The sequence below is a fragment of the Artemia sp. Qi Xiang Cuo genome, chromosome 3 (assembly GCF_049724085.1).
Source record: "Artemia sp. Qi Xiang Cuo chromosome 3, ASM4972408v1, whole genome shotgun sequence".
Classification (NCBI taxonomy): Eukaryota; Metazoa; Arthropoda; class Branchiopoda; order Anostraca; family Artemiidae; genus Artemia; species Artemia sp. Qi Xiang Cuo.
Genome location: NC_142796.1, coordinates 68,485,906 through 68,557,994, shown reverse-complemented (window position 1 = coordinate 68,557,994; position 72,089 = coordinate 68,485,906). Strand labels below are relative to the sequence as shown.

Genomic DNA, 72,089 nt, shown 5'->3' with positions numbered 1-72,089 from the left:
TCTCTTACTAGGTTGCTAGCTACCGCTGCAACACGGAAGTGCGTATAAAATTTAGTATAGGTATAAGGTCGTTCTTTATTGTACTTTTTGTTTTGATCTGACTCCTTTTTTAGGAGCTATGGGTTTTTATATTTCTTAACATTGGACGTGATCGTCTCTTACTAGGTTGCTAGCTACCGCTGCAACAAGGATTAACATTGGACGTGATCGTCTCTTACTAGGTTGCTAGCTACCGCTCCAACCCGGAACAATATATCAGTTTCTATGGGCCAGAGATCGCTCTTTACTGTACTAACTAAATTAAATGTATGCAATGGGTTTTTATTCCAATGATTGTCTTTTAATGGAAAATTTGAATATATTGACCTTAAATATAACTTTACTAGCCTATACTATAGTTCAGTGGCCTATAATTTATAAAAAACTGATTACAAACAGGAAAAAGCCTACGGCTTTTTCTTCTTTGAAATAGTAAGAGACGAACCTCAAACAATCAAGTAGCTAACTAATTCCAATGCATACAATTGTTCGTTATTCCAATAATCGTCTTTTAATATAATAATTAAGTGGCATATAAAATTTAGCATAGGGAAGAAATCGTTCTTTATTATAACAGCTACCGCTGGAACCACCATATATCAGTTACTATAGGCGAGAGGTCGTTTTTATTGTAATAAGGAATTATTCAAGTTTCAGTTACAAATTAGACTTTTTTTCAAATAATCAGGCAGCTAACTAAGTCCAATATATGCCAAGGTAATTTATTCGAATGATCGTCTTTTAATGTATCTAACTATACAGTTCGTTACCAGGAACTGTTTGACCATTAACCATTAACAACCTGATTACAAACCTAAAAGAATCCAAACCTAAAACAATCAAGTAGCTAACTAAGTCCAATGTATGCAATGGTTTGTTATTCCAATGATCGTCTTTTAATGTAAAACATTTCTTAACATTGGACGTGATCGTCTCTTACTAAGTTGCTAGCTACCGCTGCAACCCGGATCTCTTACTAGGTTGCTAGATACCGCTGCAACCCGAATGGGTTTTTACATTTTTTAGTATTGGACGTGATTGTATCTTACTAGGTTTCTAGCTAACGCTGTTATACATAAAAAAAATATTTTTGTTAATTACAAAAGGTTTCTATATACAGCAATTTCCTTTAAAATGAGCCATTTCAAAGCTCTCTATTATGATGATTATTGAAAATACATCATCTATTAAATAATTCCTTACAGTACTTCAGTTACTATGGAATAAAGTTCGTTCTTTAATGTAATGTTTGTGTAGTACTGTTTTTTCAAATTGCGTATAGCTTGCTTCAATCTAACCATTATTCTAATCAAGAATGAGAGAATTTACATCTTTGTCGTACTTAATTAGTAATTATGACGTCACGGCGTAATGATTTTATTGACGTCATAGCGCAATGATATTATTTCATGACGTCATCAGAAACAACAATATAATTTCGTGTTTTTTTATTCACATCATAGCTCTAATATAAAGCTATGACGACATTCATTATTTATCTAGTAGGGTTTCAGACAAGGTAGTTCTAATGATGTACTTAAGTTTTGATCTTACTCTATTTTTAGGAGTTTTGGGTTTTTATATTTCTTAGCATGGGACTGATCGTCTCTTACTAGGTTGCTAGCTACTGCTGCAACCCAAATTATAAGAGGCAGCCTGGCCGAGTGGTCCAAGACACTGGTGTTAGCCACCAGTCTCTTCGGAGGCGTGGGTTCAAATCTTACCGCTGGTATACGATTATGTTTGAAAGACTGCAGTGTGAAAACACATCAAAATGCAGTTTTTGGTGGAAAAATTAATTCTCTTTTAGAAATAAATTATTTTAATTACTATAGATTTTTAACCCAATTAATTTCCTTTAAAATGAGCTATTGAACAACCCTCTACGATGTTCCAGTGCCAAGCTATCTGTGGAAAAGAAAAAAGAAAAAAAAATATCCCGTTTGTGGAGAATAACGTGGTAAAAGTCAATTTTCTTGATTTTCAAGCCAATATATTTTCTTTGTTATTCAAGCCAAAGGGCGGTAAGTTTCCTTTATCGAGTATTCGGACAAGGCGGTTCTAATGGTGTACTTTTTGTTTTGATCTGACTCTTTTTTTAGGAGTTGGGGGGTTTTATATTACTTAACATTGGAGGTGATCGTCTCTTACTAGGTTGCTAGCTACCGCTGCAACCCGGACTTATATATTTAAAATCAACATAAAAACCCGATTCTTTTGATGTATATATTGGTATCAAAATTCCGTTTTTTAGAGTTTCGGTTACTGTTGAGACGAGTCGCTCTTACTATACTATTCATTACTACGAACTGTTTTATAAAAAAAAACAAGGTTCATTTCCTTTGGGCTTTAGTTTGCTCTCTACTATAATCAACCGACCGGCTCGTGTTTGAATCCCGGTGTGGGAATTATTTTTAAAACATAATCTGAAGAAATTGGTTAGCTAACTTGATAAGACATAGGTTACGAAGGGCAAGAGTTCGTTCCTTACTATAAAAGATCGTCTCTTACTAGGTTTCTAGCTACCACCTAAACCCGGATAGGTTGCAGGCTACTATTGCAACCCGGATTCCAGCTACTTAGCCACCAGTCTCTTCGGAGGCGTGGGTTCAATTGTTACCGCTGGTATACGATTATGTTTGAAAGACTGCAGTGTGAAAAGACATCAAAAATGCAGTTTTTGGTGGAAAAATTTATTCTCTTTTAGAAATAATTTATTTTAGTTACTATAGATTTTTAACCCAATTAATTTCCTTTAAATTGAGCTATTGAACAACCCTCTACGATTTTCCAGTGCCAAGCTATCTGTGGAAAAGAAAAAAGAAAAAAGAAAAAAATATCCCGTCTGTGGAGAATAACGTGGTAAAAGTCTATTTTCTTGATTTTCAAGCCAATATATTTTCTTTGTTATTCAAGCCAAAGGGCGGTAAGTTTCCTTTATAGAGGATTTGGACAAGGCGGTTCTAATGGTGTACTTTTTGTTTTGATCTGACCCTTTTTTAGGAGTCGGGGGGTTTTATATCTCTTAACATTGGAGGTGATCGTCTCTTACTAGGTTGCTAGCTACCGCTGCAACCCGGACTTATATATTTAAAATCAACATAAAAACCCGATTCTTTTGATGTATATATTGGTATCAAAATTCCGTTTTTTAGAGTTTCGGCTACTGTTGAGACGAGTCGCTCTTACGATACTATTCATTACTACGAACTGTTTTATAAAAAAAAACAATGTTAATTTCCTTTGGGCTTTAGTTTGCTCTCTACTATAATAAACCGACCGGCTCCTGTTTGAATCCCGGTGTGGGAATTATTTTTAAAACATAATCTGAAGAAATTGGTTAGCTAACTTGATAAGACATAGGTTACGAAGGGCAAGAGTTCGTTCCTTACTATAAATGATCGTCTCTTACTAGGTTTCTAGCTACCACCTAAACCCGGATAGGTTGCAGGCTACTATTGCAACCCGGATTCCAGCTACTATGGGCTAAAGTTCGTCCTTTAATGTAATGCTAGCTACCGCTGCAACCTAGATATTCTTATTTCTGCTACTATGGGCTAAGGTTCGTTCTTTCATGTAAAACTAACAAAACAAATTTTAAGTCTGATGAAGATTTAACTAATGTGTCAAAAGTAAGGTTGCAAGTCGACGATTTTGTTTTGGCCTTATTATAATTGGTATGGTGAAATAATAATATGCATATGGCTCTTAAATCATACTTTATTATGGACCCATATGGTTTAATGGCTAGGATAGTTAACTTTCACTTAACAGCCCCGGGTTCGATTCCTGGTGTGGGAAAATTTTTAACCCTATAATCTTCGAACATTTGAACCTTTTATAATTTATAATGATGTATAATATAAATACTGTAATCTTAACTATAGTGAAGATGCCTATGCAAGTTAGTATAGGGAAGAGTTCGATCTTTATTATAATTTTTGACAAAATTGATTCTACTTTAAAAAGTATTTTATTTTTAATTACAAAAGGCACTAGATGTTGCAATTTCCTTTAAAATGAGCTATTATACAGCTCTCTATGACTTTCCAGTGCCCAGCTAGCTGAGGAGAAAAATCAAGCGGAAAGAAAAAAATATTCCGTTTGTGGAGAATAACGTGGTTAAAGTCAATTTTCTTGATTTTCAAGCCAATATATTTTCTTTGTTATTCAAGCCAAAGGGCGGTAAGTTTCCTTTATAGAGGATTCGGATAAGGCGGTTCTAATGGTGTACTTTTTGTTTTGATCTGACTCTTTTTTTTGGAGTTGGGGGGTTTTATATTTTTTAACATTGGACGTGATCGTCTCTTACTAGGTTGCTAACTACCGCTGCAACCCGGACTTATATATTTAAAATCAACATAAAAACCCGATTCTTTTGATTTATATATTGGTATCAAAATTCCGTTTTTTAGAGTTTCGGCTACTGTTGAGACGAGTCGCTCTTACTATACTATTCATTACTACGAACTGTTTTATAAAAAAAAAAAATGTTCATTTCCTTTTGGCTTTAGTTTGCTCTCTACTATAATCAACCGACCGGCTCGTGTTCGAATCCCGGTGTGGGAATTATTTTTAAAACATAATCTGAAGAAATTGGTTAGCTAACTTGATAAGACATAGGTTACGAAGGGCAAGAGTTCGTTCCTTACTATAAATGATCGTCTCTTACTAGGTTTCTAGCTACCACCTAAACCCGGATAGGTTGCAGGCTACTATTGCAACCCGGATTCCAGCTACTATGGGCTAAAGTTCGTCCTTTAATGTAATGCTAGCTACCGCTGCAACCTAGATATTCTTATTTCTGCTACTATGGGCTAAGGTTCGTTCTTTCATGTAAAACTAACAAAACAAATTTTAAGTCTGATGAAGATTTAACTAATGTGTCAAAAGTAAGGTTGCAAGTCGACGATTTTGTTTTGGCCTTATTATAATTGGTATGGTGAAATGATAATATGCATATGGCTCTTAAATCATACTTTTTTATGGACCCATATGGTTTAGTGGCTAGGATAGTTAACTTTCACTTAAAAGGCCCGGGTTCGATTCCTGGTGTGGGAAAATTTTTAACTCTATAATATTCGAACATTTGAACCTTTTATAATTTATAATGATGTATAATATAAATACTGTAATCTTAACTATAGTGAAGTTGCCTATGCAAGTTAGTATAGGGAAGAGTTCGATCTTTATTATAATTTTTGACAAAATTGATTCTACTTTAAAAATTATTTTATTTTTAATTACAAAAGGCACTAGATGTTGCAATTTCCTTTAAAATGAGCTATTATACAGCTCTTTATGATTTCCCAGTGCCCAGCTAGCTGAGGAGAAAAATCAAGCGGAAAGAAAAAAAATATCCCGTTTGTGGAGAATAACGTAGTAAAAGTCAATTTTCTTGATTTTCATGCCAATATATTTTCTTTGTTATTCAAGCAAAAGGGCGGTTAGTTTCTATTATAGAGGAATCGGATAAGGAAGTTTTAATGGTGTACTTTTTGTTTTGATCTGACTCTTTTTTTAGGAGTTGGGGGGTTTTATATTTTTTAACATTGGACGTGATCGTCTCTTACTAGGTTGCTAGCTACCGCTGCAACCCGGATGTAACATATCAGTTACTATGTAAGAGAGATCGTTCTTTACTGTAAATGCGTATAAAATTTAGTATAGGTAAGAGGTCGTTCTTTATTGTACTTTTTGTTTTGATCTGACTCCTTTTTTAGGAGCTATGGGTTTTTATATTTCTTAACATTGGACGTGATCGTCTCTTACTAGGTTGCTAGCTACCGCTGCAACCCGGATTAATGTAATTAACATTGGACGTGATCGTCTCTTACTAGGTTGCTAGCTACCGCTCCAACCCGGAACAATATATCAGTTACTATGGGCCAGAGATCGTTCTTTACTGTACTAACTAAATTAAATGTATGCAATGGGTTTTTATTCCAATGATTGTCTTTTAATGGAAAATTTGAATATATTGACCTTAAATATAACTTTACTAGCCTATACTATAATTCAGTGGCCTATAAAATATAAAAAACTGACTACAAACAGGAAAAAGCCTACGGCTTTTTCTTCTTTGAAATAGTAAGAGACGAACCTCAAACAATCAAGTAGCTAACTAATTCCAATGCATACAATTGTTCGTTATTCCAATAATCGTCTTTTAATATAATAATTAAGTGGCATATAAAATTTAGCATAGGGAAGAAATCGTTCTTTATTATAACAGCTACCGCTGGAACCACCATATATCAGTTACTATAGGCGAGAGGTCGTTTTTATTGTAATAAGGAATTATTCAAGTTTCAGTTACAAATTAGACTTTTTTTCAAAGAATCAGGCAGCTAACTAAGTCCAATATATGCCAAGGTAATTTATTCGAATGATCGTCTTTTAATGTATCTAACTATACAGTTCGTTACCAGGAACTGTTTGACCATTAACCATTAACAACCTGATTACAAACCTAGAAGAATCGAAATCTAAAACAATCAAGTAGCTAACTAAGTCCAATGTATGCAATGGTTTGTTATTCCAATGATCGTCTTTTAATGTAAAACATTTCTTAACATTGGACGTGATCGTCTCTTACTAAGTTGCTAGCTACCGCTGCAGCCCGGATCTCTTACTAGGTTGCTAGATACCGCTGCAACCCGAATGGGTTTTTACATCTTTTAGTATTGGACGTGATTGTATCTTACTAGGTTTCTAGCTAACGCTGTTATACATAAAAAAAATATTTTTGTTAATTACAAAAGGTTTCTATATACAGCAATTTCCTTTAAAATGAGCCATTTCAAAGCTCTCTATTATGATGATTATTGAAAATACATCATCTATATAATAATTCCTTACAGTACTTCAGTTACTATGGAATAAAGTTTGTTCTTTAATGTAATTCGTAAAAAAAATGATTCTATTTAAAAAAAAGTACAAATGGCACTAGATCTAGACATTTCTTTTAAAATTAGCGATTGAATAATTCTCTACGATGTTCCGTGCCAAGCTATCGGTGAAAAAGAATCTTTAATATTAATTTTAATCTTTTTTTTAGTTACTACGGGTTGGAAGTTTGTTCTTTACTGTTATGTTATTTCAATGATCGTCTTTTAACCATTAATTTCCTTTAAAATGAGCCATTAAACAACTCTCTACGATGTTCCAGTGCCAAGCTATCTGTGGAATTACTAACCTATACTATAATTAAGTGGCGTATAAAATTTAGTATACGCAAAAGGTCGTTCTTTATTATAATTTTGTTTTGGCCTTATTATAATTGGTATGGTGAAATAAAAATATGCATATGGCTCTTAAATCATACTTTTTTATGGTTCCATATGGTCTAGTGGCTAGGATAATTAACTTTCACTTAACAGGCTCGGATTACATTCCCGGTGTTGGAAAATTTTTGACTCTATAATCTTCGAACATTTGAACCTTTTATAATTCATAATGATGTATAATATAAATACTGTAATCTTAACTATAGTGAAGTTGCGTATGCAAGTTAGTATAGGGAAGAGTTCGATCTTTATTATAATTTGCCATAATTGAAAAACGTTGCTTTTCCTTCGCTGTTGATAGGTATGCTTGTATATATATTTCTATTGCTGCTACATAAACTGCAATTACTCCTTCCAAAATTAATATACGAATTTTCAAAGAAGTACGCCTCCGTATATTCACTGTGTTGTCAAACATTTTCCATTGCATCCAAAAACTGTTCCGCAGTTGCCAATCCACACCTTGGAAGCTTTTCGTTAAACTGACAAAATTTCTTTTGGATATTACTATGAAGCTTTGCCAAAGAATTTCTAGCCGACTTTTCAACAGCATTTGCTCTTTCAAAGAGAATTTTAATCTGTAATTTTGAATACTTTTCGTGATCCCGATAAAACATGCGTAAAATGTTTCTCAATTTAAAAAGATCAGCCTGCATTTTTGCCATCTCCTTGTATTTCTGAATGTAATTTTTCCCTTTGTCCTTATGCGTTCTTCGGTACAACCTCGCAGAGAATTTAATTTTTTCATTATAGATTTTGTCACCCCAGTAACACTACTTGATCTTTTGTTTGGCTGTCTCAATTTTTACTTTTCGATACACCTGGACGGTTGAATACCTTTGCTTTTGGTTTTTCTTATATTTGATGCGGTAATCTTCATCATTGTGATAACTATCCTTGAACTTTTGTTTTGCTGTCTCAATTTTTGCATGTCTATAATCTTCATCATTGAGATAACACATCTTGCTGTTTTGTTTTGCTCTCTCAATTATTACTTCTCGAAACGCCTGGTCAGTTGAATACCTTTGCTTTTTTTTTCAAGTTACTATCTCTGTTGTTTGTGTAGTACTGTTTATTCAACTTGTGTATAGCTTGCTTGATTGAAACCATTATGTAATTATGAATGGGAACATTTACAGTTCTGACGCTTCTTATATAGTAACCTTTTTTAGGAACTATGGGTTTTTATATTTCTTAACATTGGACGTGATCGTCTCTTACTAGGTTGCTAGCTACCGCTGCAACCCGGATATAGTCAAGAGTTCGTTCTTTATTGTAATTATTATAACTACTTTAAAAATTATTTGTTTTAATTCAAAAAGTTTTTAGTCCTATTAATTTCCTTTAAAATGAGCCACTGAACAACTCTCTACAATGTTCCAGTGCCAAGCTATCTGTGGAGGAAAAAAAAAGAAAAAAAAAATGCCGTCTAGGCAGAATGCTGTAGTAGCTGCCACTTTTCTTGATTGCCAAGCAAATGTATTTCCCTTGCTGTTCAAGCCACGGGACAGAAAGTTTCACATATAAGGATTTTGGACAAGGTGGTTCTAGTGGTTTACTTTTGTTTTGATCTGACTCTTTTTTTAGGAGTTACGGGTTTTTATATTTATTAGCATTGGACGTGATCGTCTTTTGCTAGGTTGCTAGCTACCGCTGCAACCCGGATACTCCAGATAAAAAAAAACTTTCTGAAGATGCTTGTATTGTCTTAAGTTTTAGTTTCTGTGTGCCATGGTTCTAGGTTTCTTCTTTACTAGGTTTCAGCTATATCTGTTCAGACTTACATAGCCTCAATTTATAATGAACTATATCGACGCTTTATGTAATGGGTTCAAATCTGACCGGTACCAGTATTTTATACGAAAGCAAACAAATTTCTAGCTCATGTCTTAAATTATAATCTTATTTTAGCTACTATGGGCTGGATGTTCGTTCTTTACTGAAATTATTATATGAACATTTCTTGGTGTAGTGGTTAGCACTTAGGACTTTGAATCCTGCAATATAAGTCCAAATCTCGATGGACCCTTTTTTATAAAATGTAGCTTACTTATACTACCGTTTAGGTTTCTGCCGTAATTCCTTCTTTTCAAAACTAAATTAGTTACTATGGACTCGAGTTAGCTCTTTGCCATATCGTAAACATTTATTTTATAATAATAATTATTTTTTTAATTACAAAAGGTTTCTGTATACAACAATTTCCTTTAAAATGAACCATTACGTAGCTCTTTATTATGACCACGATCTGTTTGATTCAATACTTCAGTTACTATGGGCTACAGTTCGTTCCTTACTGTAATTGGCTTTCAATTAATTGTCTTGGGTTCGAATCCCGGTGTGGGAATTATTTTTAAACAAAATTAGATGAAATTAATAAGCTAATTTGACATGACATAGTAGGTAACTAAGGGCAAGAGTTCGTTCTTTGCTATAACAACCAGGATGACGTTAGTTACAACATGGAATTCGTTTTATGTTATATCATTACAAACAGGAAAAAGCCTACGGCTTTTTCTTCTTTGAAATAGTAAGAGACGAACCACAAGTAACTACCCCTGGAACCACCATATATCAGTTACTATGCATGAGCGATCGTTCTTTACTGTAAACTTTGCCAAGGAATTTCTAGCCGACTTTTCAACAGCATCCGCTCTTTCAAAGAGAATTTTAATCTGTAATTTTGAATACTTTTCGTGATCCTGGTAAAACATGCGTAAAATATTTCTCAATTTACGAAGATCAGCCTGCATTTTTGCCATCTTCTTGTATTTCTGAATGTAATTTTTCCCTTTGTCCTTATGCGTTCTTCGGTACAACCTCGCAGAGAATTTAATTTTTTCATTATAGCTTTTGTCACCCCAGTATCTACCCATTATTCTGGTAGCAACTTTTTTCTTATGTTTGTTTCGGTAATCTTCATCATTATCATACCGTTCCCTGCTCTTTTGTCTAGCCTGCTCAATTGTTGCTTCTCTATAAAGTTTATCATTGTGATAACGCTCCTTGATCTTTTGTTTAGCCTGCTCAATTCTTGCTTCTCTGTAATGTTCATCATTACCATACCGTTCCTTGATCTTTTGTTTGGCTGTCTCAATTTTTGCATGTCTATAATCTTCATCATTGTGATAACACATCTTGCTGTTTTCTTTTGCTCTCTCAATTATTACTTCGCGATACGCCTGGTCGGTTGAATACCTTTGTTTTGCTCTCTCAATTATTACTTCTCGATACACCTGGTCGGTTGAATACCTTTGCTTTTTTCTTTTCAAGTTACTATCTCTGTTGTTTGTGTAGTACTCTTTCTTCAACTTGCGTATAGCCTGCTTTGATCTAATCATTATTCTAATCAAGAATGAGAGAATTTTCAGTTTTGACTTTCCTTATATACTAATTATGACGTCACTCTATTCACGTCATAGCTCTAATATAAAACTATGATGACGTTCATTATTTATCTAGTAGGGTTTCAGACAAGGTATTTCTAATGATGTACTTTTGTTTTGATCTGACTCTATTTTTAGGAGTTTTGGGTTTTTATATTTCTTAGCATTGGACTGATCGTCTATTACTAGGTTGCTAGCTACTGCTGCAACCCAAATTCACATATATATTTATTTATGAGAGGCAGCCTGGCCGAGTGGTCCAAGGCACTGGTGTTAGCCACCAGTCTCTTCAGAGGCGTGGGTTCAATTCTTACCGCTGGTATACGATTATGTTTGAAAGACTGCAGTGTGAAAAGACATCACAATGCAGTTTTTGGAGTGGTCCAAGGCACTCGTGTTACCCACCAGTCTCTTCGGAGGCGTGGGTTCAAATCTTACCGCTGGTATACGATTATGTTTGAAAGACTACAGTGTGAAAAGACATCAAAAATGCAGTTTTTGGTGGAAAAATTTATTCTCTTTTAGAAATAATTAATTTTAGTTACTATAGATTTTTAACCCAATTAATTTCCTTTAAAATGAGCTATTGAACAACCCTCTACGATGTTCCAGTGCCAAGCTATCTCTGGATACAAAAGAAGAAAAAAAGAAAAAAAGAAAAAAATATCCCGTTTGTGGAGAATAACGTGGTTCAAGTCAATTTTCTTGATTTTCAAGACAATATATTTCCCTTGCTGTTCAAGCCAAGGGACAGAAAGTTTCCTATACAGGGGTTTCAGACAAGGCGGTTCTAATGGTGTACTTTTTGTTTTGATCTGACTCCTTTGTTAGGAACTATGGGCTTTTATATTTCTTAACATTGGACGTGATCGTCTCTTACTAGGTTGCTAGCTACCGCTGCAACCCGGATTATTACGTCACGGCGTAATGATTTTATTGACGTCATAGCACAATGATATTATTTTATGACGTCTTCAGAAACAACAATATATTTTCGTGTTTTTCTGTTCACGTCATAGCTCTAATATAAAACTATGACGACATTCAATATTTATCTAGTAGGGTTTCAGACAAGTTAATTCTAATGATGTACTTTTGCTTTGATTTGACTCTATTTTTAGGAGTTTTGTTATATTTCTTAGCATTGAACTGATCGTCTCTTACTAGATTGCTAGCTACTGCCACAACCCAGATTCACATATATATTCATTTATGAGAGGCAACCTGACCAAGCTGTCCAAGGCACTGGTGTTAGCCACCAGTCTCTTCGGGGGCGTGGGTTCAAATCTTACCGCTGGTATACGATTATGTTTGAAAGACTGCAGTGTGAAAAGACATCGAAAATGCAGTTTTTGGTGGAAAAATTTATTCTCTTTTAAAAAAAATTTATTTTAGTTACAAAAGGTTTTTAACCCAATTAATTTCCTTTAAAATGAGCTATTGAACAATCCTCTACGATGTTCCAGTGCAAAGCTATCTCTGGAAACAAAGAAAAGAGAAAAGAGAAAAAAATATCCCGTTTAGGCAGAATGTTGTGGTAGCTGCCACTTTTCTTGATTTTCAAGCCAATATATTTCCCTTGCTGTTCAAGCCAAGGGACAGAAAGTTTCCTATACAGGGGTTTCGGACAAGGCGGTTCTAATGGTGCACTTTTTGTTTTGATCTGACTCCTTTTTTAGGAACTATGGGTTTTTATATTTCTTAACATTGGACGTGATCGTCTCTTACTAGGTTGCTAGCTACCGCTACAACCAGGAAAAATGGCCTATAAAAGTTATAGAGGCAAGAGTTCGTTCCTTATAATACAACCTGGAAAACAATTGAGTAGCTAACTAAGTCCAATGTTCGCAATGGGTTGTTATTCCAATTATTGTCTTTTAATGTAACTTTTAGGAGTTATGGGTTTTTATATTTCTTAATATTGGACGTGATCGTCTCTTACTAGGTTGCCTGCTACTGATGCAACCCTGATTTAAAGTCTAAATAAAACTTCTATTAATTAGTACTACATTAGATCCTCTTGAATGACATCGATCCCTTATGTAAAACTTTACTGACCCATATTATAGTTAAGTGGCCAATAAAACATAGCACAGGCAAGAGGTCGTTCTTTATTATAAAAGCTACTACTACAACCCAGGTCAGTTACTATGGACTACAGTTCGTTCTTTAATGTAAATCTTATTAGGTTGCTAGCTACCACTGCAACCCGGATTCTTAACATTGGACGTGATCATCGCTTACTAGGTTACTAGCTAACTAGGTTACTAGTTGCAACCCGGATAATATTTATCATAAACATTTCATTTAGTATAGGCTAAAGTTCGTTCTTTATTATAATTTCTATATTTCTTAACATTGGACGTGATCGTCTCTTACTAGGTTGCTAGCTACCGCTGCAACCCGGATCTTACTAGGTTGCTAGCTACTGCTGCAACCCGGACTAGCTACCGTTGCAACCCAGATTTCATTAAAAAGATTAGTATAATTGGTTAGACATCATAAATATTTTCCCAGTTTACATAATGATCTTAGTGATTCTGAGCTGAAAAATAAAATTAAAAAAATTGAATTTTTTTCTGTGGAAATATACAACCCCAATATAGAAATAAGTACTTTATGAATTAAGGTAAAAAAAAAGTTTGCTTCTAGGATACAAATTTAAATGACCGTCTTTTAATGTAATTCAACGCACTCTGTGGCAACGATCTATCTTAATATTTCAATTTAAAATTTAAAAAAGAAACTTGTTTATTTATATTCTAGCTAAAATAATGAACATAATATGAATGAACCACAGGGTTCAGTTTCTTTAGACTTGAGTTCGTTTTTTAACTATAAACACAAACAGGAAAAAGCCTACGACTTTTTCTTCTTTTAAATAGTAAGAGACGAAACTCAAACAATCAAGTAGCTAACTAAGTCCAATGTATGGAATGGTTTGTGATTTCAGTGATCGTCTTTTAATGTAAATTTACTAACCTATACTATAGTTAAGAGGCCTATATTTGTCCCTTAATGTAATAACAACCAATCAAGTAGCTAACTAAATCAAATGTACGTAATGGATTTTTATTTTAGTATAGGCAAGAGGTCGTTCTTTATTATAATTCCTTATTATATTGTTTACCATAACAACCAGGATAACGTCAGTTACAACTTGGGTTCCGTTTTATAGTATATCATTACAAACAGGAAAAAGCCTACGGCTTTTTCTTCTTTGAAATAGTAAAAGACGAACCTCAAGCAATCAAGTTTCTAATTAAGTCCAATGTATGCAGTGTTATGCTATTCCAATGATCGTCTTTTAATGTTATTCATTAATCAGATATTTTAATATATCCTATGTGGTCTAGAGGTTGGAATAGCTCTCACCCAGTTGCCTTGAGTTCAATTTCCGTATGGGAAATTTTTACTTATGATGATTTCTTAAGGAATATAATTAGAATTTCTTCATTAAATAAAAATAATTTGTTTTAATTACAAAAGGTTTTAAACCCCATTAATTTTCTTTAAAATGAGCCATTGAACAACTCTCTACGATGTTCCAGTGCAAAGCTATCTGTTGAGCTTACACTATAATTAAGTGGCGTATAAAATTTAGTATAGGCAAGAAGTCGTTCTTTATTATAATTCTCTTTTAGAAATAATTTATTTTAGTTACTATAGATTTTAAACCCAATTATTTCCTTTAAAATGAGCCATTGAACAACTATCTACGATGTTCCAGTGCCAAGCTATCTCTGGATACAAAGAAAAAAAAATCCCGTTTAGGCAGAATGTTGTAGTAGCTGCCACTTTTCTTGATTTTCAAGCCAATATATTTCCCTTGCTGTTCAAGCCAAGGGACAGAAAATTTACTATACAGGGTTTTCGGACAAGTCGGTTCTAATGGTGTATTTTTTGGTTTGATCTGACTCCTTTTTTAGGAACTATGGGTTTTTATATTTCTTAACATTGGACGTGATCGTCTCTTACTAGGTTGCTAGCTACCGCTGCAACTCAAATATTTTTAAACCCATTAATTTCCTTTAAAATGAGCCATTGAACTACTCTCTACGATGTTCCAGTGCCAAGCTATCTGTGGAATTACTAACCTATACTATAATTCAGTGGCGTATAAAATTTAGTATAGGCATGAGGTCGTTCTTTATTATAAATTGGAGGTGATCGTCTCTTACTAGGTTGCTAGCTACCGCTGCAACCCGGATAAATTACAAACAAGAAAAAGCCTACGGCTTTTTCTTCTTTGGAATAGTAAGAGACGATCCTCAAATAATCAGACAGCTAACTAGGTTCATAATTTGTTCTTTAACATAAACGTCATTAATCGGATATTTAATAAATATTATATGGTCTAGAGGTTGGGATAGCTTCCATCCAGCTGGCTTGAGTTCAAATTTTGTGTGGGAAATTTTAACTTATGATGATTTCTTAAGGAACATAATTAAAATTTCTTAATGTAATAAAAATAATTTATTTTAATTACAAGAAGTTTTTAACTCCATTAATTTTCTTTAAAATGAGCCATTGAACAACTCTCTACGATGTTCTAGTGCCAAGCTATCTGTTGAATTACTAACCCATACTATAATTAAGTGACGAATAAAATTTAGTATTGGCAAGAGGTCGTTCTTTATTATAAATGCCAGAAGGAATTTTTACACATTTATCTATTTAAAGTCTAAATAAAAATTTTATTAAATAGTACTATACTAGATCCTCTTGGCTGACATCGTTCTATTTATGTATTATGGGCGAGAGATTGTTCTTTACTGTAAAATTGGAGGTGAGTCTCTTACTAGGTTGCTAGCTACCGCTGCAACCCGGATATATTTCTTAACATTGGACGTGATCATCTCTTACTAGGTTGCTAGCTACCGCAGCAACCCGGATGTTACTATGGGCTAAAGTTCGTTCTTTACTGTAAACTGTTTAAAACACAGTTAGAAATGCTTTTTTCTTGAGTCGGTGTTCCAGGAATTTGTTCTAAATCATTAGTCTTACAAACACATTTACTAATAACCCTAACAGGCTCGTTTTCGCCATAATTGAAAAACATTGCTTTTCCTTCGCTGTTGATAGGTATGCTTGTATATATATTTTTATTGCTGCTACATAAACTGCAATTGCTCCTTCCAAAATTAATATACGAATTTTCTAAGAAGTACGCCTCCGTATATTCACTGTGTTGTCGAACATTTTCCATTGCATCTATAAACTGTTCCGCAGTTGCCAATCCATACCTTGGAAGCTTTTCGTTAAACTGACAACATTTCTTTTGGATATTGCCATGAAGCTTTGCCAAAGCATTTCTAGCCGACTTTTCAACAGCATCCGCTCTTTCAAAGAGAATTTTAATCTGTAATTTCGAATACTTTTCGTGATCCCGATAAAACATGCGTAAAATGTTTCTCAATTTACAAAGATCAGCCTGCATTTTTGCCATCTTCTTGTATTTCTGAATGTAATTTTTCCCTTTGTCCTTATGCGTTCTTCGGTACAACCTCGCAGAGAATTTAATTTTTTCATTATAGCTTTTGTCACCCCAGTATCTACCCATTATTCTGGTAGCAACTTTTTTCTTATGTTTGTTTCGGTAATCTATATCGTTATCATACCGTTCCTTGCTCTTTTGTTTCGCTGTCTCAATTTTCCCTTCTCGATACCCCTGATCCGTAAGATACCTCTGTTTTGCTCTGTCATATTTCATTTTCTTAAATCCTGGATCACAAGACATCTTAGTAGCAATCCTTACGCGTGCTCGAGCTTTATTGCGTTTGGTGGCATTTTTATCTCTTTTAAATAAACTTTTCTGATATTTCAGGATGTTAGCTTTATTTTTTGTGTAGTAAAGTTCTCTATTAGTAGAAATTTGGATTGTTCTATTTTGATATTGTTTTTGGTTATTCTTTCTTTTTTTCCACTCGCGTGAGACCATATTTTTTCAAGATTTAAAATTATTAAGCACACAAAATCCCGTGTCGAGTATCTAAAACCTAGCATAAAACAAAACTAATTTTAAAATTTTCAGGTATTTATCTTGTTTGAATTACAAAATTAGTATTATTGGTTAGACACCATAAATATTTTTGCAGTTTAAATAATAAGTTTAGTGATTCTGGACTGAAAACTAAAATAATTGCAATTATGAGACAATAATATGGAGATATGTACTTTACGGGTTACAGGATACAATAATAAATTTGAACTGAGATGAAAAAAAAATTTCTTCCAGGAGACAAAAAGCAAAACTAATTTTAGAATTTTCATGTATTTTTGTTGTTTAAATTAAAAAATTACTATTACTGATTAGGCATCATAAATATTTTTGCAGTTTACATAATAATTTTAGCGATTAAGCCAAAAAAGAAAATTTTGGTTCCAGGAGTTTCGGTTACTATTGAGACAAGTAGCTATTATTACTATAGAGTTCATTACATGGACTGTTTTATTGCTTCAAAATTCAAATATCTTTGAAAAGACTGCAGTATGAAAATACATCAAAAATGCAATTTTTTTGACAAAATTGATTCTACTTTAAAAAGTATTTTATTTTTAAATACAAAAGTGACTAGATGTTGCAATTTCCTTTAAAATGAGCTATTATACAGCTCTCTATGATTTTCCAGTGCCCAGCTAGCTGAGCAGAAAGAAAAAGCGGAAAGAAAAGAATATCCCGTTTGTGGAGAATAACGTGGTAAAAGTCAATTTTCTTGATTTTCAAGCCAATATATTTTCTTTGTTATTCAAGCCAAAGGGAGGTAAGTTTCCTTTATAGAGGATTCGGACAAGGCGGTTCTAATGGTGTACTTTTTGTTTTGATCTGACTCTTTTTTTAGGAGTTGGGGGGTTTTATATTTCTTGACATTGGAGGTGATCGTCTCTTACTAGGTTGCTAGCTACCGCTGCAACCCGGATAACATTGGACGTGATCGTCTCTTACTAGGTTGCTAGCTACCGCTGCAACCCGGATCATATAACCTTAATAAAAATAGTGGCTTATTTAGTATAGGAAAGAGTTCGTTCTTTATTATAAATATAGGTCGTTGTTTAATGCAATACTTGTCGAAAGATGAACGTGTATAAATATTGCATTCACTTATTAGGTCACATATGGTTATCTTTTAATGTATTATTACAAACTATTCTTTGGAATAGTAAGAGACGAACCTTAAAGAATCAGGCAGCTAACTAAGTCCAATATAAGCAATTGTTTGTTCTTCAAATGATCATCTTTTAATTTGGCGTTTCTTACTAGGTTGCTAGCTACCACTTAAACCCGGATTATGTAATAGGTTGCTAGCTACCGCTGCAACCTAGATATTCTTATTTCTGCTACTATGGACTAAGGTTCGTTCTTTCATGTAAAATACTATAATTAAGTGACATATAAAGTATATGACGTATTTAGTATAGTTATAATAACTCTATAATCTTCGAACATTAGAAGCTCTAAACCTTTTATAATTTATAATGAACCACATCGATCCTTTATGTAATTCAATTCCTGTGAGCTAGTGTTCGTTCTTTATTATATAACCGCTGCAACCCACTGCAGCCCGTATTTCTACCGCTGTAACCCGTATTATGTAATTAATAGGTTGCTAGCTACCGCTGCAACCTAGATATTCGTATTTCTGTTACTATGAGCTAAGGTTCGTTCTTCAAAGTAAATAAAATCGCTGTAAACTGGATACGACGATTACTTCGATACGAAGTGCCTGACTGAAGAAGAAAAAAACACATTGTGCCCACATCTTTCTTTACTCAGGCAGTGCTAGCACATTGTCTCTGATAATAAACTGATCACACACAGGAAAAAGCCTACGGCTTTTTCTTCTTTGAAATAGTAAGAGACGAGTCTCAAGCAATCAAGTAGCTAGCTAATCCCAATGTATGCAATTGTTTGTTATTCCAATGATCGTCTTTTATTGTAATAATCTTCGAACATTTGAACCTTTTATAATTTATAATGATGTATAATATAAATACTGTAATCTTAACTATAGTGAAGTTGCCTATGCAAGTTAGTATAGGGAAGAGTTCGATCTTTATTATAAAAAATTTGAACTGAGATGAAAAAAAAATTTCTTCCAGGAGACAAAAAGCAAAACTAATTTTAGAATTTTCATGTATTTTTGTTGTTTAAATTAAAAAATTACTATTACTGATTAGGCATCATAAATATTTTTGCAGTTTACATAATAATTTTAGCGATTAAGCCAAAAAAGAAAATTTTGGTTCCAGGAGTTTCGGTTACTATTGAGACAAGTAGCTATTATTGCTATAGAGTTCATTACATGGACTGTTTTATTGCTTCAAAATTCAAATATCTTTGAAAAGACTGCAGTATGAAAATACATCAAAAATGCAATTTTTTTGACAAAATTGATTCTACTTTAAAAAGTATTTTATTTTTAAATACAAAAGTGACTAGATGTTGCAATTTCCTTTAAAATGAGCTATTATACAGCTCTCTATGATTTTCCAGTGCCCAGCTAGCTGAGCAGAAAAAAAAAGCGGAAAGAAAAAAATATCCCGTTTGTGGAGAATAACGTGGTAAAAGTCAATTTTCTTGATTTTCAAGCCAATATATTTTCTTTGTTCTTCAAGCCAAAGGGCGGTAAGTTTCCTTTATAGAGGATTCGGACAAGGCGGTTCTAATGGTGTACTTTTTGTTTTGATCTGACTCTTTTTTTAGGAGTTGGGGGGTTTTATATTTCTTGACATTGGAGGTGATCGTCTCTTACTAGGTTGCTAGCTACCGCTGCAACCCGGATAATGTAATAAAAATAATTGTTTTAATTACAAAAAGTTTTTAACCCCATTAACTTCCTTCATCATGAGCCATCGAACAACTCTCTAAAATGTTCCAGTGCCATGCTATCTGTTGAATTACTAACCTATACTATAATTAAGTGGCGTATAAAATTTAGTATAGGAAAGAGGTCGTTCTTTATTATACAGAGAATAAAGCATGTAAGTAAGTCAATTATTGCACCATACTCTAGAAAAGTTTACCGATGATAATACTGCCACTAAAGCTAGAGCTACTACTTTTAATTAATACAAGCGTTCGTTCTTTATTATAACCACCAGTCTCTTCGGAGGCGTGGGTTCAAATCTTACCGCTGGTATACGATTATGTTTGAAAGACTGCAGTGTGAAAAGACATCAAAAATGCAGTTTTTGGTGGAAAAATTTATTCTCTTTTTGAAATAATTTATTTTAGTTACTCTAGATTTTTAACCCAATTAATTTCCTTAAAAATGAGTCATTGAACAACTCTCTACGATGTTCCAGTGCCAAGCTATCTCTGGAAAAGAAGAAAAGAGAGAAAAAAAATATCCCGTTTAGGCAGAATGTTGTAATAGCTGCCACTTTTCTTGATATTCAAACCAATATATTTCCCTTGCTGTTTCAAGCCAAGGGACAGAAAGTTTCCTATACAGGGGTTTCGGACAAGGTGGTTCTAATGGTGTACTTTTGAATTTGATCTGACTCCTTTGTTAGGAACTATGGGTATTTATATTTCTTAACATTGGATGTGATTGTCTCTTACTAGGTTGCTAGCTACCGCTGCAACCCGGAAAAATATCCCGTTTAGGCAGAATGTTGTAGTAGCTGCCACTTTTCTTGATTTTCAAACCAATATATATCCTTTGCTGTTCAAGCCAAGGGACAGAAAGTTTCCTATACAGGGGTTTCGGACAAGGCAGTTCTAATGGTGTACTTTTTTTTTTGATCTGACTCCTTTTTTTAGGAGCTATGGTTTTTTTTATTTCTTAACATTGGACGTGATCGTCTCTTACTAGGTTGCTAGCTACCTCTGCAACCCGGATTTCAGTTACTATGAACTAAAGTTCGTTCTTTAGTGTAATACTTCTCGATACGCCTGGTCGGTTGAATACCTTTGTTTTTTTCTTTTCAAGATGCTATCTCTGTTTTTTTTGTAGTTCTGTTTTTTTAACTTGCGTGTAGCTTGCTTTGATCTAACCATTATGTAATAATGAATGAGACCATTTACACTTTTGACGTTTCTTATATAGTAATTATGACGTCACGGCGGAATGATTTTATTTCATGACGTCATGGCTTAATGATATTATTTCATGACGTCTTCAGAAACAAAAATATAATTTTGTGTTTTTCTGTTCACGTCATACCTCTATTATAAAACTATGATGACATTCATTATTTATCTAGTAGGGTTTCAGACAAGGCAGTTCTAATGATGTACTTTTGTTTTGATCTGACTCTATTTTTAGGAGTTTTGGGTTTTTATATTTCTTAGCATTGGACTGACCGTCTCTTACTAGGTTGCTAGCTAATGCTGAAACCCAAATTCACACATATATAGTTATGAGAGGCAGATTGGTCCAAGGCGCTGGTGTTAGCCACCAGTCTTTTCGGAGGCATGGGTTTAAATCTTACCGCTGGAATACGATTATGATTTATGTACAAAAATCAAATATCTTTGAAAGACTGCAGAGTGAAAAGACATCGAAAATGCAGTTTTTGGTGGAAAAATTTATTCTCTTGTAGAAGTAATTTATTTTAGTTACTATAGATTTTTAACCCAATTAATTTCCTTTAAAATGAGCTATTGAACAACTCTCTACGATGTTCCAGTGCCAAGCTATCTGTGGAAAAGAAATAAAAGAGAAACAAAAAATATCCCGTTCAGGCAGAATGTTGTAGTAGCTGCCACTTTTCTTGATTTTCAAGCCAATATATTTCCCTTGCTGTTCAAGCCAAGGGACTGAAAGTTTCCTATATAAGGGTTTCGGACAAGGCGGTTCTAATGGTGTACTTTTGAATTTGATCTGACTCCTTTTTAGGAACTATGGGTTTTTATATTTCTTAACATTGGACGTGATCGTCTCTTACTAGGTTGCTAGCTACCGCTGCAACCCGGATGAATGAACCACAGTGTTCAGTTTCTTTGGACTTGAGTTCGTTTTTTAACTATAAATACAAACAGGAAAAAGACTACGGCTTTTTCTTCTTTTAAATAGTAAGAGACGAAACTCAAACAATCAAGTAGCTAACTAAGTCCAATGTCTGGAATGGTTTGTTATTCCAGTGATCGTCTTTTAATGTAAAATATAAATACTGTAATCTTAACTATAGTGAAGTTGCGTATGCAAGTTAGTATAGGGAAGAGTTTGATCTTTATTATATAAATAAAATCGCTGTAAACTGGATACGACGATTACTTCGATACGAAGTGCCTGACTGAAGAAGAAAAAAACACATTGTGCCCACATCTTTCTTTACTCAGGCAGTGCTAGCACATTGTCTCTGATAATAAACTGATCACACACAGGAAAAAGCCTACGGCTTTTTCTTCTTTGAAATAGTAAGAGACGAGTCTCAAGCAATCAAGTAGCTAGCTAATCCCAATGTATGCAATTGTTTGTTATTCCAATGATCGTCTTTTATTGTAATAATCTTCGAACATTCGAACCTTTTATAATTTATAATGATGTATAATATAAATACTGTAATCTTCACTATAGTGAAGTTGCCTATGCAAGTTAGTATAGGGAAGAGTTCGATCTTTATTATAAAAAATTTGAACTGAGATGAAAAAAAAATTTCTTCCAGGAGACAAAAAGCAAAACTAATTTTAGAATTTTCATGTATTTTTGTTGTTTAAATTAAAAAATTACTATTACTGATTAGGCATCATAAATATTTTTGCAGTTTACATAATAATTTTAGCGATTAAGCCAAAAAGAAAATTTTGGTTCCAGGAGTTTCGGTTACTATTGAGACAAGTAGCTATTATTGCTATAGAGTTCATTACATGGACTGTTTTATTGCTTCAAAATTCAAATATCTTTGAAAAGACTGCAGTATGAAAATACATCAAAAATGCAATTTTTTTGACAAAATTGATTCTACTTTAAAAAGTATTTTATTTTTAAATACAAAAGTGACTAGATGTTGCAATTTCCTTTAAAATGAGCTATTATACAGCTCTCTATGATTTTCCAGTGCCCAGCTAGCTGAGCAGAAAAAAAAAGCGGAAAGAAAAAAATATCCCGTTTGTGGAGAATAACGTGGTAAAAGTCAATTTTCTTGATTTTCAAGCCAATATATTTTCTTTGTTCTTCAAGCCAAAGGGCGGTAAGTTTCCTTTATAGAGGATTCGGACAAGGCGGTTCTAATGGTGTACTTTTTGTTTTGATCTGACTCTTTTTTAGGAGTTGGGGGGTTTTATATTTCTTGACATTGGAGGTGATCGTCTCTTACTAGGTTGCTAGCTACCGCTGCAACCCGGATAATGTAATAAAAATAATTGTTTTAATTACAAAAAGTTTTTAACCCCATTAACTTCCTTCATCATGAGCCATCGAACAACTCTCTAAAATGTTCCAGTGCCATGCTATCTGTTGAATTACTAACCTATACTATAATTAAGTGGCGTATAAAATTTAGTATAGGAAAGAGGTCGTTCTTTATTATACAGAGAATAAAGCATGTAAGTAAGTCAATTATTGCACCATACTCTAGAAAAGTTTACCGATGATAATACTGCCACTAAAGCTAGAGCTACTACTTTTAATTAATACAAGCGTTCGTTCTTTATTATAACCACCAGTCTCTTCGGAGGCGTGGGTTCAAATCTTACCGCTGGTATACGATTATGTTTGAAAGACTGCAGTGTGAAAAGACATCAAAAATGCAGTTTTTGGTGGAAAAATTTATTCTCTTTTTGAAATAATTTATTTTAGTTACTCTAGATTTTTAACCCAATTAATTTCCTTAAAAATGAGTCATTGAACAACTCTCTACGATGTTCCAGTGCCAAGCTATCTCTGGAAAAGAAGAAAAGAGAGAAAAAAAAATATCCCGTTTAGGCAGAATGTTGTAATAGCTGCCACTTTTCTTGATATTCAAACCAATATATTTCCCTTGCTGTTTCAAGCCAAGGGACAGAAAGTTTCCTATACAGGGGTTTCGGACAAGGTGGTTCTAATGGTGTACTTTTGAATTTGATCTGACTCCTTTGTTAGGAACTATGGGTATTTATATTTCTTAACATTGGATGTGATTGTCTCTTACTAGGTTGCTAGCTACCGCTGCAACCCGGAAAAATATCCCGTTTAGGCAGAATGTTGTAGTAGCTGCCACTTTTCTTGATTTTCAAACCAATATATATCCTTTGCTGTTCAAGCCAAGGGACAGAAAGTTTCCTATACAGGGGTTTCGGACAAGGCAGTTCTAATGGTGTACTTTTTTTTTTGATCTGACTCCTTTTTTTAGGAGCTATGGTTTTTTTTATTTCTTAACATTGGACGTGATCGTCTCTTACTAGGTTGCTAGCTACCTCTGCAACCCGGATTTCAGTTACTATGAACTAAAGTTCGTTCTTTAGTGTAATACTTCTCGATACGCCTGGTCGGTTGAATACCTTTGTTTTTTTTCTTTTCAAGATGCTATCTCTGTTTTTTTTGTAGTTCTGTTTTTTTAACTTGCGTGTAGCTTGCTTTGATCTAACCATTATGTAATAATGAATGAGACCATTTACACTTTTGACGTTTCTTATATAGTAATTATGACGTCACGGCGGAATGATTTTATTTCATGACGTCATGGCTTAATGATATTATTTCATGACGTCTTCAGAAACAAAAATATAATTTTGTGTTTTTCTGTTCACGTCATACCTCTATTATAAAACTATGATGACATTCATTATTTATCTAGTAGGGTTTCAGACAAGGCAGTTCTAATGATGTACTTTTGTTTTGATCTGACTCTATTTTTAGGAGTTTTGGGTTTTTATATTTCTTAGCATTGGACTGACCGTCTCTTACTAGGTTGCTAGCTAATGCTGAAACCCAAATTCACACATATATAGTTATGAGAGGCAGATTGGCCGAGTGGTCCAAGGCGCTGGTGTTAGCCATCAGTCTCTTCGGAGGCGTGGGTTTAAATCTTACCGCTGGAATACGATTATGATTTATGTACAAAAATCAAATATCTTTGAAAGACTGCAGAGTGAAAAGACATCGAAAATGCAGTTTTTGGTGGAAAAATTTATTCTCTTGTAGAAGTAATTTATTTTAGTTACTATAGATTTTTAACCCAATTAATTTCCTTTAAAATGAGCTATTGAACAACTCTCTACGATGTTCCAGTGCCAAGCTATCTGTGGAAAAGAAAGAAAAGAGAAACAAAAAATATCCCGTTCAGGCAGAATGTTGTAGTAGCTGCCACTTTTCTTGATTTTCAAGCCAATATATTTCCCTTGCTGTTCAAGCCAAGGGACTGAAAGTTTCCTATATAAGGGTTTCGGACAAGGCGGTTCTAATGGTGTACTTTTGAATTTGATCTGACTCCTTTTTTAGGAACTATGGGTTTTTATATTTCTTAACATTGGACGTGATCGTCTCTTACTAGGTTGCTAGCTACCGCTGCAACCCGGATGAATGAACCACAGTGTTCAGTTTCTTTGGACTTGAGTTTGTTTTTTAACTATAAATACAATCAGGAAAAAGCCTACGGCTTTTTCTTCTTTTAAATAGTAAGAGACGAAACTCAAACAATCAAGTAGCTAACTAAGTCCAATGTCTGGACTGGTTTGTTATTCCAGTGATCGTCTTTTAATGTAAAATATAAATACTGTAATCTTAACTATAGTGAAGTTGCGTATGCAAGTTAGTATAGGGAAGAGTTTGATCTTTATTATATAAATAAAATCGCTGTAAACTGGATACGACGATTACTTCGATACGAAGTGCCTGACTGAAGAAGAAAAAAACACATTGTGCCCACATCTTTCTTTACTCAGGCAGTGCTAGCACATTGTCTCTGATAATAAACTGATCACACACAGGAAAAAGCCTACGGCTTTTTCTTCTTTGAAATAGTAAGAGACGAGTCTCAAGCAATCAAGTAGCTAGCTAATCCCAATGTATGCAATTGTTTGTTATTCCAATGATCGTCTTTTATTGTAATAATCTTCGAACATTCGAACCTTTTATAATTTATAATGATGTATAATATAAATACTGTAATCTTCACTATAGTGAAGTTGCCTATGCAAGTTAGTATAGGGAAGAGTTCGATCTTTATTATAAAATTTATTTTAGTTACAAAAGGTTTTTAACCCAATTAATTTCCTTTAAAATGAGCTATTGAACAACCCTCTACGATGTTCCAGTGCCAAGCTATCTCTGGAAACAAAGAAAAAAAAAGAAAAAAATATCCCGTTTAGGAAGAATGTTGTAGTAGCTGCCACTTTTCTTGATTTTCAAGCCAAGATATGTCCCTGTCTGTTCAAGCCAAGGGACAGAAAGTTTCCTTTACAGGGTTTTCGGACAAGGTGGTTCTAATGGTGTACTTTTTGTTTCGATCTGACTCCTTTTTTAGGAACTATGGGTTTTTATATTTCTTAACATTGGACGTGATCGTCTCTTACTAGGTTGCTAGCTACCGCTGCAACCCGGAAAAATTAACTATAATTAAGTTGAGTATCTAATCTAGTATAGGAAAGAGTTCATTCTTTATTCTAATGCAACCCGGATACCGCTAATATCTGGATAGCTTGCAGCTACCCCTGGAACCACCATACATCAGTTACTATGGGAGAGAGATCGTTCTTTACTGTAAACTATCTGTGGAATTACTAACCTATACTATAATTCAGTGGCGTATAAAATTTAGTATAGGCACGAGGTCGTTCTTTATTATAATTTAGTTTGTGATAGTCCTTTGTCAATGTAAAGTATTATATTATAATTATTATCTTATCTCTCCCTTTCTCTTTTGTTTTTTTGCCATGAATTGTACAAAGTTCATTATTAGTTTTTGACATGAAACTTCGGAAAGTTGTATTTCACTAATTTGTATTAATTTTTATTGGCCATTTTTTACTTGATAGATCTCTTGTTTGATTAATTCTTTACATTTTTCTTACTGTCTTAATTTTTTCGGTTTCCTTTACTTTTACTTTTACATATGAAGTGAGTTCGGCTCCATTAGAGTTCGTGATGGTATATCAGAGAACCATATTGTAGAGGTTTAAGCTCCTATGTACAAATACTTACAAAAATCCCATTTACAGTATCGATCCTTAATGTAATGAAAACTAAAATAATTGCAATTATGAGACAATAATATGGAGATATGTACTTTACGGGTTACAGGATACAATAATAAATTTGAACTGAGATGAAAAAAAAATTTCTTCCAGGAGACAAAAAGCAAAACTAATTTTAGAATTTTCATGTATTTTTGTTGTTTAAATTAAAAAATTACTATTACTGATTAGGCATCATAAATATTTTTGCAGTTTACATAATAATTTTAGCGATTAAGCCAAAAAAGAAAATTTTGGTTCCAGGAGTTTCGGTTACTATTGAGACAAGTAGCTATTATTACTATAGAGTTCATTACATGGACTGTTTTATTGCTTCAAAATTCAAATATCTTTGAAAAGACTGCAGTATGAAAATACATCAAAAATGCAATTTTTTTGACAAAATTGATTCTACTTTAAAAAGTATTTTATTTTTAAATACAAAAGTGACTAGATGTTGCAATTTCCTTTAAAATGAGCTATTATACAGCTCTCTATGATTTTCCAGTGCCCAGCTAGCTGAGCAGAAAGAAAAAGCGGAAAGAAAAAAATATCCCGTTTGTGGAGAATAACGTGGTAAAAGTCAATTTTCTTGATTTTCAAGCCAATATATTTTCTTTGTTATTCAAGCCAAAGGGAGGTAAGTTTCCTTTATAGAGGATTCGGACAAGGCGGTTCTAATGGTGTACTTTTTGTTTTGATCTGACTCTTTTTTTAGGAGTTGGGGGGTTTTATATTTCTTGACATTGGAGGTGATCGTCTCTTACTAGGTTGCTAGCTACCGCTGCAACCCGGATTTGATTCCTTCAAAATTCAAATATCTTTGAAAAGACTGCAGCATGAAAATACATCAAAAATGCAATGTTTTTGACAAAATTGATTCTACTTTAAAAAGTATTTTATTTTTAATTACAAAAGTGACTAGATGTTGCAATTTCCTTTAAAATGAGCTATTATACAGCTCTCTATGATTTTCCAGTGCCCAGCTAGCTGAGAAGAAAAATCAAGCGGAAAGAAAAAAATATCCCGTTTGTGGAGAATAATGTGGTAAAAGTCAATTTTCTTGATTTTCAAGCCAATATATTTTCTTTGTTATTCAAGCCAAAGGGCGGTAAGTTTCCTTAATAGGGGTTTCGGACAAGGTGGTTCTAATGGTATACTTTTTGTTTTGATCTGACTCTTTTTTTAGGAGTTAGGGGTTTTATATTTCTTTACATTGGAGGTGATTGTCTCTTACTAGGTTGCTAGCTACCGCTGCAACCCGGACTAGCAAAACATTTTTTAAGCCTGATGAAGATTTAACTAATGTGTCAAAAGTAAGGTTGCAAGTCGACGATTTTGTTTTGGCCTTATTATAATTGGTATGGTGAAATAATAATACGCATATGGCTCTTAAATCATACTTCTTTATGGTTCAATATGGTCTAGTGGCTAGGATAGTTAACTTTCACTTAACAGGCTCGGGTTCGATTCCCGGTGTGGGAAAATTTTTAACTCTATAATCTTCGAACATTTGAACCTTTTATAATTTATGATGATGCATAATATAAATACTGTAATCTTAACTATAGTGAAGTTGCGTATGCAAGTTAGTATAGGGAAGAGTTCGATCTTTATTATAATGGTGGAAAAATTTATTCTCTTTTAGAAATAATTTATTTTAGTTTCTATAGATTTTTAACCCAATTAATTTCCTTTAAAATGAGCTATTGAACAACCCTCTACGATGTTCCAGTGCCAAGCTATCTCTGGATACAAAAAAAGAAAAAAAAGAAAAAAATATCCCGTTTAGGCAGAATGTTGTAGTAGCTGCCACTTTTCTTGATTTTCAAGCCAATATATTTCCCTTGCTGTTCAAGCAAAGCGACAGAAATTTTACTATGCAGGGGTTTCGGACAAGGCGGTTCTAATGGTGTACTTTTTGTTTTGATCTGACTCTTTTTTTTAAGAACTATGGGTTTTTATATTTCTTAACATTGGACGTGATCGTCTCTTACTAGGTTGCTAGCTACCGCTGCAACCCGGATGTTTGTGTAGTACTGTTTTTTCAAATTGCGTATAGCTTGCTTCGATCTAACCATTATTCTAATCAAGAATGAGAGAATTTACATCTTTGTCGTTCTTAAGTAGTAATAATTATGACGTCACGGCGTAATGATTTTATTGACGTCATGGCGCAATGCTATTATTTCATGACGTCATCAGAAACAACAATATAATTTCGTGTTTTTCTATTCACGTCATAGCTCTAATATAAAGCTATGACGACATTCATTATTTATCTAGTAGGGTTTCAGACAAGGTAGTTCTAATGATGTACTTTTGTTTTGATCTTACTCTATTTTTAGGAGTTTTGGGTTTTTATATTTATTAGCATGGGACTGATCGTCTCTTACTAGGTTGCTAGCTACTGCTGAAATCCAAATTATAAGCGGCAGCCTGGCCGAGTGGTCCAAGACACTGGTGTTAGCCACCAGTCTCTTCGGAGGCGTGGGTTCAAATCTTACCGCTGGTATACGATTATGTTTGAAAGACTGCAGTGTGAAAAGACATCAAAAATGCAGTTTTTGGTGGAAAAATTTATTCTCTTTTAGAAATAATTTATTTTAGTTACTATAGATTCTTAACCCAAATAATTTCCTTTAAAATGAGCTATTGAACAACCCTCTACGATGTTCCAGTGCCAAGCTATCTGTGGAAAAGAAAAAAGAAAAAAATATCCCGTTTGTGGAGAATAACATGGTAAAAGTCTATTTTCTTGATTTTCAAGCCAATATATTTTCTTTGTTATTCGAGCCAAAGGGCTGTAAGTTTCCTTTATAGAGGATTCGGACAAGGCGGTTCTAATGGTGTACTCTTTGTTTTGATCTGACTCTTTTTTTAGGAGTTGGGGGGTTTTATATTTCTTAACATTGGAGGTGATCGTCTCTTACTAGGTTTAACATTGGAGGTGGTCGTCTCTTACTAGGTTGCTAGCTACCGCTATCAAGCCAATATATTTTCTTTGTTATTCAAGCCAAAGGGCGGTAAGTTTCCTTTATAGAGGATTCGGATAAGGCGGTTCTAATGGTGTACTTTTTGTTTTGATCTGACTTTTTTTAGGAGTTGGGGGGTTTTATATTTTTTAACATTGGACGTGATCGTCTCTTACTAGGTTGCTAGCTACCGCTGCAACCCGGATGTAACATATCAGTTACTATGGGAGAGAGATCGTTCTTTACTGTAAATGCGTATAAAATTTAGTATAGGTAAGAGGTCGTTCTTTATTGTACTGTTTGTTTTGATCTGACTCCTTTTTTAGGAGCTATGGGTTTTTATATTTCTTAACATTGGACGTGATCGTCTCTTACTAGGTTGCTAGCTACCGCTGCAACCCGGATTAACATTGGACGTGATAGTCTCTGACTAGGTTGCTAGCTACCGCTCCAACCCGGAACAATATATCAGTTACTATGGGCCAGAGATCGTTCTTTACTGTACTAACTAAATTAAATGTATGCAATGGGTTTTTATTCCAATGATGATTGTCTTTTAATGGAAAATTTGAATATATTGACCTTAAATATAATTTTACTAGCCTATACTATAGTTCTGTGGCCAATAAAATATAAAAAACTGATTACAAACAGGAAAAAGCCTACGGCTTTTTCTTCTTTGAAATAGTAAGAGACAAACCTCAAACAATCAAATAGCTAACTAATTCCAATGCATAAAATTGTTCGTTATTCCAATAATCGTCTTTTAATATAATAATTAAGTGGCATATAAAATTTAGCATAGGGAAGAAATCGTTCTTTATTATAACAGCTACCGCTGGAACCACCATATATCAGTTACTATAGGCGAGAGGTCGTTTTTATTGTAATAAGGAATTATTCAAGTTTCAGTTACAAATTAGACTTTTTTTCAAAGAATCAGGCAGCTAACTAAGTCCAATATATGCCAAGGTAATTTATTCGAATGATCGTCTTTTAATGTATCTAACTATACAGTTCGTTACCAGAAACTGTTTGACCATTAACCATTAACAACCTGATTACAAACCTAAAAGAATCGAAACCTAAAACAATCAAGTAGCTAACTAAGTCCAATGTATGCAATGGTTTGTTATTCCATTGATCGTCTTTTAATGTAAAACATTTCTTAACATTGGACGTGATCGTCTCTTACTAAGTTGCTAGCTACCGCTGCAACCCGGTTCTCTTACTAGGTTGCTAGATACCGCTGCAACCCGAATGGGTTTTTACATTTTTTAGTATTGGACATGATTGTATCTTACTAGGTTTCTAGCTAACGCTGTTATACATAAAAAAAATATTTTTGTTAATTACAAAAGGTTTCTATATACAGCAATTTCCTTTAAAATGAGCCATTTCAAAGCTCTCTATTATGATGATTATTGAAAATACATCATCTATATAATAATTCCTTACAGTACTTCAGTTACTATGGAATAAAGTTCGTTCTTTAATGTAATTTTCCTAGGTTACATCTACGGATAGCTAATTTTACTGTGGTCTAGAGTTCGTTCTTTATTATGTACTGCCACTGCGACCCAGATTACAAACAGGAAAAGCCTAGGGATTTTTCTCATTTGGAATAGTAAGAGACGATCTTCAGAAAATGAGGCACTAACTAGGCCAATATGTGCCATAGTTTGGACTTTACTAGGTTTCAACCGTCTCTACAGTTATGGCACCGATGAAACCTACATAATTGAAACCTAATAATTAACCACACCGATTGCTTATGTAAACTTTTTAGTTTGTTAATGAAATTATTGTCATATATTGTATGTAACACATATATCATGAGTCTCCGATGGCACAATGGTAATTACACCGACTTGTCATGTGGGAGAACGGGGTTTGATTGTTCAAAAGAAGATAAAAATCTCATTTGTTCAACTACCACTGCAGCCTAGATTATTTTTAAGGTTAACGACAAAAATATTTACCATTCCTAAATCAGTTTCTTCTCTATAAGTATAAAGCTTCACACATGATTAAGACGTTTTAGACACCATAAACTGAATGGTATATTTACATCCGAAGTGGCTGCAGCACGGATGAGAAAGGACTCTCCTTCGATGCTGAAGGATTCAAGTTCAAAGCACTCTATAGCAATGAGTCATATTTCATAGTATCGTTCAGAATTAAATATATCATTTAGTTTACAGTGACTGTCATCGTTGTTAAAGCAATCTAGGTCCCTTTGACACTTTTCTTTGCACCTCTCTACCATGGCTTTGATGTCATTGTACTTTGCTTCTAATCCATCTTTGGCAAGCTGATAGCTCTCATCTAACCTTTTCTTATCCTTAACACCTTCTCTAATAAGTCCCTCAGAAACTTCATATTTTAGCTTCTTCTTGTCATCACGTCTTTCAGTCAGTACTTTGAGAATTCTCATATTATCTTTATTTTTGGCTCTCATGTTTTCACTCATAACTTTCTCCATTTTTTCCTTCCAGTTTGTTAAAATATGGAGGTTTTCATTATAAGATTTTTGTATTTCTTTAAAAACACTTTTCCAGAAGGATTTAAAGCTTTTAAGGGCCAGAGCTTTCCCTTTATTCTTAAAGTCTATTTGTAAGGTATCTGTTTCTTTATCTCTGTCTTGTAATTCCACGAGAGAGCTTCTTAATTTTCTTTCTAGCTTGTTACAAATTTGTTTCATCTCTTTTTTGTACTGATCTCTTTTTTTACGTGTGGATTTAGCCTCCAGAACGTCTGTCAGTGACAAATAAAACAGTTCAGGAGGAATAAACAAGGTTTCTTCGGTAGCTGTCTGTTGCATTGTATTTGAGCTTGCGGATAGTACAGGAGCATTGCCGAAACTCATAGGCTGTGCTAGCATTGTTTCTCTAGGAATTGAAGCAGAAACTCCTTGTTCTGGTGTTATCATGTTTAACTGATTTTGATACCTGATTGGATTCGATAATGCCAGTATCTCTTGACGGAAAGTATCAGGGATATAATTTTTCACAATGATATGCACAAAAACACTAGAAAAACAAATTGGCTGACCCAGCTCATTACGGAGACAGATAAATTTATAACCAGGTGAAATAGTATTGATAGGTAAAATTCGATGGCCGATAAAGCCTCCCGTCTCTTCGTAAACAGCCAATCGTACACATGCGAGATCTGGGAATATAATTCTGGGAAATACGAAAGGTTCTTCGTCATATAGTGGATTAATTCCATTTGAAGGTGTAGTTTTTGTACGAAATTTTTGTAAATGCGTATCAGCTCGAATGCCATACATTTCCACTTCAACATATGTTCCAACTCTTCCTTTAGAAAGAAGTTGTCCGGATATTACTTGGAGAGAAATTGATTCAGCGACTACCCCATCAATGGGTGAGTGAGATAAGGGATCAAACATTTTGTCTTGCCGTCGCATTAAATCTGGTTTTATTAGGTATCCACATTGATTATTAAATTCAAAAATAGCTGAGTTTAGCTGCAAAGGAACATCTGCAGTCTGGAAATTCAGTGCCACCATTTGAACACCACAATTCCAAAAGTCGTGAGGCATAAAATTTGAAGAATCGATTCGCGCTGCACTTGGGTAAACCCGGCTCATTTGCCGTTTGTTATAGTCCACAAACTCAACCCGCTGATGTTTGGAAAGGGTCAGAGCTTTCGTTTCTACAAAAGAGGACATTTCAAAACTGTTATTACGTTCTTCAGACTCCTCAAAAGAACGAAAACGAATAGGCTGTATGTAATTTACTAGGGCAGAAATTTCAGCACCGGCTTCAGTCTCTTTACAAGAAGTGCCTTCCTCACCCATTTTGCGTACAAACTCCTCTGCATCTAAATTACTTGAAACTTCTTCTTCGATTAGATCATCGTCATCATTATAATCCTCATTATCATCTAGGATGTCAGGCTCTGCACTATCCAGTCTTTTCTTATTTTTGATTATTATTTTACGTTTCAGCAGAAAAGGTGAGGGCAAAGGAAACCCAGCTTTGAGTGGATAGCCCTCAATTGGTCCTTCGAGTAGTAGATCCCCAAATGCTTCTCGACAATATTTGGCGATTTTAGCTTGATTTCTTTTGCTGCAATGATTTTCAAAAGATAAAATAACTGGATATTCAGATGTTTTAAAGGCATATTCAGCAATAGCATCAATAACCTCCTTTGCCGAGATTTCTTTAACCAGAGTGTAACCATGCACTACAATAGGACTCTTTGCAAACTTTTTGTTCCAAAAATCGAGTTCAACACATCGACAACCCGACAGTAAAGCTTGCCTATACATTTCTGGTGAAGACTGGCCGTTTAACTGATGGCCTTTCAAATACGTATTGTGTGAAGAATTAATGAAATAGTGAGACAAGGGCTCAGTCATATCGTTACAAAGATCAAATTTATCGAGTCTCACCGGTAAACATTCATCACTGGTAAGGTAACGCAAAAAACCTTCGTATGACAACAGACCACGGGACTCATATACAGTAGATGGTTCAAACTGAGTGATTGTTTCTAGGGCTTTTTGTTTGTTTGCGCGAGGGTAAAGCATGTCATTAAGTCGACAATCTCTCTGCACGTTGTTTAAAAAGTTTACCAACTCATCAGGCCCTAAGTGATTTTTCTTGTCCTTACATATCTGGGCAAATATCTTTTCCAGTTGAAAACGGAACGTCAAGTTACAGTAGAACTGATAAAAAAGTTCATAAGTAAAGTCTTTTGGATTAATGGGTTTCACCTTATTCCCAATAAATTTCAAAACACCAGTAAATTTTAGCGCCCTTTTGACCTGATTCCTACCTTCTTTGTCTGACGCAAATTCTCTTAGCACAGCGCTGACTGGTAAATAGCCAGATGTATTAACGCTAAAAAATAATTTTTTATATGCTTTTTTAAGGAACATTTCTACCGACCCATTGAGGGCAAGCAGATTATACGCAGCTTTTAGAATTTCATCACACCATTTATTAGCAACCTTTTTACTGCCACAACTAAAATTTATGAATCGGACATTTACAAAATCATTGCCATAACAAATTGTCACAGTTTTATCTTCAAGACCATCAGGGTCTCCGAAATTTGCACTGTCCCGAACATACTTATGTTTGGGAGTTTTTGCGTATCTTCCTGTCCTTGTATCCCGGACACAACTTATATCCAAAAAATCAGTTTTGCCGTCCTTCCCAGTCCAGAACAGGTAAAAACCCTTCTCATCAACTTTCAACGTAAAATGCGTTAGATGAGGCGAATTTTCATCCCATTTGACAAATTTTTCACCTTCTATAAGAGAAACATCCAAAAGTATAGGCTTTAGCTTGACTATATGAATTCCTTGGTTAGCCTTAACCATTTTACCAAACTTTACTATAAACGAAGATACTTGAATGACCCAAGTTCTTTCTAGCTGCTAACATTTTAAAATTCTTAAAAAAAAAATTCAGCGGAGGTAATTTCTCTTAGATGGTGACTCTGCTCGATTTTTACAGACAGAATAATTTTGCAATTGCTGTTAAATCAATAATTGCCATTAAATTCTACAATTTTAATTTTTTTTTAAATCTTGTCCTGTGATGCCTTTTTTCTGTAAAATTTTTAATTCTGTTAATTTCATGCATGTTAATTCTCTTAATTAGCAGCTACAGTAGCAACGCAGATTTACTTCGTTACAGCTCAGGCTGCAACACTGATTATTTTTAAGGTTTATGCTACTAAGAGATAGAGTTTCTTCTGATTATAAGTGTCAAAAATTAAGTTTTTTAATTTAGCATTTCGGTCACTATGGGCTAGAGATCGTTCTTTACTATGATTTAATTTTTTAAGGTTTTTTAATTTTTGTAATCCCTTGTTAAAGTATATACAAATATTTATGTAATTACCAGTTTTTTTTCTCTTTACGCAATAAAATTTCTTTTCATACTGCAATCTATTCAAAGATATTTGATACCTGAGTGCACTCGGCACGCTGTAGATACAGCTGAAACTTAGTAAAGGACAGCATGGGAAATATTTGACCTAGTTAGCTGCCTGATTCTCTGAGTTTTGTCTCTTAGTATTCAAAATAAGAAAAAGCCTTTTGTTTTTCCTGTTTGTAATTTTTTTTGGGAAATTAGGGTTATATTACAGAACGAACTGTTGCCTATAATAGATGAAAATGTAAGAAAATTCATCTTTTTAAATGGAAATACAAATTTAATCTCGAGTCAGGTACGTTAGAACCTAACAAAAATTTTAACTAATTTATAAATTTTAAGGTATTTTTCTAGTTTGAATTAAAATATTCAAATCTTTGCTCAGATACTATAAATATTTTTGCAATTTACATACTAACTTTAGAGATCCGGAACTGAGAAAAAAATAAAATGAAAGTTTCTTGTCGAAAGATAAACGTTTATAAGTATTGCACTCACCTATAAGGTCATATATGGTTATACGAGACAAATCAACCTCTTTGTTTAATTCTTAAATATTGTGAACGGTAAAATTTTCAGTATGATTACAATAACTTTATATTCGTTCTTTATTATAATAAATTGCGTAAAGAGCAAAAAACTTGTTATTGCACAAATATTTGTATATATTTTGATAAGGAATTACAACAATTCGAAAACCTTAAAAAAGAAAACCAAAAGTTTGAAGCTTAGTAGAAATCGTTGTTTTCCTCTCTCTCCTCAGTAATTTGGAGAAAAATTGCTATATAGCCCATGTCCTTTGATTCTCCGGATATGGATCCCTCTTGCCCCTCCCCTCCCCCCCCCCAAAAAAAAATGCTGGAGCTACGCTCCTCATAGGAAGTAGTCCTTTGGCAGTTAGGACATCAGCTGTACTGCAAGTCTGCAAGACATTTTCATTTGAGTCTTGAAAATTTCAATTTTTAAGCGAAGGAGCAATTTTTACTTTTTAATTTACTTACAGGTTGGCGTTTTTTTTAATTGTTTATTTTTTACTCTTTTTAGTATTCTGCAAACACAATTGAAAGAGCCACGGGTGTCCGTCTCTGAATTCCACTGGCCTTAGACCTGTTTTCTTTCTTCTGCTAGCTTTAGACCTGGCCTTAGACTGGTTTTAATTCTACTGGCCTCGGACCTGCTCTCTTTCTTGTTTTGCTATATTTCTTTTCATGCTATATTTCAATCACGCTCTATAGTAAAAACTAATGTAACCCATAACTCATGAAAAAAGATTCAGATCAAAACAAAAAGTACACTATTAGAACCGCCTTGTCCAAAACGTCTATATAGCAAACTTACCATCCTTTGGCTTGAATAACAAAGAAAATATATTGGCTTGAATATCAAGAAAATCGACTTTAACCACAATATTCTCCACAACCAGCATCTTTTATTCTTCTCGCTTTTTTTCTTCATAGCTAGCTAGGCCCTGGAAAATCATAGGGACCTGTATAATAGATCATTTTAAAGGAAATTGCTACATCTAGTGACTTTTGTAATTAAAAATAAAATGGTTTTTTAGTAGAATCAATTTTGTCCAAAAAATTGCATTATCATGTATTTTCATACTGCCGTCTTTTCAAAGATATTTGAATTTTGAAGCAATTAAACAGTTCATGGTAATGAGCTCTATAGTAATAATAGTTATTAGTCTCAATCGTAACCAAAACTCTAAAGAACGAAATTTTTATATCAATAGATACATCAAAGCAAACAGTTTGTGATAACGAACTGTATGTCGTATAGTAAGAGTGACTCGCCTCAATAGTAATCCGGGTTGCAGCAGTAGCTAGCAACCTATTAAAAGACGTTCACGCCCCATAGTAAAAACTAAATTAACCCATAACTCCTGAAAAAAAATTAAGATGAAAACAAAAGGTACACTATTAGAACCGCCATGTCCAAAACTTCTATGCAGCAAACTTACCGTCCTTTGGCTTTAATAACAAAGATAGTAAAAACTAAAAGGCGGTTCTAATGGTGTACTTTTTGTTTTGATCTGACTCCTTTGTTAGGAACTATGGGTTTTTATATTTCTTAACATTGGACGTGATCGTCTCTTACTAGGTTGCTAGCTACCGCTGCAACAGATTATTTTAGGAACTATAGATTTTTAACCCAATTAATTTCCTTTAAAATGAGCCATTGAACAACTCTCTACGATGTTCCAGTGCCAAGCTATCTCTGGAAAAGAAGAAACAAGAAAAAAGAAAAAAATATCCCGTTTAGGCAGAATGTTGTAGTACCTGCCACTTTTCTTGATTTTCAAGCCAATATATTTCCCTTGCTGTTAAAGCCAAGGGACAGAAAGTTTACTATACAGGGCTTTCGGACAAGGTGGTTCTAATGGTTTACTTTTTGTTTTGATCTGACTCCTTTTTTAGGAACTATGGGTTTTTATATTTCTTAACATTGGACGTGATCGTCTCTTACTAGGTTGCTAGCTACCGCTGCAACCCGGATATGTAAAAACAGGAAAAAGCCTATGGCTTTTTCTTCTTTGAAATAGTGAGAGACGAAACTCAAACAATCAAATAGCTACTTAATTCCAATGTGTGCAATGGTTTGATTATTCTAATGATCGTCTTTGGATGTAATATTGTTCAGACGCCATAAATATTTTTGCAGTTTATAACTTTAGCGATTCTGAACTAAAAACAAAAATAAAATAAAAATTAATTTTTTCAATTTTTACGTCACTTCACTCACAACGTCATATATGGTTAATAGTACACAATAGGTTTTAGATATTACGTTATGTCACTTATTACGTCATATATGGTTATTAGTAGATAATCGGTAAAATATTCGTTCTTTATTATAACTAGCAAACCTAGTAAGAGACGATCACGTCCAATGTTAATTATATAAGAGACGAGTCTCAAATAATCAAGTAGCTAGCTAATTCCAAAGGTATGCAATTTTTTGCTATTCCAATGATCGTTTTTTATTGTAATAAAAAAGAAATTTGTTTATTTACTTTCTAGCTAAAATAATTAAGATAATATTATTGAACAGCAGGGTTCAGTTTCTTTGGTCTTGAGTTCATTTTTTAACTGTAAATACAAACAGGAAAAAGCATACGGCTTTTTCTTCCTTTAAAGATTAAGAGACGAAACTCAAACAATCAAGTAGCTAAGTCCAATGTATGGAATGGTTTGCTATTTCAGTGATCGTCTTTTAATGTAATTGGTGGTTCAATGCCATCCGGGGTCGATTTCTTTTAGTTTGTAATTCCGCTATAAATAAAAACATGATACCGCCGATACTTACAAAATTCCAATTTACAGTATCGATCCCTTATGTATGATCTCCTAATGATCGTTTTTTAATATAACTTCAGTTACTATGGACTAAAGTTCGTTCTTTAATGTAAACCTTACCTAACGTTTAAACCCTGTATTCTCTGCCCATAATCATTCTCACATGTTTCTTAGTAAGTGCACTCAAGTGCTTAGTAAATCCAGTCCATATGGGGCAAGTTATAATGCAGAAAAAGCACAACTTCAGCTGTTGGCTTAGTTGTACCTGCAGCTGCTGGCTTAGCCTTATCTATAGCTGTTGGCTTATTTGTATCTGCAGGTGATCGCTTAATTCTTCCTGTAGCTGTTGGCTGAGTTATACCTGTTAGCTTTATTGCACATGCATGTGATATCAGATCAATATATAAGTGTGTTGCATCATCTTGCGCATGCTTATTTAGAGTTCGTTCACAAATTTATTATTGGCTAGAGTTCGTTCTTTACTATACAAACAGGAAAAAGCCTACGGCTTTTTCTTCTTTGAAATAGTAAGAGACGAACCTAAAACGATCAAGTAGCTAACTAAGTCCAATGTGTGCAATAATTTTTTTATTCCAATGATCGTCTTTTAATGTATATGCAACCCGGATTATATTAAAAATTTTCAGTTAGTATAGGCTTGAGCTCGTTCTTTATTGTAATCCCCTCCAGATGAAAACCTTACCTAACGTTTAAACCCTGTATTCTCTGCCCATTATCATTCTCACATGTTTCTTAGTAAGTGCACTCAAGTGCTTAGTAAATCCAGTCCATATGGGGCAAGTTATAATGCAGAAAAAGCACAACTTCAGCTGTTGGCTTAGTTGTACCTGCAGCTGCTGGCTTAGCCTTATCTATAGCTGTTGGCTTATTTGTATCTGCAGGTGTTTGCTTAATTCTTCCTGTAGCTGTTGGCTGAGTTATACCTGTTAGCTTTATTGCACATGCATGTGATATCAGATCAATATATAAGTGTGTTGCATCATCGTGCGCATGCTTATTTAGAGTTCGTTCACAAATTTATTATTGGCTAGAGTTCGTTCTTTACTATACAAACAGGAAAAAGCCTACGGCTTTTTCTTCTTTGAAATAGTAAGAGACGAACCTAAAACGATCAAGTAGCTAACTAAGTCCAATGTGTGCAATAATTTTTTTATTCCAATGATCGTCTTTTAATGTATATGCAACCCGGATTATATTAAAAATTTTCAGTTAGTATAGGCTTGAGCTCGTTCTTTATTGTAAAATCTTCGAACATTTGAACCTTTTATAATTTATAATGATGCATAATATAAATACTGTAATCTTAACTATAGTGAAGTTGCGTATGCAAGTTAGTATAGGGAAGAGTTCGATCTTTATTATAATGCTTTGATCTAACCATTATTCTAATCAAGAATGAGAGAATTTTCAGTTTTGACTTTCCTTATATACTAATTATGACGTCACTCTATTCACGTCATAACTCTAATATAAAACTATGATGACGTTCATTATTTATCTAGTAGGGTTTCAGACAAGGTATTTCTAATGATGTACTTTTGTTTTGATCTGACTCTATTTTTAGGAGTTTTGGGTTTTTATATTTCTTAGCATTGGACTGATCGTCTCTTACTAGGTTGCTAGCTACTGCTGCAACCCAAATTCACATATATATTTATTTATGAGAGGCAGCCTGGCCGAGTGGTCCAAGGCACTGGTGTTAGCCACCAGTCTCTTCAGAGGCGTGGGTTCAATTCTTACCGCTGGTATACGATTATGTTTGAAAGACTGCAGTGTGAAAAGACATCAAAATGCAGTTTTTGGTGGAAAAATTTATTCTCTTTTAGAAATAATTTATTTTAGTTACTATAGATTTTTAACCCAATTAATTTCCTTTAAAATGAGCTATTGAACAACCCTCTACGATGTTCCAGTGCCAAGCTATCTCTGAATACAAAAGAAAAAAAAAGAAAAAAATATCCCCTTTAGGCAGAATGTTGTAGTAGCTGCCACTTTTCTTGATTTTCAAGCCAATATATTTCCCTTGCTGTTCAAGCCAAGGGACAGAAATTTTACTATGCAGGGGTTTCGGACAAGGCGGTTCTAATGGTGTACTTTTTGTTTTGATCTGACTCTTTTTTTAAGAACTATCGGTTTTTATATTTCTTAACATTGGACGTGATCGTCTCTTACTAGGTTGCTAGCTACCGCTGCAACCCGGATAACCAATTTTCTTGATTTTCAAACCAATATATTTTCTTTGTTATTCAAGCCAAAGGGCGGTAAGTTTTATTTATAGGGGTTTCGGACAAGGCGGTTCTAATGGTGTAGTTTTTTGACTCTTTTGATTCTTGATCTGACTCTTTTTTAGGAGTTAGGGGTTTTTATATTTCGTAACATTGAACCTGATTGTCTCTTACTAGGTTGCTAGCTACCGCTGCAACCCGGAAACATTTCTTAACATTGGACGTGACGTCTCTTACTAGGTTACTAGCTACCGCTGCAACCCGAAACAAACCTCTAATCATGAGCCACAGTTTCATCCATTATACTGTAGTAAGGTATCCATTGAATTGATTTTTCCACAAAACTGTGTATATACGGATAAATAGATTTATAGTAAAGAATGAACTATAACCTGTAGTAATTGAACAACACATAAAGGATCGATTCAATTCATCATTATTGTAATCTTTTAATGTATTATTACAAACAGGAAAAAGCCTGCGGCTTTTTCTTCATTGGAATAGTAAGAGACCAACCTCAAAGAATCAGGCAGCTAACTAAGTCCAATATAAGCAATGGTTTGTTCTTCTAATGATCATCTTTTAATTGTGCGTTTCTTACTAGGTTGCTAACTACCACTGCCACCCGGATTACGTATTTAATAGGTTGCTAGCTACCGCTGAAACCTCGATATTCTTATTTCTGCTACTATGGGCTAAGGTTCGTTCTTTACTGCAAAACTAGCAAAACAGTTTTTAAGTCTGATGAAGATTTAACTGATGTGTCAAAAGTAAGGTTGCAATTCGACGATTTTGTTTTGGCCTTATTATAATTGATATGGTGAAATAATAATATGCATATGGTTCTTAAATCATACTTCTTTATGGTCCCATTTGGTCTAGTGGCTAGGATAGTTAACTTTCACTTAGGAGGACCGGGTTCGATTCCCGGTGTGGGAAAATTTTTAACTCTATAATCTTCGAACAATCGAACCTTTTATAATTTATAATGATGTATAATATAAATACTGTAATCTTCACTATAGTGAAGTTGCCTATGCAAGTTAGTATAGGGAAGAGTTCGATCTTTATTATAAAAATAGTAAGAGACAAGTCTCAAGCAATCAAGTAACTAGCTAATTCCAATGTATGCAATTGTTTGATATTCCAATGATCGTCTTTTATTATAATTTGGTTATTCTTTCTTTTTTTCCACTCGCGTGAGACCATATTTTTTCAAGATTTAAAATTATTAAGCACACAAAATCCCGTGTCGAGTATCTAAAACCTAGCATAAAACAAAACTAATTTTAAAATTTTCAGGTATTTATCTTGTTTGAATTACAAAATTAGTATTATTGGTTAGACACCATAAATATTTTTGCAGTTTAAATAATAAGTTTAGTGATTCTGGACTGAAAACTAAAATAATTGCAATTATGAGACAATAATATGGAGATATGTACTTTACGGGTTACAGGATACAATAATAAATTTGAACTGAGATGAAAAAAAATTTCTTCCAGGAGACAAAAAGCAAAACTAATTTTAGAATTTTCATGTATTTTTGTTGTTTAAATTAAAAAATTGCTATTACTGATTAGGCATCATAAATATTTTTGAATTTTAAATAATAATTTTAGCGATTAAGACAAAAAATAAAATTTTTTTTACAGTATTTTAGGTTTATATTTATACAATTATATATTATTACTATATATATAATTACATTGACTGTTTTATTGATTCAAAATTCAAATATCTTTGAAAAGACTGCAGTATGAAAATACATCAAAAATGCAATTTTTTTGACAAAATTGATTCTACTTTAAAAAGTATTTTATTTTTAAATACAAAAGTGACTAGATGTTGCAATTTCCTTTAAAATGAGCTATTATACAGCTCTCTATGATTTTCCAGTGCCCAGCTAGCTGAGCAGAAAGAAAAAGCGGAAAGAAAAAAATATCCCGTTTGTGGAGAATAACGTGGTAAAAGTCAATTTTCTTGATTTTCAAGCCAATATATTTTCTTTGTTATTCAAGCCAAAGGGCGGTAAGTTTCCTTTATAGAGGATTCGGACAAGGCGGTTCTAATGGTGTACTTTTTGTTTTGATATGACTCTTTTTTTAGGAGTTGGGGGGTTTTATATTTCTTATCATTGGAGGTGATCGTCTCTTACTAGGTTGCTAGCTACCGCTGCAACCCGGATTGCTAGCTACCGCTGCAACCCGGATCTTAACATTGGACGTGATCGTCTCTTACTAGGTTGCTAGCTACCGCTGCAACCCGGATTGCTAGCTACCGCTGCAACCCGGATTAAAATTTAAAAAAGAAACTTGTTTATTTACATTCTAGCTAAAATAATGAAGATAATATGAATGAACCACAGTGTTCAGTTTCTTTGAACTTGAGTTCGTTTTTTAACTATAAATACAAACAGGAAAAAGCCGACGGCTTTTTCTTCTTTTAAATAGTAAGAGACGAAACTCAAACAATCAAGTAGCTAACTAAGTCCAATGTATGGAATGGTTTGTTATTTCAGTGATCATCTTTTAATGTAAAAATATAAATACTGTAATCTTAACTATAGTGAAGTTGCGTATGCAAGTTAGTATAGGGAAGAGTTCGATCTTTATTATAATTTTTTGTTATTCTTTCTTTTTTTCCTTTCAAGCGAGACCATATTTTTTCAAGGTTTAAAATTATTAAGTACACAATACCCCGTGTCGAGTATCTAAAACATAGCATAATAAAACTAATTTTTAAATTTTCAGGTATTTATCTTGTTTGAATTACAAAATTAGTATTATTGGTTAGACACCATAAATATTTTTGCAGTTTACATAATAAGTTTAGCAATTCTGGACTGAAAACTAAAATAATTGCAATTATAAGACAATAATATGGAGATACGTACTTTACGGGTTACATACCAAAAAAAGTTTGGTTCCAGGATACAATAATAACTTTGAACTGAGATGAAAAAAAATTTTCTTCCAGGAGACAAAAAGTAAAACTAATTATAAAATTTTCATGTATTTTTGTTGTTTATGGCACATGATATTTGTTGTTTATGGACGTCATGGCACAATGATATTATTTCATGACGTCTTCAGAAACCACAACATAATATCGTGTTTTTCTATTCACGTCATAGCTCTAATATAAAGCTATGACGACATTCATTATTTATCTAGTAGGGTTTCAGACAAGGTAATTCTAATGATGTACTTTTGTTTTGATCTGACTCTATTTTTAGGAGTTTTGTTATATTTCTTAGCATTGGACTGATCGTCTCCTACTAGGTTGCTAGCTACTGCTGCAACCCAGATTCACATATATATTATTTATGAGAGGCAGCCTGGCCGAGTGGTCCAAGTCACTGGTGTTAGCCACCAGTCTCTTCGGAGGCGTGGGTTCAAATCTTACCGCTGGTATATGATTATGTTTGAAATACTGCAGTGTGAAAAGACATCAGAAATGCAGTTTTTGGTGGAAAAATTTATTCACTTTTAGAAATAATTTATTTTAGTTACAAAATGTTTTTAACCCAATTAATTTCCTTTAAAATGAGCCATTGAACAACTCTCTACGATGTTCCAGTGCCAAGCTATCTCTGGATACAAAAGAAAAAAAGAAAAAAAAAATATCCCGTTTAGGCCGAATGTTGTAGTAGGTGCCACTTTTTTTTATTTTCAAACCAATTTATTCCCCTTGCTGGTCAAGCCAAGGAACAGAAAGTTTACTATACAGGAGTTTCAGACAAGGCAGTTCTAATGCTGTACTTTTTGTTTTTATCTGACTCCTCTGATAGGAGCTATGGGTTCTTATATTTCTTAACATTGGACGTGATCGTCTCTTACTAGGTTGCTAGCTACCGCTGCAACCCGGATGTTTGTGTAGTACTTTTTTTTCAAATTGCGTATAGCTTGCTTCGATCTAACCATTATTCTAATCAAGAATGAGAAAATTTACATCTTTGTCGTTCTTAAGTAGTAGTAATTATGACGTCACGGCGTAATGATTTTATTGACGTCATGGCGCAATGATATTATTTCATGACGTCATCAGAAACAACAATATAAATTCGTGTTTTTCTATTCACGTCATAGCTCTAATATAAAGCTATGACGACATTCATTATTTATCTAGTAGGGTTTCAGACAAGGTAGTTCTAATGATGTACTTTTGTTTTGATCTTACTCTATTTTTAGGAGTTTTGGGTTTTTATATTTCTTAGCATGGGACTGATCGTCTCTTACTAGGTTGCTAGCTACTGCTGCAACCCAAATTATAAGAGGCAGCCTGGCCGAGTGGTCCAAGACACTGGTGTTAGCCACCAGTCTCTTTGGAGGCGTGGGTTCAAATCTTACCGCTGGTATACGATTATGTTTGAAAGACTGCAGTGTGAAAAGACATCTGTGAAAAAGACAGTGTGAAAAAAATTTATTCTCTTTTAGAAATAATTTATTTTAGTTACTATAGATTTTTAACCCAATTAATTTCCTTTAAAATGAGCTATTGAACAACCCTCTACGATGTTCCAGTGCCAAGCTATCTGTGGAAAAGAAAAAAGAAAAAAATATCCCGTTTGTTGAGAATAACATGGTAAAAGTCTATTTTCTTGATTTTCAAGCCAATATATTTTCTTTGTTATTCAAGCCAAAGGGCGGTAAGTTTCCTTTATAGAGGATTCGGACAAGGCGGTTCTAATGGTGTACTTTTTGTTTTGATCTGACTCTTTTTTCAGGAGTTGGGGGGTTTTATATTTCTTAACATTGGAGGTGATGGTCTCTTACTAGGTTGCTAGCTACCGCTGCAACCCGGATACAAACCAAAAAAAGTTTGGTTCCAGAATACAATAATAAATTTGAACTGAGATGAAAAAAATTTTTCTTCCAGGAGACAAAAAGCAAAACTAATTTTAGAATTTTCATGTATTTTTGTTGTTTAAATTAAAAAATTACTATTACTGATTAGGCATCATAAATATTTTTGCAGTTTACGTAATAATTTCAGCGATTAAGCCAAAAAATAAAATTTTGGTTCCAGGAGTTTTGGTTACTATTGAGACAAGTAGCTATTATTACTATAGAGTTCATTACCATGAACTGTTTTATTGCTTCAAAATTCAAATATCTTTGAAAAGACAGCAGTATGAAAATACATCAAAAATGCAATTTTTTTGACAAAATTGATTCTACTTTAAAAAGTATTTTATTTTTAATTACAAAAGTGACTAGATGTTGCAATTTCTTTAAAATGAGCTATTATACAGCTCTCTATGATTTTCCAGTGCCCAGCTAGCTGAGGAGAAAAATCAAGCGGAAAGAAAAAAATATCCCGTTTGTGGAGTATAACGTGGTAAAAGTCTATTTTCTTGATTTTCAAGCCAATATATTTTCTTTGTTATTCAAGCCAAAGGGCGGTAAGTTTCCCTTATAGAGGATTCGGACAAGGCGGTTCTAATGGTGTACTTTTTGTTTTGATCTGACTCTTTTTTTAGGAGTTGGGGGTTTTTATATTTCTTAACATTAGAGGCGATCGTCTCTTACTAGGTTGCTAGCTACCGCTGCAACCCGGATATTATACCATTTATGATGTACTATATCGGTCCTTTATGTACGTTGCTAGCTACCGCTGCAACCCGGATAATAAACTGACTACAAACAGGAAAAAGCCTACGGCTTTTTCTTCTTTGAAATAGCAAGAGATGAACCTCAAACAATCAAGTAGCTAACTAATTAAATTGTATGCATTGTTGGTTATTTCAATGTTCGTTAATAAAATTTAGTATAGGCAAGAGGTCGTTCTTTATTATAAACTTTATTATGTTGAATTAAAATCGTTTAATTTAAAATTTAAATAGGTTAGAGGTCGATCTTTACTATATTTTTTCGACTCGCGTGAGACCATATTTTTTCAAGGTTTAAAATTATTAAGTACACAATACCCCGTGTCGAGTATCTAAAACCTAGCATAAAAAAAAACTAATTTTTAAATTTTCAGGTATTTACACTGTTTGAATTACAAAATTAGTATTATTGGTTAGACACCAAAAATATTTTTGCAGTTTACATAATAAGTTTAGCGATTCTGGACTGAAAACTAAAATAATTGCAATTATAAGACAATAATATAGAGATACGTACTTTACGGGTTACAAACCAAAAAAAGTTTAGTTCCAGGATACAATAATAACTTTGAACTGAGATGAAACAAAATTTTCTTCCAGGAGACAAAATGTAAAACTAATTATAAAATTTTCATGTATTTTTGTTGTTTAAATTAAGAACTTACTATTACTGATTAGGCATCATAGATATTTTTGCAGTTTACATAATAATTTTAGCGATTAAGCCAAAAAAGAAAATTTTGGTTCCAGGAGTTTCGGTTACTATTGAGACAAGTAGCTATTATTACTAAAGAGTTCATTACCATGAACTGTTTGATTGCTTCAAAATTCAAATATCTTTGAAAAGACTGCAGTAAGAAAATACATCAAAAATGCAATTTTTTTGACAAAATTGATTCTACTTTAAAAAGTATTTTATTTTTAATTAAAAAAGTGACTAGATGTTGCAATTGCCTTTAAAATGAGCTATTATACAGCTCTCTATGATTTTCCAGTGCCCAGCTAGCTGAGCAGGAAAAAAAAGCGGAAAGAAAAAAATATCCCGTTTGTGGAGAATAGCGTGGTAAAAGTCAATTTTCTTGATTTTCAAGCCAATATATTTTCTTTGTTATTCAAGCCAAAGGGCGGTAAGTTTCCTTTATAGAGTTTTCGGACAAGGCGGTTCTAATGGTGTACTTTTGTTTTGATCTGACTCTTTTTTTAGGAGTTGGGGGTTTTTATATTTCTTAACATTGGAGGTGATCGTCTCTTACTAGGTTGCTAGCTACCGCTGCAACCCGGATACAACCCAGATATATAGAATGTAAACCTGATTACAAACAGGAAAAAGCCTACGGCTTTTTCTTCTTTGAAATAGTAAGAGACGAACCTCAAACAATCAAGTAGCTAACTAAGTCCAATGTATGCAATGGTTTCTATTCCAATGATCGTTTTTTAATGTATCTATTTCATTTCTTACTATTGCTCGGATACCATGGATATTTTTGCAGTTTACACAAGCTGCAAAGAACGAGCTGTAAACTGAGAAAAATTTTACGAATGTTTTACCGGGATTACGAAAAATATTCAAAATTAAAGATTAAAATTATCTCTGAAAGAATAGATTTTGTTGAAAAGTCAGCTAGAGATGCTTTCGCAAAACTTCATAGTAATATCCAAAAGAAATGTTGCATGTTTAGTGAAAAGCTTCCAAGGCATGGACCGGCAACTGTGGAACAGTTTACAGATGTAATGGGAAATCTATACTATTGCTCGGATACCATGGATATTTTTGCAGTTTACACAAGCTGCAAAGAACGCACATGCTGATCTTTGTAAACTGAGAAAAATTTTACGAATGTTTTACCGGGATTACGAAAAATATTCAAAATTAAAGATTAAAATTATCTCTGAAAGAATAGATTTTGTTGAAAAGTCAGCTAGAGAAGCTTTCGCAAAACTTCATAGTAATATCCAAAAGAAATGTTGCTTGTTTAGTGAAAAGCTTCCAAAGTAAGGACCGGCAACTGTGGAACAGTTTACAGATGTAATGGGAAATCTTATACATCACTGTGAATATATGGAGGCATAATTGTCCTTTACTTAGTTTCAGCTTAAACTCAATGATCGAGCCTTTATATACTACATCCAACGACTATGACGTCATTGATCAATATTGTATATACAAAATTAAGTTTTTCATGAAAAATAATTAATAAAAAAAAAAGTGCAAAAGGCGCTAGATCTAGAGATTTCCTTTAAAATGAGCCATTGAACAACTCTCTACGATGTTCCAGTGCCAAGCTATCTCTGGAAACAAAAGAAAGAAAAAAATATCCCGTTTGTGCATAATAACGTGGTTAAAGTCAATTTTCTTGATTTTCAAGCCAATATATTTTCATTGTTATTCAAGCCAAGAGGTGGTAAGTTTCCTTTATAGGAGTTTAGGACAAGGCGGTTCTAATGGTGTACTTTTTGTTTTGATCTGACTATTTTTCTAGGAGTTAGGGGTTTTTATATTTCTTAACATTGGACGTGATCGTCTCTTACTAGGTTGCTAGCTACCGCTGCAACCCGGATTACCACGAACTGTTTGACTATGATGAATTCTTAAGGGAAATAATTAAAATTAATTTGTGTTATATTATCTTATCGAAGGATAAATATGTGTTACATTATCCTCTATATAATGATGCCTTTTAATACTTCAGTTACTATGGGCTACAGTTCGTTCTTTAATGTCATGCAGGTTTTTTGCGGAAAAATTTATTCTCTTTCAGAAATAATTGATTTTAGTTACTAATAATTTTTAACCCAATTAATTTCCTTTAAAATGAGCTATTGAACAACTCTCTACGATGTTTCAGTGCCAAGCTACTCTGTGGAAAAGAAAGAAAAAAATAAAAACAAAAATGTCGTTTGTGGAGAATAACGTGGTTAAAGTCAATTTTCTTGATTTTCAAGCCAGTATATTTCCCTTGCTGTTCAAGCCAAATGACAGAAAGTTTGCTATACAGGGGTTTCAGACAAGGCGGTTCTAATGGTGAACTTTTTGTTTTGATCTGACTCCTTTTTTAGGAGCTATGCGTTTTTTTATTTATTAACATTGGACGTGATCGTCTCTTACTAGGTTGCTAACTACCGGTGCAACCCGGATAATAGATGATTTTATAAAAAAAACCTAATTGACAAATACCATGTATAATGAACTATATCGGTCCTTTATGTAACTATAATTTTACGAATGTTTTACCGGAATTACGAAAAATTTTCAAAATTAAAGACTAAAATTATCTCTGAAAGAATAGATCTTGTTGAAAAGTCAGCTAGAGATGCTTTCGCAAAACTTCATAGTAATATCCAAAAGAAATGTTGCATGTTTAGTGAAAAGCTTCCAAGGTATGGACCGGCAACTTTGGAACAGTTTACAGATTTAATGGGAAATCTTATACATCACTGTGAATATATGGAGGCATAATTGTCCTTTAATTAGTTTCACCTTAAATTCGATGATCCAGCCTTTATGTACTAATACTAACTACATCCAACGACTATGACGTCATTGATCAATATTGTATATACAAAATTAAGTTTTTCGTAAAAAATAATTATTTTAAAAAAAAATTTAGTAGAAATGACACTAGATCTAGAGATTTCCTTTAAAATTTTCCATTGAACAACTCTACGATGTTCCAGTGCCAAGCTATCTGTGGAAAAGAAGAAGAAGAAGAAGAAAGAAAAAAATATCCCGTTTGTGGGATATTTTTCTTGGCCGAGTGGTCCAAGGTGCTGGTGTTAGTCACCAGTCTCTTCGGAGGTGTGGGTTCAAATCCTAACACTGGTATACGATTATGACGTCATTGATCAATCTTTAATATGACATATGCAATTTTTCGTACAAAACTGATTCTATTTTAAAAATAAATTGTATTAAGTACAAAAAGTTTTTAACGCCATTAATTTCCTTTAAAATGAGCCATTGAACAACTCTCTACGATGTTCCAGTGCCAAGCTATCTGTGGAAAAGAAGAAGAAGAGGAAGAAAGAAAAAAATATCCCGTTTGTGGAGAATAACGTGGTTAAAGTCAATTTTCTTGATTTTCAAGCCAATATATTTTCTTTGTTATTCAAGCCAAAGGGCGGTAAGTTTCCTTTATAGGAGTTTCGAACAAGGCGGTTCTAATGGTGTACTTTTTGTTTTGATCTCACTCTTTATTTAGGAGTTATGGGTTTTAATATTTCTTAACATTGGACGTGATCGTCTCTTACTAGGTTGCTAGCTACCGCTGCAACCCGGATCAAACCAATATATTTTCTTTGTTATTCAAGCCAAAGGGCGGTAAGTTTCCTTTATAGGGGTTTCGGACAAGGCGGTTCTAATGGTGTACTTTTTGTTTTGATCTGACGCTTTTTTTTAGGAGTTAGGGTTTTTATATTTCTTAACATTGGACGTGATCGTCTCTTACTAGGTTGCTAGCTACCGCTGCAACCCGGATACTAGGTTGCTAGCTACCACTGCAACCCGGATTACTCCAATGATCGTCTTTTAATGAATTTTTATTATAATTCTTTACTATAACAACCAGGATGACGTCAGTTACAACTTGGGTTTCTTTTTATGCTATATCATTACAAACAGGAAAAAGCCTACGGCTTTTTCTATTTTGAAATAGTAAGAGACGATCCTCAAGCAATCAAGTAGCTATCTAAGTCCAATGTATGCAGTGGTATATTATTCCAATGACCGTATTTTAATGTAATTTTCTTGAATTTCAGGCTAATATATTTCCCTTGCTGTTCAAGCCAAGGGACTGAAAGTTTCCTATACAGGGGTTTCGGACAAGGCAGTTCTAATGGTGTACTTTTTGTTTTGATCTGACTCCTGTTTTAGGAACTATGAGTTTTTATATTTCGTAACATTGGACCTGATCGTCTCTTACTATTTTGCTAGCTACCGCTGCAACCCAGACTAGGTTGCTAGCTACCGCTGCAACCCGGATAATTGACAAACACCATTTATGATGAGCTATATTCTTCCTTTATGTAACTACACCTGGAACCACTATATATCAGTTAGTATGGGAGAGAGATCGTTCTTTACTGTAATCAGTTTCTGAAGGATTGCAGCTTCCGGTATTTCAGGTAAATTATCAACACCAACCGCTTTTTCAGCAAGACGTGCTTCAAGTATTTTATTTAAATCTTCTAGGGTGTATGCATGTATTGTTTTATAGAGACTGTTGTTCTCTCTTAACCACAACAGTGCTTCATGGACTTTTCTCAGATCTATTAGTGCAGTCCAAACATTCTTGTTGTAAGTAGGCTGACCATTGACAATGACTACAAAACAATCAATGTTAAGAAGTTTTTCAGTCTGAATATCTGCATTTGCTTGCACATCAACAGGTAGATATACTATTCTCCCCTTAAGAGCGTCAGCAAGTTCTGTTCTAGGCCTCTTCAATGCAGTTACTAGCCCTAATCTGACGATCGTAGGACAAGGCATTACAAATCGAATCATTGCCATTTCAAAATTATTTAAACACTTTATACATTCTGGTGTACAGTCTATAGGAACGTTATTTAATACTGATCGGACATTCTCCTGACTTTTCAACATTTTCCCAGCACAGTAATCACAGACAAAGAATGAATCTATGACATCCTCTTTCCAACCTGTACATTGAATTAGTTGTTCTCTGTCATCTTTGGGTATGTCCTGTTATAGGTGTTCTAAAACCGTGGCCATCATTACATCAAAACCTTTCTTATTTGAAAGGGATCTTAGACTCTTCAATTGGTATTTTGTCTTTATCTGCTCACAACTGTCACAATGCATTGTGGGGTATACATCCCTGATGTTAGCTACCTTATCAAGACTCTTACCAAATAATTTTATTATTGTATTTTCATCCACAGAAACTCTAATATTGCTATCACCGTAAATGAAGTCTTGACTATTATTACGACAGAGTCTACTTGACACTTCTTCTATGTAATGACTTAGTTCCTTGTACGAGCCCTCGACTTTTAGTAGATTAATATGTTGTATAATCTTACATTTTGATACTGCCTTATATACGCTATTAATGAAACAGTTCAAGACAGGAAAATGTGGAGCTAGTGCCCTTAGAGAACGCAAATAGCTCTGACATCCCTCATTTGGGCTACAGTATAACGAATGCCCATGCTTTCTTGTGTCCCTGTAATTGATTTCACAATAATCCAAGCCGCCAAGGTAGAAATTAACCACTTTGTCAGTTGAAAATTTTAATGCTATATTATTTTCAAGGATATCAAAAAGAATTGGACATAATTCAATATCCGTCGGAAAGAGCTTGCAGATATCAAGGTGACATTGCCAAGTAACCTGCTGCCCAATTTTTGGTTTTGAATGTTTACTCAGATTGTTATAGGTGACTTCAGCCATCATAATTTCCTTGTCAGATCTAGTTTCAGAGCATTTTTCAATAGTTATCTCGTACTTTCCAGGACAGTTTGTTCTACTACACAGAGAATTTTTTGCCAAATATTCAGTAGAACTAAGAGAACTGTTTAAAACACAGTTAGAAATACTTTTTTCTTGGGTCGGTGTTCCAGGAATTTGTTCTAAATCATTAGTCTTACAAACACATTTACTAATAACCCTAACAGGCTCGTTTTCGCCATAATTGAAAAACATTGCTTTTCCTTCGCTGTTGATAGGTATGCTTGTATATATATTTTTATTGCTGCTACATAAACTGCAATTGCTCCTTCCAAAATTAATATACGAATTTTCTAAGAAGTACGCCTCCGTATATTCACTGTGTTGTCGAACATTTTCCATTGCATCCATAAACTGTTCCGCAGTTGCCAATCCATACCTTGGAAGCTTTTCGTTAAACTGACAACATTTCTTTTGGATATTGCTATGAAGCTTTGCCAAAGAATTTCTAGCCGACTTTTCAACAGCATCCGCTCTCAACAGCATCAGCGTTTTTGCCATCTTCTTGTATTTCTGAATTTAATTTTTTCCCTTTGTCCTTATGCGTTCTTCGGTACAACCTCGCAGAGAATTTAATTTTTTCATTATAGATTTTGTCACCCCAGTAACGCTCCTTGATCTTTTGTTTGGCTGTCTCAATTTTTACTTCTCGATACACCTGGACGGTTGAATACCTTTACAACATTTCTTTTGGATATTACTATGAAGCTTTGCCAAAGAATTTCTAGCCGACTTTTCAACAGCATCCGCTCTTTCAAAGAGAATTTTAATCTGTAATTTTGAATACTTTTCGTGATCCTGGTAAAACATGCGTTACATGTTTCTCAATTTACAAAGATCAGCCTGCATTTTTTCCATCTTTTTGTATTTCTGAATGTAATTTTTCCCTTTGTCCTTATGTGTTCTTCGGTACAACCTCTCAGAGAATTTAATTTTTTCATTATAGCTTTTGTCACCCCAGTATCTACCCATTTTTCTGGTAGCAACTTTTTTCTTATGTTTGTTTCGGTAATCTTCATCATTATCATACCGTTCCTTGCTCTTTTGTCTAGCCTGCTCAATTGTTGCTTCTCTCTAAAGTTTATCATTATGATAACGCTCCTTGATCTTTTGTCTAGCCTGCTCAATTCTTGCTTCTCTGTAATATTCATCATTATCATACCGTTCCTTGCTCTTTTGTCTAGCCTGCTCAATTGTTGCTTCTCTGTAATCTTCATCATTACCATACCGTTCCTTGATCTTTTGTTTGGCTGTCTCAATTTTTGCATGTCTATAATCTTCATCATTGTGATAACACATCTTGCTGTTTTGTTTTGCTCTCTCAATTATTACTTCTCGATACACCTGGTCGGTTGAATACCTTTGCTTTTTTCTTTTCAAGTTACTATCTCTGTTGTTTGTGTAGTACTGTTTTTTCAACTTGCGTGCAGCTTGCTTGATTGAAACCATTATGTAATTATGAATGAGAACATTTACAGTTCTGACGCTTCTTATATACTAATTATGAGGTCACGGCGTAATGATTTTATTTCATGATGACGTCATGGCACAATGATATTATTTCATGACGTCTTCAGAAACCACAACATAATATCGTGTTTTTCTATTCACGTCATAGCTCTAATATAAAGCTATGACGACATTTATTATTTATCTAGTAGGGTTTCAGACAAGGTAATTCTAATCATGTACTTTTGTTTTGATCTGACTCTATTTTTAGGAGTTTTTTTATATTTATTAGCATTGGACTAATCGTCTCTTACTAGGTTGCTAGCTACTGCTGCAACCCAGATTCACATATATATTATTTATGAGAGGAAGCCTGGCCGAGTGGTTCAAGGCACTGGTGTTAGCCACCAGTCTCTTCGGAGGCGTGGGTTCAAATCTTACCGCTGGTATACGATTATGTTTGAAATACTGCAGTGTGAAAAGACATCAAAAATGCAGTTTTTGGTGAAAAATTTATTCACTTTTAGAAATAATTTATTTTAGTTACAAAAGGTTTTTAACCCAATTAATTTCCTTTAAAATGAGCCATTGAACAACTCTCTACGATGTTCCAGTGCCAAGCTATCTCTGGATACAAAAGAAAAAAAGAGAAAAAAATATCCCGTTTAGGCAGAATGTTGTAGTAGCTGCCACTTTTCTTGATTTTCAAGCCAATATATTCCCCTTGCTGTTCAAGCCAAGGGACAGAAAGTTTCCTATACAGGGGTTTCGTACAAGGCTGTTCTAATGGTGTACTTTTTGTTTTGATCTGACTCCTCTGTTAGGAACTATGGGTTTTTATATTTCTTAACATTGGACGTGATCGTCTCTTACTAGGTTGCTAGCTACCGCTGCAACCCGGATCCCAGTGCCCAGCTAGCTGAGGAGGAAAGAAAAGCGGAAAGAAAAAAATATCCCGTTTGTGGAGAATAACGTGGTAAAAGTCAATTTTCTTGATTTTCAAGCCAATATATTTTCTTTGTTATTCAAGCCAAAGGGCGGTAAGTTTTCTTTATAGAGGATTTGGACAAGGCGGTTCTAATGGTGTACTTTTTGTTTTGATCTGACTCTTTTCTTTGGAGTTGGGGGGTTTTATATTTCTTAACATTGGAGGTGATCGTTTCTTACTAGGTTGCTAGCTACCGCTGCAACCCGGAATCTTTTAATGAATCTTTATTATAATTCTTTACTATAACAACCAGGATGACGCCAGTTACAACTTGGGTTTCTTTTTCTGCTATATCATTACAAACAGGAAAAAACCTACGGCTTTTTCTTCTTTGAAATAGTAAGACACGATCCTCAAGCAATCAAGTAGCTATCTAAGTCGGTTCTAATGGTTCTAATGGTGTACTTTTTGTTTTTAGCTGACTCCTTTCTTAGGAACTATGAGTTTTTATATTTCGTAACATTGTACATGATCGTCTCTTACTAGGTTGCTAGCTACCGCTGCAACCCAGACTAGGTTGCTAGCTACCGCTGCAACCCGGATAATTGACAAACACCATTTATGATGAGCTATATACGTCCTTTATGTAATCTTTAACATTAATTATAATCTTATTTTAATTACTATGGGCTGGAAGTATGTTCTCTACTGTAATTTGATTTATATCTAATATTCATGTAAACATCTTTAATTCTCTCTTAACAACAAGGGTTCGTAGCTCAGAGGTAGAGCAATCGACTGCAGATCGATAGGTCACCGGTTCGAATCCGGTCGGGCCCTAGTTTTTCAGAAAGTAATTATGGTTTAAAAATCTAATCACTGGTCTTTTACCCCAAACAAGATTTTAATTTATGTCTAATATTAATCATTAAGGAAAATGCATCATCTATATAATGATTTCTTATAATACTTCAATTACTATGGATGAGAGTTCGTTCTTTAATGTAATGCTTTGATCTTACTCTATTTTTAGGAGTTTTGGGTTTTTATATTTCTTAGCATGGGACTGATCGTCTCTTACTAGGTTGCTAGCTACTGCTGCAACCCAAATTATAAGAAGCAGCCTGGCCGAGTGGTCCAAGACACTGGCGTTAGCCACCAGTCTCTTTGGAGGCGTGGGTTCAAATCTTACCGCTGGTATACGATTATGTTTGAAAGACTGCAGTGTGAAAAGACATCAAAAATGCAGTTTTTGCTGGAAAAATTTATTCTCTTTTAGAAATAATTTATTTTAGTTACTATAGATTTTTAACCCAATTAATTTCCTTTAAAATGAGCTATTGAACAACCCTCTACGATGTTCCAGTGCCAAGCTATCTATGGAAAAGAAAAAAAGAAAAAAAAAAGAAAAAAATATCCCGTTTAGGCAGAATGTTGTAGTAGCTGCCACTTTTCTTGATTTTCAAGCCAATATATTTCCCTTGCTCGTTCAAGCCAAGGGACAGAAAGTTTCCTATACAGAGGCTTCGGACAAGGCGGTTCTAATGGTGTACTTTTTGTTTTGATCTGACTCCTCTGTTAAGAACTATGGGTTTTTATATTTCTTAACATTGGACGTGATCGTCTCTTACTAGGTTGCTAGCAACCGCTGCAACCCGGATTCAAAAATCTTTGAAAAGACTGCAGTATGAAAAGACATCAAAAATGCAGTTTTTAGTGGAAAAATGTATTCTGTTTTAAAAATATTTTGTTTATTTTATTTATTTAGTTAGCTGCCAATTTTCTTGATTTTCAAGCCAATATATTTCCATTGCTGTTCAAGCCAAGAGACAGAAAGTTTCCTATACAGGTATTCAGGACAAGGCAGTTCTAATGGTGTACTTTTTGTTTTGATCTGACTCTTTTCAGATTAAATGTTTTTTCATACTGCAAGCTATTCAAAGACATATGATTATTATAGCAAGTCCAATTTCTAACAACGATTTCTACTAAGCTTCAGATTTTTGGTTTAATGTTTTAAGGTTTTTTAATTTTTGTAATCCCTTGTTAAAGTATATACAAATATTTATGTAATTACCAGTTTTTTTTTCTCTTTACGCAATAAAATTTCTTTTCATACTGCAATCTCTTCAAAGATATTTGATACCTGAGTGCACTCGGCACGCTGTAGATACAGCTGAAACTTAGTAAAGGACAGCATGGGAAATATTTGACCTAGTTAGCTGCCTGATTCTCTGAGTTTTGTCTCTTAGTATTCAAAATAAGAAAAAGCCTTTTGTTTTTCCTGTTTGTAATTTTTTTTGGGGAAATTAGGGTTATATTACAGAACGAACTGTTGCCTATAATAGATGAAAATGTAAGAAAATTCATCTTTTTAAATGGAAATACAAATTTAATCTCGAGTCAGGTACGTTAGAACCTAACAAAAATTTTAACTAATTTATAAATTTTAAGGTATTTTTCAAGTTTGAATTAAAATATTCAAATCTTTGCTCAGATACTATAAATATTTTTACAGTTTACATACTAACTTTAGAGATCCTGAACTGAGAAAAAAATAAAATGAAAGTTTCTTGTCGAAAGATAAACGTTTATAAGTATTGCACTCACCTATAAGGTCATATATGGTTATACGAGACAAATCAACCTCTTTGTTTAATTCTTAAATATTGTGAACGGTAAAATTTTCAGTATGATTACAATAACTTTATATTCGTTCTTTATTATAATAAATTGCGTAAAGAGCAAAAAACTGGTAATTGCACAAATATTTGTATATATTTTGACAAGGAATTACAACAATTCAAAAACCTTAAAAAAGAAAACCAAAAGTTTGAAGCTTAGTAGAAATCGTTGTTTTCAGGAAAATTTTCATCCTGTTATATTCTTGCCTATAAAAATTATTTAGACAGGTCAGAACTTTGAGAAAAATCTTTAAGAGCCTTAATTTCACGAAAAAAAATATTTATTTGAGTGACATCATTTTTATTAAATCAGTATTGTAATGACGTTGTCAGACTTGTCACACTTATGAAGATGAATTTAAAATTTTCAGGTATGGAGAATTACATTAAATTGCATAAAGAACAAAAAACTGGTAATTGCAAAAATATTGATATATATTTTCACAAGGGATTACAACAATTTCAAAACATTAAAATAGAAAAATAAAAGTTTGAAGCTTATTAGAAATCGTTGTGAGAAATCGAACTTGCTGTAACAATCAAATATCTTTGAATAGGATGCAGTATGAAAAGACATTTAATTGACTAAAAACCAAAAAAACTGGTAATGCCAAAAATATTTGTAAATATTTTAACAAGAGATTATAACAATTCAAAAACCTTACAAAATAAAACCAAAAGTTCGAAACCTAGTAGAAATCGTTGTTAGAAATTGGATTTGCTTTAATGATCAAATATGTTTGAAAACAGTTCATGGTATGGAACTGTACAGTAAGAGCGACCCGTCTCAATAGTAACCGAAACGCTAAAAAACAGAATTTTGATACCAATAGATACATCAAAAGAAATGGATTTTAATGCTGATTTTAAATATTTATATTTCATCAAGTTTAGTTATACCCTTCAAAAGTTACCCTACAAAAGTCGAACCCCCCCCCTCAGTGGCTTCGTTTGAGGGGGGAAGGGGGTGGGGGCATTTTCCCCTCTCTCCTCAGTAATTTGGAGAAAAATTGCTATATAGCCCAGGTCCTTTGATTCTCCGGATATGGATCCCTCTTGCCCCTCCCCTCCCGGAGCTACGCTCCACATAGGAAGTAGTCCTTTGGCAGTTAGGACATCAGCTGTACTGCAAGTCTGCAAGACATTTTCATTTGAGTCTTGAAAATTTCAATTTTTAAGCGAAGGAGCAATTTTTACTTTTTAATTTACTTACAGGTTGGCGTTTTTTTTAATTGTTTATGTTTTACTATTTTTATTATTAGGCAAAAACAAGTGAAAGAGCCACGGGTGTCCGTCTCTGAATTCCACTGGCCTTAGACCTGTTTTCTTTCTTCTACTAGCTTTAGACCTGGCCGTAGACTGGTTTTAATTCTACTGGCCTCGGACCTGCTCTCTTTCTTGTTTTGCTATATTTCTTTTCGTGATATATTTCAATCACGCCCCATAGTAAAAACTAATGTAACCCATAACTCATGGAAAAAGATTCAGATCAAAACAAAAAGTACACTATTAGAACCGCCTTGTCCAAAACTTCTATATAGCAAACTTACCATCCTTTGGCTTGAATAACAAAGAAAATATATTGGCTTGAAAATCAAGAAAATCAACTTTAACCACAATATTCTCCACAACCGGCATCTTTTATTCTTCTCGCTTCTTTTTCTTCATAGCTAGCTAGGCCCTGGAAAATCATAGAGACCTGTATAATAGATCATTTTAAAGGAAATTGCTACATCTAGTGACTTTTGTAATTAAAAATAAAATGGTTTTTTAGTAGAATCAATTTTGTCCAAAAAATTGCATTATCATGTATTTTCATACTGCCGTCTTTTCAAAGATATTTGAATTTTGAAGCAATTAAACAGTTCATGGTAATGAGCTCTATAGTAATAATAGTTATTAGTCTCAATCGTAACCAAAACTCTAAAGAACGAAATTTTTATATCAATAGATACATCAAAGCAAGCAGTTTGTGATAACGAACTGTATGTCGTATAGTAAGAGCGACTCGCCTCAATAGTAATCCGGGTTGCAGCGGTAGCTAGCAACCTATTAAGAGACGTTCACGCCCCATAGTAAAAACTAAATTAACCCATAACTCCTGAAAAAAAATTAAGATGAAAACAAAAGGTACACTATTAGAACCGCCATGTCCAAAACTTCTATGCAGCAAACTTACCGTCCTTTGGCTTTAATAACAAAGAAAATATATTGGCTTGAAAATCAAGAAAATTGACTTTAACCATGATATTCTCCACTATTGAGACGAGTCGCTGTTACTATACAGTTCGTTACAGAGAACTGTTTGAAATTACTATAAAGTTTTTTAATAATAACTGATTGACAATACTGACGGTTAGAGTTCGGTCTTTAAGTTATAATATACTGTTAAAATTATTTCTTAAATTGACATTTCTTGGTGTAGTGGTTAGCACTTAGGACTTTGAATCCTGCAATCTGAGTTCAAATCTGGTTGGAAGGTTTCTATGAAATGTACCTTACTTATATTACCATTTGGGTTTCTGCCGTATTTCTTTATTTTCAAAATTAAATTAGTTACTATGGCCTAGAGTTAGTTCTTTACCATATCATAACAGTTTATTATATTATAATAATTATTTCTGTTAATTTCAAAAGGTTTTTATATACAGCAGTTTCCTTTAAAATGAGCCAACACAGCTCTTTGTTATGACCTTGAACTGTTTGATTTAATACTTCAGTTACTATGGGTTACAGTTCGTTCCTAATTGTAAAAAAATTCTATCTTTTAGAGTTAAGGTTACTATTGAGACGAGTCGCTCTTACTATACAGTTTGTTACCATGAACTGTTTGATACATCCGAGGATCAATCCTTTATGTACTACAACCCAGAAAAACCTTATTACAAACAGGAAAAAGTCTACGACTTTTTCTTCTTTGAAATAGTAAGAGACGAACCTAAAACAATCAAGTAGCTAACTAAGTCCAATGTATGCAATGGTCTGTAATTCCAATGATGGTCTTTTAATGTATTAATGTAACTTCATATCAGTCTAATGGTGGGATTTGTAGTTCAATTATTATAGGCTATAGTTCGTTCTTTACTATAAATTTTTTAGGAACTATGAGTTTTTATATTTCGTAGCATTGGACGTGATCGTCTCTTACTAGGTTGCTAGCTACCGCTGCAAGCCGGATAATTGACAAATACCATTTATGATGAGCTATATTCGTCCTTTATGTAATAATATAAATACTGTAATCTTCACTATAGTAAAGTTGCCTATGCAAGTTAGTATAGGGAAGAGTTTGATCTTTATTATAAATTTCTTAACACTGGACGTGATCGTCTCTTACTAGGTTGCTAGCTACCGCTGCAACCCGGATCTAGTGCCAAGCTATCTGTGGAATTACTAACCTATACTATAATTCAGTGGCGTATAAAATTTAGTATAGGCATGAGGTCGTTCTTTATTATAACAGAAAGAAAAAGCGGAAAGAAAAAAATATCCCGTTTGTGGAGAATAACGTGGTAAAAGTCAATTTTCTTGATTTTCAAGCCAATATATTTTCTTTGTTATTCAAGCCAAAGGGAGGTAAGTTTCCTTTATAGAGGATTCGGAGAAGGCGGTTCTAATGGTGTACTTTTTGTTTTGATCTGACTCTTTTTTTAGGAGTTGGGGGGTTTTATATTTCTTGACATTGGAGGTGATCGTCTCTTACTAGGTTGCTAGCTACCGCTGCAACCCGGATTAAATATAAATAGTTATAAATAGTATAGGGAAGAGTCCAATATATGCAATGGTGTGCTTTTCTAATGATCGTCCTTTAATATAAACTATGGACTAAAGTTCGTTCTTTAATGTAAAAATTCGATGATCCAGCCTTTATGTAACCCGGATTAAAAAATTATTATCATATCTTATATGTAACTTTTATTTTATAAGTCTTCGATAGTCTAATGGTAAGTATGCCCACTTGTTACCTGGGAGAAGGGGGTTCGATTCCCCGTCGGGGAGAACTTTTTATATGTTGAATTAAAAGCACTATCTTTTCAATTTAAAATTAAAAAAAGAAACTTGTTTATTTACATTCTAGCTAAAATAATGAAGATAATATGAATGAACCACAGTGTTCAGTTTCTTTGGACTTGAGTTCGTTTTTTAACTATAAATACAAACAGGAAAAAGCCTACGGCTTTTTCTTCTTTTAAATAGTAAGAGACGAAACTCAAACAATCAATTAGCTAACTAAGTCCAATGTATGGAATGGTTTGTCATTTCAGTGATTGTCTTTTAATGTAAAAATATAAATACTGTAATCTTAACTATAGTGAAGTTGCGTATGCAAGTTAGTATAGGGAAGAGTTTGATCTTTATTATACAACCCGGATTATTATAGGCAAGAGGTCGTTATTTATTAAAAAAATAATTTGTTTTAATTACAAAAGGTTCTTAATCCCATTAATTTCCTTTAAAATGAGCCACTGAACAGCTCTCTACGATGTTCCAGTGCCAAGCTATCTGTTGAATTACTAACCTATACTATAATTAAGTGGCGTATAAAATTTAGTATAGGCAAGAGGTCGTTCTCTATTATAATTTATTATAATTTAAAATGATCCATTGAACAACTCTCTACGATGTTCCGGTGCTAAGCTATCTATGGAATATAAAGTTTAAAATACAACCTTACCACAAACTGTTTGATTGCTTCAAACATCAAATGTCTTTGAAAAGACAGCAGTATGGAAAGACATCAAAAATACAGTTTTTAGTGGACAAATTTATCCTCTTTTAAAGTAATTTAGTTACAAAAAGTTTTTAACCCAATTAATTTCCTTTAAAATGAGCCATTGAACAACTTTCTACGATGTTCCAGTGCAAAGCTATCTCTGGATAACAAGAAAGAAAAAATATCCCGTTTAGGCAGAATGTTGTAGTAGCTGCCACTTTTCTTGATTTTCAAGCCAATATATTTCCCTTGTTGTTCAAGCCAAATGACAAAAAGTTTTCTATATAGGGGTTTCGGACAAGGCGGTTCTAATGGTGTACTTTTTGTTTTGATCTGACTCCTTTTTTTTAGGAACTATGGGTTTTTATATTTCTTAACATTGGACGTGATCGTCTCTTACTAGGTTGCTAGCTACCGCTACAACCCGGATACATTGGACGTGATCGTCTCTTACTAGGTTGCTAGCTACCACTGAAACCCGGATTACTATAACAACCAGGATGACGTCACTTACAACTTGGGTTTCGTTTTGTGCTATATCATTACAAACAGGAAAAATCCTACGGATTTTTCTTCTTTGAAATAGTAAGAGACGAACCTCAAGCAATCAAGTAGCTAACTAAGTCCAAAGTATGCAGTGGTATGTTATTTCAATGATCGTCTTTTAATGTAATATATTTCAGGATGTTAGCTTTATTTTTTGTGTAGTAAAGTTTTCTATTAGTAGAAATTTGGATTGTTCTATTTTGATATTGTTTTTGGTTATTCTTTCTTTTTTTCCACTCGCGTGAGACCATATTTTTTCAAGATTTAAAATTATTAAGCACACAAAATCCCGTGTCGAGTATCTAAAACCTATAATAAAACAAAACTAATTTTAAAATTTTCAGGTATTTATCTTGTTTGAATTACAAAATTAGTATTATTGGTTAGACACCATAAATATTTTTGCAGTTTAAATAATAAGTTTAGTGATTCTGGACTGAAAACTAAAATAATTGCAATTATGAGACAATAATATGGAGATATGTACTTTACGGGTTACAGGATACAATAATAAATTTGAACTGAGATGAAAAAAAAATTTCTTCCAGGAGACAAAAAGCAAAACTAATTTTAGAATTTTCATGTATTTTTGTTGTTTAAATTAAAAAATTACTATTACTGATTAGGCATCATAAATATTTTTGCAGTTTACATAATAATTTTAGCGATTAAGCCAAAAAAGAAAATTTTGGTTCCAGGAGTTTCGGTTACTATTGAGACAAGTAGCTATTATTACTATAGAGTTCATTACATGGACTGTTTTATTGCTTCAAAATTCAAATATCTTTGAAAAGACTGCAGTATGAAAATACATCAAAAATGCAATTTTTTTGACAAAATTGATTCTACTTTAAAAAGTATTTTATTTTTAAATACAAAAGTGACTAGATGTTGCAATTTCCTTTAAAATGAGCTATTATACAGCTCTCTATGATTTTCCAGTGCCCAGCTAGCTGAGCAGAAAGAAAAAGCGGAAAGAAAAAAATATCCCGTTTGTGGAGAATAACGTGGTAAAAGTCAATTTTCTTGATTTTCAAGCCAATATATTTTCTTTGTTATTCAAGCCAAAGGGAGGTAAGTTTCCTTTATAGAGGATTCGGACAAGGCGGTTCTAATGGTGTACTTTTTGTTTTGATCTGACTCTTTTTTTAGGAGTTGGGGGGTTTTATATTTCTTGACATTGGAGGTGATCGTCTCTTACTAGGTTGCTAGCTACCGCTGCAACCCGGACTACACCTGGAACCACCATATATCAGTTAGTATGGGAGAGAGATCGTTCTTTACTGTAAAAATTTCTATTCACGTCATAGCTCTAATATAAATCTATGATGACATTCATTATTTATCTAGTAGGGTTTCAGACAAGGTAATTCTAATGATGTACTTTTGTTATGATCTGACTCTATTTTTAGGAGTTTTGTTATATTTCTTAGCATTGGACTGATCGTCTCTTACTAGGTTGCTAGCTACTGCTGCAACCCAAATTCACATATTTATTTATGAGAGGCAGCCTGGCCGAGTGGTCCAAGGCACTGGTGTTAGCCACCAGTCTCTTCGGAGGCGTGGGTTCAAATCTTACCGCTGGTATACGATTATGTTTGAAAGACTGCAGTGTGAAAAGACATCGAAAATGCAGTTTTTGGTGGAAACATTTATTCTCTTTTAGAAATAATTTAATTTAGTTACAAAAGGTTTTTAACCCAATTAATTTCCTTTAAAATGAGCTATTGAACAACCCTCTACGATGTTCCATTGCCAAGCTATCTCTGGAAACAAAGAAAAGAGAAAAGAGAAAAAAATATCCCGTTTGTGGAGAATCACGTGGTAAAAGTCAATTTGCTTGATTTTCAAGCCAATATATTTCCCTTGCTGTTCACGCCAAGGGACAGAAAGTTTCCTATACAGGGGTTTCGGACAAGGCGGTTCTAATGGTGTACTTTTTGTTTTGATCTGACTCCTTTGTTAGGAACTATGGGTTTTTATATTTCTTAACATTGGACGTTATCGTCTCTTACTAGATTGCTAGCTACCGCTGCAACCCGGATTATTTTAAGAACTATAGATTTTTAACCAAATTAATTTCCTTTAAAATGAGCCATTGAACAACTCTCTACGATGTTCCAGTGCCAAGCTATCTCTGGAAAAGAAGAAACAAGAAAAAAAGAAAAAAAAATATCCCGTTTAGGCAGAATGTTGTAGTACCTGCCACTTTTCTTGATTTTCAAGCCAATATATTTCCCTTGCTGTTCAAGCCAAGGGACAGAAAGTTTACTATACAGGGCTTTCGGACAAGGCGGTTCTAATGGTTTACTTTTTGTTTTGATCTGACTCCTTTTTTAGGAACTATGGGTTTTTATATTTCTTAACATTGGACGTGATCGTCTCTTACTAGGTTGCTAGCTACCGCTGCAACCCGGATATGTAAAAACAGGAAAAAGCCTATGGCTTTTTCTTCTTTGAAATAGTGAGAGACGAAACTCAAACAATCAAATAGCTACTTGATTCCAATGTGTACAATGGTTTGATTATTCTAATGATCGTCTTTGGATGTAATATTGTTCAGACGCCATAAATATTTTTGCAGTTTATAACTTTAGCGATTCTGAACTAAAAACAAAAATAAAATAAAAATTAATTTTTTCAATTTTTACGTCACTTCACTCACAACGTCATATATGGTTAATAGTACACAATGGGTTTTAGATATTACGTTATGTCACTTATTACGTCATATATGGTTATTAGTAGATAATCGGTAAAATATTCGTTATTTATTATAATCAATTTTCTTGATTTTCAAACCAATATATTTTCTTTGTTATTCAAGCCAAAGGGCGGTAAGTTTCATTTATAGGGGTTTCGGACAAGGTGGTTCTAATGGTGTAGTTTTTGTCTTGATCTGACTCTTTTTTAGGAGTTAGGGGTTTTTATATTTCGTAACAATGAACCTGATTGTCTCTTACTAGGTTGCTAGCTACCGCTGCAACCCGGAAACATTTCTTAACATTGGACGTGACGTCTCTTACTAGGTTGCTAGCTACTGCTGCAACCCGAAACAAACCTCTAATCATGAGCCACAGTTTCATCCATTATACTGTAGTAAGGTATCCATTGAATTGATTTTTCCACAAAACTGTGTATATACGGATAAATAGATCCGGGTTGCAGCGGTAGCTAGCAACCTAGTAAGAGACGATCACGTCCAATGTTAAGAAATATAAAAACCCATAGCTCCTAAAAAAGGAGTCAGATCAAAACAAAAAGTACACCATTAGAACCGCCTTGTCCGAAACCCCTGTATAGGAAACTTTCTGTCCCTTGGCTTGAACAGCAATGGAAATATATTGGCTTGAAAATCAAGAAAATTGACTTTAACCACGTTATTCTCGTCAAAAGGGATATTTTTTTCTTTTTTTTTGTATCCAGAGATAGCTTGGCACTGGAACATCGTAGAGGGTTGTTCAATAGCTCATTTTAAAGGAAATTAATTGGGTTAAAAATCTATAGTAACTAAAATAAATTATTTCTAAAAGAGAATAAATTTTTCCAATAAAAACTGTATTTTTGATGCAGTGACGTCATAATTACTATATAAGATCATCATAGTTTTATATTAGAGCTATGACGTGAATAGAGTGACGTCATAATTAGTATATAAGGAAAGTCAAAACTGAAAATTCTCTCATTCTTGATTAGAATAATGGTTAGATCAAAGCAGGCTATACGCAAGTTGAAGAAAGAGTACTACACAAACAACAGATATAGTAACTTGAAAAGAAAAAAGCAAAGGTATTCAACCGACCAGATGTATCGAGAAGTAATAATTGAGAGAGAAAAAAAAAGGTATTCAACCGACCAGGCGTATCGAGAAGTAATAATTGAGAGAGCAAAAGAACGGTATGGTAATGATGAACATTACAGAGAATATAATAAAGAACGACCTCTTACCTATACTAAATTTTATACGCCACTTATTTAATTATAGTATAGGTTAGTAATTCAACAGATAGCATGGCACTGGAACATTGTAGAGAGTTGTTCAATGGCTCATTATCCGGGTTGCAGCGGTATATAATAAAGATCGAACTCTTCCCTATATTAACTTGCATACGCAACTTCACTATAGTTAAGATTACAGTTACAGTAAAGAACGATCTGTCGCCCATAGTAACTGATATACGACTTTACAACCGGAGACTTGATCCGGGTTGCAGCGGTAGCTAGTAACCTAGTAAGAGACGATCACGTCCAATGTTAAGAAATATAAAACCCATAACTCCTAAAAAAAAGTCAGATCAAAACAAAAAGTACACCACCAGAATCGCCTTGTCGGAAACCCATGCATAGTAAACTTTCTGTTATTTGGCTTGAACAACAAGGGAAATATATTGGCTTGAAAATCAAGAAAAGTGGCAGCTACTACAACATTCTACCTAAACGGCATATTTTTTTCTTTCTTCTTTTTTTTTCCACAGATAGCTTGTCACTGGGACATCGTAGAGAGTTGTTCAATGGCTCATTTTAAAGGAAACTAATTGGGTTAAAAATCTTTTGTAACTAAAATAAATTATTTCTAAAAAAGAATAAATTTTTACACTAAAAACTGCTACCAATACTATTACCTAACCTAATCTGAAATTTTTTTGTTGCAACCAAGTCTGGATTAGGTATCCTGTTGCAATTCTTATTATTGTTATTTTTAGTTATTTGATTAGCATTTATTTGAATTGCATTTTGTTATTTGATTAGGAATATACCTAATCACAGGATATTCTAAATACGTTACCATAGGGTTACTGTTTGGAGACGTAAACTCGGCAACACTCCCCACCAGGCTACTATTGTACGTTACCTTACAGTGATTTGAACCTAGATATTTAGAATTTGAATGCAAGGCTTTAAGCCACCGTACTACCGGTACGTGGTTAACCGGTACCGGTTAGTTTTTCATTCAAACTAACAAAATACCTGAAAATTTTTTACATTAAAAGACGATCACTGAAATAACAAACCATTCCATACATTGGACTTAGTTAGATACTTGATTGTTTGAGTTTCGTCTCTTACTATTTAAAAGAAGAAAAAGCCGTAGGCTTTTTCCTGTTTGTATTTATAGTGAAAAAACGAACTCAAGTCCAAAGAAACTGAACCCTGTGGTTCATTCATATTATCTTCATTATTTTAGCTAGAATGTAAATAAACAAGTTTCTTTTTTAAATTTTAGATTGAAAAGATAGTGCTTTTAATTCAACATATTAAAAGGTCTCCCCGACGGGGAATCGAGCCCCCTTCTCCCAGGTAACAAGTGGGCATGCTTACCATTAGACTATCGGAGACTTATAAAATAAAAGTTACATATAAGATATGTTACAATAAGGAACTTTAACTCATAGTAACTTAAGTATTAAATCAAACGGTTCGCTGTCATAGTAAAGAGCTGTGTAATTTCTCATTTTAAATTATAATAAAGATTACAGTATTTATATTATACATCATTATAAATTATAAAAGGTTCAAATATTCGAAGATTATAGAGTTAAAAATTTTCCCACACCGGGAATCGAACCCGAGCCTGTTTTATAGTAAAGAACGAACTCTTGCCCTTAGTTACCTATGTCTTGTCAAATTAGCTAATTAATTTCACCTGATTTTGTTTTAAAAATAATTCCCACACCGGGATTCGAACCCAAGCCAATAAAGTAAAGAAGATTTATAGTAAAGAATGTATTATTACAAACAGGAAAAAGCCTACGGCTTTTTCTTCATTGGAATAGTAAGAGACGAACCTCAAAGAATCAGGCAGCTAACTAAGTCCAATATAAGCAATGGTTTGTTCTTCTAATGATCATCTTTTAATTGTGCGTTTCTTACTAGGTTGCTAGCTACCACTGCCACCCGGATAATGTATTTAATAGGTTACTAGCTACCGCTGAAACCTCGATATTCTTATTTCTGCTACTATGGGCTAAGGTTCGTTCTTTACTGCAAAACTAGCAAAACAGTTTTTAAGTCTGATGAAGATTTAACTGATGTGTCAAAAGTAAGGCTGCAATTCGACGATTTTGTTTTGGCCTTATTATAATTGGTATGGTGAAATAATAATATGCATATGGTTCTTAAATCATACCTCTTTATGGTCCCATTTGGTCTAGTGGCTAGGATAGTTAACTTTCACTTAGGAGGACCGGGTTCGATTCCCGGTGTGGGAAAATTTTTAACTCTATAATCTTCGAACATTCGAACCTTTTATAATTTATAATGAAGTATAATATAAATACTGTAATCTTCACTATAGTGAAGTTGCCTATGCAAGTTAGTATAGGGAAGAGTTCGATCTTTATTATAATCTTAACATTGGACGTGATCGTCTCTTACTAGGTTGCTAGCTACCGCTGCAACCCGGATTGCTAGCTACCGCTGCAACCCAGATTAAAATTTAAAAAAGAAACTTGTTTATTTACATTCTAGCTAAAATAATTAAGATAATATGAATGAACCACAGTGTTCAGTTTCTTTGAACTTGAGTTCGTTTTTTAACTATAAATACAAACAGGAAAAAGCCTACGGCTTTTTCTTCTTTTAAATAGTAAGAGACAAAACTCAAACAATCAAGTAGCTAACTAAGTCCAATGTATGGAATGGTTTGTTATTTCAGTGATCGTCTTTTAATGTAAAAATATAAATACTGTAATCTTAACTATAGTGAAGTTGCGTATGCAAGTTAGTATAGGGAAGAGTTCGATCTTTATTATAATTTTTTGTTATTATTTCTTTTTTTCCTTTCAAGCGAGACCATATTTTTTCAAGGTTTAAAATTATTAAGTACACAATACCCCGTGTCGAGTATCTAAAACATAGCATAAAAAAAACTAATTTTTAAATTTTCAGGTATTTATCTTGTTTGAATTACAAAATTAGTGTTATTGGTTAGACACCATAAATATTTTTGCAGTTTACATAATAATTTTAGCAATTCTGGACTGAAAACTAAAATAATTGCAATTATAAGACAATAATATGGAGATACGTACTTTACGGGTTACAAACCAAAAAAGTTTGGTTCCAGGATACAATAATAACTTTGAACTGAGATGAAAAAAAAATTTCTTCCAGGAGACAAAAAGTAAAACTAATTATAAAATTTTCATGTATTTTTGTTGTTTATGGCACATGATATTTGTTGTTTATGGACGTCATGGATCAATGAAATTATTTCATGACGTCTTCAGAAACCACAACATAATATCGTGTTTTTCTATTCACGTCATAGCTCTAATATAAAGCTATGACGACATTCATTATTTATCTGGTAGGGTTTCAGACAAGGTAATTCTAATGATGTACTTTTGTTTTGATCTGACTCTATTTTTAGGAGTTTTGTTATATTTCTTAGCATTGGACTGATCGTCTCTTACTAGGTTGCTAGCTACTGCTGCAACCCACATTCACATATATATTATTTATGAGAGGCAGCCTGGCCGAGTGGTCCAAGGCACTGGTGTTAGCCACCAGTCTCTTCGGAGGCGTGGGTTCAAATCTTACCGCTGGTATAAAATTATGTTTGAAATACTGCAGTGTGAAAAGACATCAAAAATGTAGTTTTTGGTGGAAAAATTTATTCACTTTTAGAAATAATTTATTTTAGTTACAAAAGGTTTTTAATCCAATTAATTTCCTTTAAAATGAGCCATTGAACAACTCTCTACGATGTTCCAGTGCCAAGCTATCACTGGATACCAAAGAAAAAAAGAAAAAAAAATATCCCGTTTAGGCAGAATGTTGTAGTAGCTGCCACTTTTCTTGATTTTCAAGCCAATATATTCCCCTTGCTGTTCAAGCCAAGGGACAGAAAGTTTCCTATACAGGGGTTTCGGACAAGGCGGTTCTAATGGTGTACTTTTTGTTTTGATCTGACTCCTCTGTTAGAAACTATGGGTTTTTATATTTCTTAACATTGGACGTGATCGTCTCTTACTAGGTTGCTAGCTACCGCTGCAACCCGGATGTTTGTGTAGTACTGTTTTTTCAAATTGCGTATAGCTTGCTTCGATCTAACCATTATTCTAATCAAGAATGAGAAAATTTACATCTTTGTCGTTCTTAAGTAGTAATAATTATGACGTCACGGCGTAATGATTTTATTGACGTCATGGCGCAATGATATTATTTCATGACGTCATCAGAAACAACAATATAAATTCGTGTTTTTCTATTCACGTCATAGCTCTAATATAAAGCTATGACGACATTCATTATTTATCTAGTAGGGTTTCAGACAAGGTAGTTCTAATGATGTACTTTTGTTTTGATCTTACTCTATTTTTAGGAGTTTTGGGTTTTTATATTTCTTAGCATGGGACTGATCGTCTCTTACTAGGTTGCTAGCTACTGCTGCAACCCAAATTATAAGAGGCAGCCTGGCCAAGTGGTCCAA

General features: G+C 33.6%; 1 non-coding gene and 1 pseudogene across 1 annotated transcript; one reads left to right on the top strand and one right to left on the bottom strand.

The window, feature by feature from the left end:
* Positions 1–31,943: 31,943 nt before the first annotated feature.
* Positions 31,944–35,147, bottom strand: LOC148954461 (1-phosphatidylinositol 4,5-bisphosphate phosphodiesterase classes I and II pseudogene; annotated as a pseudogene).
* A 21,332-nt stretch (positions 35,148–56,479) lies between these two features.
* On the top strand, positions 56,480–56,551 carry TRNAC-GCA (transfer RNA cysteine (anticodon GCA)). Its single transcript has one exon. It is a non-coding gene; the product is annotated as a tRNA-Cys (tRNA).
* Positions 56,552–72,089: the final 15,538 nt, after the last annotated feature.